General features: G+C 47.9%; 1 protein-coding gene across 1 annotated transcript; it reads left to right on the top strand.

Moving 5' to 3' along the window:
* The first annotated feature begins 18,661 nt into the window (after positions 1 to 18,661).
* Positions 18,662 to 68,045, top strand: LOC125448664 (G-protein coupled receptor 83-like). Its single transcript, XM_048524092.2, has 5 exons — positions 18,662 to 19,045; positions 21,557 to 21,682; positions 25,372 to 25,505; positions 32,571 to 33,168; positions 67,926 to 68,045. The coding sequence occupies exons 1-5, from the start codon at positions 18,719 to 18,721 to the stop codon at positions 68,043 to 68,045; spliced, it is 1,305 nt and encodes a 434-aa protein (XP_048380049.2). The 5' UTR covers positions 18,662 to 18,718.
* The last annotated feature ends 4,044 nt before the right edge of the window (positions 68,046 to 72,089 follow it).

Here is a 72,089-nt window from a genome sequence, read left to right as displayed (position 1 = left end):
CACCCAGACCCAACCCCCTATAACCCACACACCCCTGAACACTATGGGCTATTTAGCATGGCCAATCCACCTAGCCCGCACATCTTTGGACTATGGGAGGAAACCGGAGCACCCGGAGGAAACCCAAGCAGACACAGGGAGAATGTGCAAACTCCGTACAGACAGTCGCCCGAGGCTGGAATCGAACCCGGGTCCCTGGCACTGTGAGGCTGCAGTGCTAACCACTGAGCCACCGTGCCGACACATTCCCACATTATAGCAGTGTCTACTCCTTAAAAATGTTTTAGTTGGCCGAGGTTGCTTAAGGATTTACCTTCAGTGCAAGCTTTACAATGGACGTGTATCAGTTAATGACTTGCTTTTGATTTACATTGGAGAACCGTGTTCTGTGGGCACTGACATGGAATCATAGGATCTCTACAGTGTGGAAGCAGGTAGGGAAGGATGTGATATTATCGTCATAACAGTTGATAGATTGGGAACCCAGAGGGTGTAAATGTGGCAGGACCTTCATTGAATCCCCACTATCAACATGCAGGGGGATTGTCATCTTGACAAGTGTGAGGTGATGCACAATACTGCAGCAACCACATAAATGAGTAAATGCACAATACTGCAGATGCTGGAAACCTGAAACAAACACCAAAATTGCTGGAGAAACTCAGCAGGGTCTGTGAAGAGAGAAATAGAATTAATGTTTTGAGTTCTCAGAAGATGAGACATACCAGACGCGAAATGTTAACTCTGTTTCTCTGTCCATCGATGCTACCGGACCTGCTGAGTTTCTCCAGCACTGTGTATTTGTAGCATAATTTGCTCACAGGGTACTTTACCCTGGTAGGTGTCAGACCCAACTGGTTTTTGAGATGTCACTTGAGGGGCAACTATTGGCCGAACAAGTGATGTAAATGAAGACAGCACCACTCTGTCCTTTCTCTGCACCAAGGCAGTCAAAGCCTATGCCTCATTAGAAGGACAGCACCTCCTGCAGTGCAGTACCACCTCAATGCTGAATTGGACTCACCATATAAACACAGTAGCTACAACTGCAGGTCAGAGGCTGGGAATCGTGCACTGAGTAACTCACCTCCTGACTCCCCAAAGCCTGCCCATCATCTACAAGGCATAAGTGAGGAATGTGATGGAATACTCCCCACTTGCCCTGATGGGTGCAGCTCCAACAACACTCAAGAAGCTCAACACCATCCAAGGACAAAGCAGCCCCTGCTCGAATGGTATCACATCCACAAGCATTCACCCCCTCCACCACCAACGCTCAGTAGCAGCAGTAAATACCAGCTACAAGATGCATTGTAGCAACTCACCAAAGATCCACCGACAGCACCTTCCAAACACATGACCTCTTCCATCTAGAGGGACAAGGTCAACAGATACTAGGAAGCACAACCCTCTTTCAAGTTGCCCTGGAATCATACGGACTTGAAAACAGTGTCAAAGTCCTGGGATTCCCTCCCTGATCGCATTGTGGGTGTCCTTACGTCGCATGGACTGCAGCAGTTTAAGAAGGCTTCTCACCACCACCTTCACGAGGGGCAATTAGGGATGGGAATTGATGTTTGACCCTGCAGCAACACCCACAAGTGAATTAAAAGTATATTTGGTCCACCTTACATACAGAGGGTCATAGAATCATAAGTAATGCGGCATGGAAACAGGCCCTTTGGCCCAAATTGGTCTATGCTGACCGTGGTGCCCACTCAGCTAGTTCCAGTATTTGGTCTGTATCACTCTAAACCCTTTCCATCCATGTACCTATCCAAATGTTTTTTAAATGTTTCTATTGTACCTGCATTGTACCAGTTTAACAATATCTTTTCTGCAACAGGGTGACCAAAACTGTACACAATACTCCAGGTGCAGCCTCACCAATGACTTATACAACTGAAACATAACCTTCCAACTGTCATACTCAATGCCTTGACCATTAAATGCCATCTTCACCACCTGTGACACTGCTTTCAACAAACTATGTACTTTACTCTTAGGTCCCTCTGTTCCTCAACCCTACTCAGGACCTTATGATTTACTGTATTGGTCCTACCTTGGTTTGACTTTCCAAAGTACAACGCCTTACGCATATCTGCATTGAAAAACTGCATTTGCCAATCCTCAGCCCACTTCTCCATCTGATCATGATCCCTCTGTAATCTTTGATGAATTAGGGAGCAGGAGTAGGCCATTCAGCCCCTCGAACCTGCTCGTCCATCCAATAAGATCATGGCTAATTCGATTAGAGCCTCACCTCACCATTGCTGCCCGCCCTGATAACCTCACAGCTCATCAAGAAGCTATCCACCGCTATCTTAAAAAACATATTCAAGAGAGAGTACCAAAGACTCTCAACTCCCAGAAAACTGTTCGCTTCATCTGTTTTGAATGGGCGACAGCTGATTTTTAGACAGTGGCTCCTAGTTCAAGATTCTTGCTTAGAGACATAGAGATATTCAGACAGAAATGGACTCTTTGGTCCAGTTTGTCCATGCTGACCAGGTATCCTAAATTAATCTAGTCCCATTTGCCAGCATTTGGCCCATATCCCTCTAAAGCCTTCCTATTCATGTACCCATCCAAATACCTTCTAAGTGTTATAATTGTACCAGCCTCCACCATCTCCTTTGGCAGCTCATTCCATACACGCACCACCATGTGTGTGAAAAAGTTACCCCTCAGGTCCCTTTTTCATTTTTCCCCCTCACACCTTAAACCTACACCCTCTAGTTTTGGACTCCCCTACCCCAGGAGAAAGACCTTGTCTATTCACCCTATCCATGCCCCTCATGATTTTCTAAACTTTTATAAGGCCGCCCCTCAGCCTCTGTCGCTCCAGGGAAAATAGCCCCAGTCTATTCAGCCTCTCCCTGTAGCTCAAACACTTCAACCCTGGCAACATCCTTGTAAATCTTTTCTGAAACCCTTTCAAGTTTCACAACATCTTGCCTATAGCAGGGAGAACGGAATTGTATGCTGTATTCCAAAAGATGCCTAACCAATGTCCTGTACAGCTGTAACGTGACCTCCCAACTCCTACACTCAATGCACTGACCAATAAAGGAAATGCACCAAGAAGTTCTTCACTGCCCTGTCACCCTCTGACTCCACCTTCAAGGAGCTATGAACTGCACCCAAAGGTCTCGTTTGTTTGTTGGAAGACCTCTCTGGCTTATACCTCATCTGTTTGTTGTGTGCCGTGATCCTAGTGTGTTTGAGATTTCTGCTGGATTCTAAGACCCACCTACCCATTTTTCCCTGTCCCTATGCAGCCACACCCATCTCTCTGAACATTCAAAAATGTCCTCTCCTTCTTCTTAAACAAAAACTTGTCAAAGCCAAGTTTGGGTCATTGGTCCCCAGTATCTCTTTGAGTGACTTGTTGCGGGTTTCTACTCAATCGCTCTCCTGAGCAGTTCGTTTCGGCCACAGCATCAAAGCTGTTAAGTCAATGCGGACTGTTGTTGCTGGCAATGAACATCTGGTCAGTCTAGGGTGACTCAATCCTCTCTCCCCCAATGAACAACCACCAGTTTCCCGGAATTAAATACATTTTCGGCTCATCGCTAATTACTGTTTTGGAGGAGCTGTTTCTAAATAAAGAGAATGACTATGAGCAACTTTATGGCTCTCAGTCCTTTGGTTGCCTCCGTAAGAAATTCATCACACCCCCTTGACCTAGTAGTGCTCCATTTTACTAAGAATGTGCACTGATGATAAAGAAACCGTGGTTGAAACACTGACCCTCTCTGTGAACAGCTTTTAGCACAGCGTTAGATACAGAGTTAATTTCCCTCTGGTCTTTCAAACTGAAAGTAAAGCTCCTACTCTTTTCTTATTCTGAATGCAAGGCTGACTGTATTCTTTTGAATTGAAAGTAAAGCTCACTCTGCACTGCCCCCCCATCAAACACTCCCGGGACAGGGACAGCACAGGGTTAGATACAGAGTAAAGCTCCCTCTACACTGTCCCCCATCAAACAGTCCCAGGATAGGGACAGCACAGGGCTGGATACTGAGTAAAGTTGTCTCTACACTGTCCCCCATCAAACAGTCCCAGGACAGGGACAGCACAGGGTTAGATACAGAGTAAAGCTCATTCTATACTGTCCCCCCCATCAAACACTCCCAGGGCAGGGACAGCACAGGGTTAGATACAGAGTAAAGCTCTCTCTACACTGTCCCCCATCAAACACTCCTGGAACAGGGACAGCACAGGTTTAGATACAGAGTAAAGCTCTCTCTACACTGTCCCCCATCAAACACTCCTGGAACAGGGACAGCACAGGTTTAGATACAGAGTAAAGCTCTCTCTACACTGTCCCCCATCAAACACTCCATGGACAGGGACAGGTCAGGGTTAGATACAGAGTAAAGCTCACTCTACACTGTTCCCCATCAAACACTCCTAGGACAGGGAGAGCATGGGGTTAGATATGAACTAAAGTTTCCTCTACACTGTCCCCAGCAAACACTCCCAGGATAGTGACAGCACAGGGTTAGATATAGAGTAAAGCTTCCTCTACACTGTCCCCCATCAAACACTCCCAGGATAGTGACAGCACAGGGTTAGATATAGAGTAAAACTCCCTTGACAGTGCCTAGATGCAGAGTAAAGTTCCACTACACTGTCCTCCATCAAATACTCCCAGGACAGGACAGCATAGGGTTAGAAAGAGTTGAGCTCCCTCTATCTGGTTAAAGTGAAAGTTAAGCTCCCTCTACTTTTCTAACCTGAGACTAAAGCTCTCTGTACATTTATAAACTAAAAGTGAAGGTCCCTTGACATGGGGATGCAGGGTCTGCTGACAAGGCCAGCATTCCCTACCCATTCCTAACTACCTTTGGAATGGCTGGCTTGCTCATCGATTTCCGAGGGCTACATCACCTGCAGGCCTGGACTCATGTGGAGGCCAGACCGAGAAAGGACGGCAGATTTCCTTCCCTAAAGGGGATTAGTGAACCTGGGTGGGCTTCTTTTTCTATCACAATAACCAATGATACTGGTCACGGTCACTATTGCTGAGACTAGATTTCAATCTCAGATTTATTCACTGAATTTGAGTTCCATTCAAACACACATGTCCCTGGGTGCCTGGAAGACTAGTCTGTTGACATCGCCACCATCTCCCCCACTAATTTCTCTCTTGTAGGCTCTATATAAATGCAGGATCTGTTGTTGTGCCTCTCTCCTGATGGTGGTATGTGGAAGAGCTTGAGATCCTAACTAATTGCTGCATGACTGAATGAAAGGTCAGCTATTCTCCCCAAAATGATTTTGTGCCCTGCTGTGACGTTTACAGTAGATGAGATAATTTGAGGCTATGTCTTTATCATCATCAGATGTAAGCCAATGGGTTCATTCTTCAATGTAGTTTGATTAACCAAACTGATTACAATCACCAGGCATAAAAATCTCATTCTCCATTCATCTCACCTGTCACTCCTTCAGTGTTTGTGGTTCAGAACTTCATTCTTATTCTCCCCCAGAGAAAGCTTGTGGGAAGATGTTTCTGACTCCCATTCATTGAAAAAAAAGGAGATAAATAGAGAGCTGGAAACTGAGAGAGTCAGAGAGAAAGAGATAGAAAGTCCCAGAAAGAGAGGCAGTTGGAGAGAGAGGGACAGATAGAGAGAGATAGAGACATGCAGCGTCACTGAGAGAGGGGGAGACAGAGAGATTGGCAGTGAAAAGAGAGAGGCATACAAAGTAACAGTGAGAGAGAGAGCGAGAGAGAGAAGGTAAAGAGAGAGGGAAAGACAGTGATAGATATAAACTGATGGAGAGCTGTGCCAAAAGACATCATGTAATTGACAGAGAAAGAAAAGCAGTGAACAGTAAAGATAAAGTAAGGAGAGATAGAGACAAAGGGAGGCAGAGAAATTAAGAGAATGGAGAAGGAAAGATAGTGTGTTTGTGAGAAGCTCAGAGAGAGAGAGAGAGAGAGAGAGAGAGTCAGAGTGAGACAGAGAGAGGGAGAAGAATAGACTGAGAAGATCCGAGGGGCTGGGAGTACAGAATATTCCCTTTACAGAGCTGAGCAAACAGACTGCATACAGAACACATTTTACGTGAGAAGTGAATAGTTACCATTTGTTACCAATGGCACAGACAGAGGTACACTGGCAGGTACACAGACATATATAGGCAGTGTGTACAGCTACGCAGACCCATACACACAAGCATTCTCATTCAGAGGCCCCTAAAGAAACACACAGGTACACACTCTCTTGTTGACACTAATATGATCATAAATTCAAATATATGTACTCACTTACTCTCACACACAGTCACTCACACACACACTCTCACAAACACACACACATACACTCATTCACACACACACTCACACTTGTGTGCACACACACGTACACACACACTGACTCTCACAAACATTCGCACATTAAGACACACACACTCAAACACACCCATACATTCACAGACTCACTCACGCACACGCACACTCACTCACATACGCAAATATTCACACATTCACGCACACTCACATACGCATATGTTCACGCCCTTACACACTCTCACGCACACATAAACACACATGCACTCACTCTCACACACTCATTCAAACACACCCCTCACTCATACACACACTCAGTCACACAATCACACACACAAAACATACCAGCATAAACACACCCACACACAAATACTCACACACAATCACACTCACACACAGTTGTACGCATTGGCAAATGCACAGCCTCACACACACATACACATATATTGCTCACTCACATTCACATGCATACACACACACAGACATACATACACACACATACTCACACACAAATATACATGCTCACACACAGACACACACACACAGACATTCACACAGTCTCACACACGTGCACACACACATGCACACATACACACACTCACATTCACACAAGCACACACACTGCCAGACACTCATAGACGCACAGATGTACACACACACACAGACATACAAACAGACAGACATACACACACACATTCACTCACTCTCACTCAGGGGCCCACATACTCAATACTCACAGGTGCTCACTTTTCTTCAGCTCTTTTGTGATCTTCGTACTGGCTTCTAAGTTAGACCACCAGCTCCTGTGGCTACTATCAACATCCCACTGTGGCAGCCTCCCCACGCACGGTCAGCTTAGTGATCAGAGCTGGAACACAGCAACACAGACAGGACAACCCAGATCAATGGTCTGTCTCTCAGGTGACATATCGATTGAATCACAGGAAGTCTTACTGCATTAACACTCAAGGATACAAAGCCTCAGAATCCTCATGCAACTAACACATCACACAGATCGTTGTGAATGGCAAAGAAGGTGTGAAATTAATAAAATCATTTTAATTCTCCACCAACTCAGAAGGTGACAATTCTACTCTTGGTGATGTTTGGTCTCTTCCATTCACTTTTCCACTCCTTCCCATCTCTTCCTTTGATGGTTGGGACCTTAGCTTCTCTGCTTGTGTTTTCGGAAAGGAGTAAAGCAAATGCATGGACATTTATATCCCTGCTGTCATGCACAAGTCTCTCACACGTGCACTCTCACCAGCACATATACCCCTCTCTCTCTCACTCACACACTCACAGTCACACATACATGCACAGTCACACATACACACACAGTCACACATACACACAACACACACATATGCGCAGAGTCACACATACACACACAGTCACACATGCACACAGCCACCCATACACACACACACAGTCACACATACACACACACACAGTCACACATACACACAGTCACCCATACGTACACAGTCACGCATACACACACAGTCACGCATACACGCACACAGACACACACACACACATACATGCAAACGGTCACACACGCATACACGTAGACCCACACTCTCACGTATATTCGCCTACGTGTTTACACACTCACATTAGCACGTGCATGCACACACACACACTCACTCACACTCGTGTCACACCTTCCAATAGTAAGAAAATGACTGACTGACACCTAAGCCCTCCAACAGGCAGAGATATTTATTATTCTTAGAATCCCTACAGTCTCGAAGCAGCCCATTGAGTCCACACTGACCCTCTGAAGAACACCCCACCCAGACCCGCCCTTTAACCCTGTAGTCGAGTGGTTAAGGTGATGTATTAGAAATCCGTTGGAGTTTCCACGTGCAGGTTCAAATCCTGCTGACTGTGTGCTCTCAGGGGAGGTAGTGGAAGCTGATACTATAGTGAGGTGTGGATCTAGATGAACCCAGCAGGCCAAGCAGCATCAGAGGAGCAGGAAGGCTGACGCTTCAGACCTAGACCCTTCACCAGAAATCATTTCTGAGGAAGCCTTTAGGCCTGAAACGTCAGCCTTTCTGCTCCTCTGATGCTGCTTGGCCTGCCGTGTTCATCCAGCTCTACTCTTTGTTATCTCGGATTCTCCAGCATCTGCAGTTCCTACTATCTCTGAAACCATAGTGACTTTTAAAGGGTGTCTTGATAAATACATGAACAGGATGGGAATAGTGGGATACGGACCCCGGAAGGGTAGGTAGTTTTAATTGTGACAGGCAGCATGTTGGCGCAGGCTTGGAGGGCCGAAGGGCTTGTTCCTGTACTGTAATTTTCTTTGTTGTCTGTTCTAACCCTGCATTTTCCATGACTAATCCACGCAACCTACACTTCACTGGACAAAAACAGCTGGGAAAGTTCAGCAGGTCTGGCAGCATCTGTGAAGGAAAATCAGAGTTACGTTTCGGATCCAGTGAAGAGTTGAGGAAGGGTCGCTGGATGCAAAATGTTAACTCTGATTTCTCTTCACAGATGCTGCCAGACCTGCTGAGCTTTTCCTGCAATTTCTGTTTTAATTTATTACATCTGCAGTTCTTCCAGTTTTCATTAAGTATCTACACATCCCTGGACACTGCGGGCAATTTAGCACAGCCGATCCAGCTAAGCTACACACCTTTGGACTGGGGGACCAAACCAGAGCACCTGGAGGAAGGCCACGCAGAGAATGTGCAAACTCCACGGAGTCAGTTACCTGAGGTTGGAACCAAACCCAGGGTGCCTGGAGCTGTGAGGCAGCAGTGCTAAACACTGAGCTATCCCCATCCAACTGCCTACATTGTTACCTCTACTGCCCTACATCCTGCTTTCTGCACCCAACCCTTTCAGTCCAGTTACCTCACTCCAATGCTAGCCAGCCCCCTTCGGGGGATGGGGAAAGCTGCATTTGCATGGCATACCTTACCCTCAGGAGCCCATTGCCCCATTCCCCAGGTTTTTGGGAATTCCGCACAGACAGTTGTCCGAGCTCTGGGATTGAATCCAGGTTCCTGACGCTATGAAGCAGCAGTGCTGCCCACTGAGGCACAGCACCAACCCTTATTAGTGGATTTCTTGCTCAAGATTACCTCCCGTTAACCAAATAGGATGAACTGGGCGTCAAACCATTGCAGACTGTGGGAGGCAACTGGGAGAGGATTAGCCCTTCACTCCCCAGGCCTCAAAGCATCGAGGGAATGAGTTCAAATTAGGACAGAAAGGAGGTTGAATCTGGGTTGGATCTATTTTCATGGTTCACTGTGTAATTGTCACTGAAGCGTAACTCCTGTTTGGATCGCACTAAGGCTGATTGTAGAACCAGTGGGCGGGCCTGACATTTAGCCCTGAAGGCATCACCTGCTGGCTCGCCTGTGGTATGTAGTTTTATTCTGGGTGATGGAAGGATGTGAAGGCGTTGGAGAGGGTGTCGACAAGATTCTGTGAGAATGGCTCTGGGACAACGGGTTTCAGTCACTTGGAGAGGTTCAGACTCGTCTCCTTGCTGAAGGTCGAGGGGAGGTTTGATTGAGTTGTTCAGAATCATTGGGGTCTGGACAGAGCAGACAGGGAGAAACTAGCACTGGGAAAATTGAGAAGGAAAGGGCAGAAATTTAAGGTGTTTGGTAAAAGAAGCATCGGCGACACAGAAAGCTGGCAGGGGATCAGGAAATTTCATGGAATGCTGGTCCTTATTTCAAGGCAGTTGGAGTATAAGAGTGGGGAAGTCTTATTGCAACTGTACAAGGTGCTGGTGAGACCACATCTGGAGTACTGTGAGCTGTTTTAGTCCCCATTATTTGACGAAAAATATCATTTCATTGGAGGTTCACTAGAATGATCCCGAGGGATTGTCTTCTGAGCAAAGGCTAAACAGATTGGAACTCCGTTCACAGGAGTTTAGAAGAATGAGAGGGGATCTCATTTAAATATATGGAATTCTTAAGGGGTTTGACAGGGTCAATGCTGAGAGGATGTTTCCCCTCATGGGAGAGTCTGGGACCAGAGGTCACAGTCTCAGAATAAAGGGGTGCCTGAGATGAGAAGGAATATCTTCTCTCAGAGGGTTATGGAACTCTGCCCCAGAGAGCTGTGGGGGCAGAGTCCTTGTGTAAATTGAAGGCTGAGGCAGATTCTTGATAAGTCAGGGAATCAAGGGTTGCAGGAAAAGGGCAGGAAAGTGGACGTGAAGAATGTTGGGACCCTTGATCTTATTGAATGGCAGAGCAGGCTTGAGAGGCCAAATGGTCTACTCCTGTTACTATTCCTTATGGTCTTAAGGAAACAGGGAGAAACTATATCCCATACTGAGTGGTTGGGGTCTGGAATATAATATCTGAGAGTGAGGGGGAGGCAGTTCATTTTATTTCAATTTATTCATCTTTTGTGGGATGTGGGCATCGCAGGCTGGCCAGCATTTCTTGCCCATCACTAGTCACCCTTGAGAAGGTGGTGATGAGCTGCCTTCTTGAACTGCAGCAGCCCTCCTGCTGTGGGTTGACCCACAATGCTATTAGGGAGGGAATTCCAGGATTTAGACCCAGCAACAGTAAAGGAACAGCAATATATTTCCAAGTCAGGATGGTGAGTAGCTTGGAGGGGAACCTGGAGATGGTGGTGATCCCAAATATCTGCTGCCCTTGTCATCCTAGTTGGAAGTGGTTGTGTGTTTGGAAGGTGCTGTCTGAGGATCTTTGATGAATTTTGGCAGTGCATCTTGTAGATAGTACACACTGCTGGCACTGAACGTCGGTGGTGGAGGGAATGGATGCTTGTTGGTGCAGTGTCAATTAAGCGGCTGCTTTGTTCTGGATGGTGTTAAGTTTCTTGAGTGTTGTCGGAGCTGCCTCCATCCAGGCAAGTGGGGAGTATTCCCTCACACTCCTGACTTGTGCCTTGTAGATGGTGGACAGGCTTTGGGGATTCAGGAGGTGAGTGGTTCACCACAGTATTCCCAGCCTCTTACTTGCTTTTGTAGCCATTGTGTTTATGTGGTGAGTCCAGTTAAATTTCTGATCAATGATGACTCCCAGGATGTTGACAGCAAGGGGTTCAGTGATAGTACCACTGTTGAATGCCAAGGGATGGTGATTAGGTTGTCTCTTGTTGGTGATGGTCATAGCCTGGCATTTGTGTGGCATGAATGTTACTTGCCTTTTGTCAGCCCAAGCCTGGATATTGCCCAGATAATGTGGCACGTGAACACGGACTGCTTCAGGATCTGAGGAGCCGCGAATGGTGCTGAACATTGTGCAATCATCAGCAAACATCTCCACTTCTGACCTTATGATGAAGCAGCTGAAGATGTTTGGGCCTAGGACACTATCCTGAGGGATTCCTGCAGAGATGTCCTGGAGCTGAGATGAGTGACCTTCAACAAGCACAACCATCTTCAACTACCGGACAGTTTGCCCCCTGATACCCATTGATTCAGAGATAGGGGGAACTGCAGATGCTGGAGAATCTGAGATGACAAGGTGTGGAGCTGGATGAACATGGCAGGCCAAGCAGCGTCAGGGGAGCAGGAAAGCTGACGTTTTGGGCCTAGACCCTTCTTCAGAAAAAGGGTCTGAAGAAAGGTCTAGGGCCCAAAACATCAGCTATCCTGCTCCCCGATGCTGCTTGGCCTGCTGTGTTCATCCAGCTCTGCCCATTGATTCCAGTTTTGCTGGGGCTCCTTGATGCCACACTCAGTTGAATGCAGCCTTGATATCAAGGGCCGTCACTCTCACCTCGCCTCTGGAAATAAGCTCTTTTATCCATGTTTGAACCAGGGCTATAATGTGGTCAGGAGCTGAGTGGCCCTGGTCGAACCCAAACTGGGCATCACTGAGCAGGTTATTGCTGAGCAGGTGCTGATTGATAGCGCTGTTACCGACACCTTCCATCGCTTTACTGCTGATCGAGAGTAGGCTAATGGGGAAGTAGTTGGGCGGGTTGGATTTTATATACAGGATATACATTGTACTCCAGAACAATCTATAACTTCATGGCCCGACATATCCCCCACTCAACCATTACCTTTTTATATACAGGATATACATTGCTGGGTAGATTCCAGTGTTGTAACTGTACTGAAACAGTGTTAGCAGGGGAGCAGCAAGCTCTGGAGCACAAGTCTTCAGTGCTATTGCCGGAATGTTGTCAGGGCCCATAGCCTTTGCAGTATCCAGTGTCTCCAACCGTTTCTTGATATCACATGGAGTGAACTGAATTGGCTGAAGACTGGTATCTATAATGCTGGGGGTCACTGGAGCAGGTTGAGATGGATCATCTACTCGGCACTTCTGGCTGAAGATCGCTGCAAATGCTTCAGGCTTATCTTTTGCACTGATGTGCTGGGCTCTTCCACCAATGAAGATGGGGATATTTGTGAAGTCTCCTCCTCCAGTGAGTTGTTTAATTGTCCACCGCCATTCACAGTTGGATGTGACAGGACTGCAGAGCTTACATCTGATACTTTGGTTGTTGGATCGCTTAGCTCTGTCTATCACTTGCTGCTTCTGCTGTTTGGTATGTATGTAGTCCTGTTTGATAACTTCACCTCATCTTCAGGAATGCCTGGTGCTGCTCCTGGCATGACCCCCTGCACTCTTCGTTGAACCAGTGTTGATCCCCTGGCTTGATGGTAATGGTTGAGTGGGGGATATGCCGGGCCATGAAGTTATAGATTGTTCTGGAGTACAATTCTGCTGCTGTTGATGACCCACAGCATCTCATGGACGCCCAGGCTTGAGTGGCTCGATCTGTTCGAGTTCTGTCCATTTAGCACGGCGATGGTGCCACAGAACACGATGGAGATTATTCTCAATGTGAAGGCACTCACACAGGTGGTTAGGATCTGGAATGCACTGTCTGATAACAAGTTCATTCGAGTTTTAGAAAACAGAGAGGGGGAACAGTGGTAGCTTTGACAATAAGATAAACCCAAGGTAACAGATAGAACAAAGAATCTTACAAATTAAAAGAAAGGAAGTTTTGTACAAATTCACAGAAGCAGGGATCTGTAAGAGGCCGTCTGATAAATTTGGGACAACCCAAAGTTTGCAGTTTAGTAAGAATTAGAAGTATGATTCGCACAATGCAATCTACACGTAACATTCAGAGATTTGGTTGAATTCCTATAGATCAGGAAGAGAAGACTGCTTCCTGTTGACAAAGGCAACTAAATGACAAAAGGATAAGCAGATCACCTCTAAAGGTCACCAGCTTGAATGCAAGCAAATGAACAATGGCAGCTTGGCAAATAAGTGAACCTAGATAATGATGAATGGAGGTCAAATGAATTCTTATGTCCCAGGATGAAGAGGAGAAGTTCAGAGACATTATGTTAAACCTTGGGAATTCAAACAAGGTTCTTGAGTTGGGAAAATTATTTCAGTCTTATTAGTAGATTTTGAATGGACGTCTTATTAAGTAAAGGAGTGTAGAAATAGAGCAGGGACAGTAAATTTCATCTCAAAAGAAATCCATGTTCAAGGGCAACAGAATCAATATCCACGCTTGGGCTGACAAGTCACAAGTAACATTCACGTCTCACAAATGCCAGGCTGTGGCCATCATCAATAAGAGACAATCTAACCTCCACCCCCTGACATTCAACTGTCTTACCATTACTGAATCTGCATCCTCACCCCACCCCAAACTCCACAATCAACATCCTGGGGGTTATCATTGACCAGAAACTCTACTAGACTCACCACATAAACACAACAGCTACTAGAGCAGGTCAGAAACTGGGAACACTGCAGCAAGTAACTAAGCTCCTGGCTCCTCCCAAAGCCTGTCCACCATCTACAAGGCACAACTCAGGAGCGTGAGGGAACACTCCCCGCTTACCTGGATGGGTGCAGCCCCAACACTCAAGAAGCTTGAAACCATCCAGGACAAAGCAGCCCCTGCTTGGCTGACACCACATTCATAAACATCCCACTCCACCACCACAGCGCTCAGTAGTAGCAGTGAGTACCATCTACAAGATGCACTGCAGCAACTCACCAAAGATCCTTAGGCAGCACTTTCCAAACCCAGGATCACTTCCATCTCGAAGGGCAAGGGCAGCAGTTGTGTGGGAACACCAGCCCCTGCAAGTTCGCCTTCAAGCCACTCACATCATTTATACTTAACTTTTTGTCAGAACTGATGTTACGAATTTTATTGCAATTAATAGGAATTAGCATCTTTTTGGATCTCCTGTAATAACAGCAAGGATTGGAATGTAAATAAATGAGATGCATTGCAAAATCCCAAAGACTATTGATAAAGATGTGCGGTAATGAGAGAGCATAGGGCTGTCCCTCATTGATCATGTACCACAGGATTGGCTGTGTCGGCCAGAGGGGATGTGGTAAGTACTGATGTCAGTGTTACATAGAGCCATTATTATATGGAATTCATAAATATCCTGGGCACTACTGGGATAATTACAGTGTCCTCTCCTCTGATCTGAACCTGTAGTTCAGAAGGCAGCTGGGCCCAATGTGAAAGCCAGATTTGGAGTGATCTCGGGCCTCTCCCACGAGTTGTGCTACAAAACACAGTTCTCAGACTCCTTTTTAAAATCCCTCTCCAACAATGTCACCCCAGAGGCTCAGGCCAGAGTTTTGGGGATAGGGGTCCAAACCCCACCCTGGCTACTTTTTAAAACAGGTGTTCTAGGCATTTAGGTAGAAGCTTAGATAAAAGAGCAGTGTGGTCATGTTAGTGCTGTACAGAACTTTGGTTTCCGCCCCAGCTGGAGTGCCTTGTGCAGTTCTGGTCCTCGCGCTATAAGAAGGACATGATTGCACTGGAGGGGATGCAGAGGAGATTCACCAGGACGTTGCCTGGACTGGCACATTTCAGCGATGAACAGCCCAGGTTGTTTTCTTTAGAGCAGAGAAGGTTGAGAGGGGACCTGATAAACATTATGAGGGGCATGGACAGGATGGTGGAAATGGACAATAACACGGGGGCATAATTTAAAAATGAGAGATTTAGAAGGGAATTGAGAAAAATGTCTTTTCAGCTGGGTGTGTGGAGGTCTGGAATGCACTGCCTGGGAGGGTAGTTGAAGCGGGAAACCCTACAACCTTTAAAAATTACTTGGGTGAGTATTTGACACATCATAACAGTCAAGGCAATGGGCCAAGTGCTGGAAAGTGAGACTAGTGTGGATTTAGAGCAATTTTGGTTTGTCGGTGCAGACCCAATGGGCTGAAGTCCCACTTCTGTAGTGTATGACGCTGGGATGTGGGTGTCACAGATGGGACAAAACATTGTTCCCCAATCCTAGTTCCCCAAGTGATTTACTTGGCTTTTTGAGGGGTTGGGTAGGGACAAACCACATCACTATGAATGGCAGATTTTCCCACCCTGAATGGCGTTAATGAATCAGATGGGGCATTTGTGACAACTGACAATAGTCCCATGGTCATCACTTTGCTAATTTTTTGTTTCAGATATCTATTGAATTCAAGTTTCACCATTCGCCAACGCCAGGATTCAAACCCACCTTCCCAGAATATTGGTCCTGAGTGAATTTTCAGGAAATCTGCCGTCTTTACCTGGCCCGGCCTCCACGTGACTCCAGCCCCATTGCAGGGCAGTTGACATATTGGCAGAGGGGGGACAGTGGTTGGCGCTGCTGCCTCACAGCACCAGGGGCCCGGGTTCAATTCCACCCTCGGGTGTCTGTGTGGAGCTTGCCTGTTTCTCCCCGCCCCGCCGTGTCTGCATGGGTTTGCTCTGGGTACTCCAGTGTCCTTCCACACTCCAAAGGTGCGCAGGTTGGGTGGAGTGACTGTGCTTAACTTGTCCTACAGTGTCGGGGGGATGAGCAAGCTGTGTGGATTAATAATGGGACATTCAGGTATAGGCTAGGGGTTGGTGTAGACTCAATGGGGCTAAATGACCTGCTTCCACACTGTGACGATTCTGACTTCTAACTGCTCTCTAGAGTGGCTGAACAAACCATCTAATTGAAAGGGAAGTTAGGAAGGACAACAACTGTTGATCCAGCTGATGGGATAGTGTAGGGGGAGGGCCTTAGATTAGTTCACAGGTCGGTGCAACATCGAGGGCTGAAGGGCCTGTTCTGCGCTGTAGTGTTCTACGTTCTAACTGTGTCACCCACATTCTTTGAAAACAAGGAGCATAACAGTGTGAGAGTAGGATAGTATCCACAAACAGAATTGTGCATTTATGTTATAAAGTGTATTCCATATACACCTATCTGGAAATATCACTACTTTCACACACAATGGAAGGAGGATACGAATTGGAAAAAGAGGAGAGGTGGGCTGAGGGCATGGTACACAGATAAATGGAAAAAGCAACAAAATCAGAGGGAACGAGTTCAAGATGTTCAGAAAGAGGTAGGAAACGTGTGTGTGAGAGTGAGAGAAATTGGTGAAAAAATGACAGAGTGAAAAGACAGAGAAGGAGAGAGAGGGAAAGGGGTTAAGAGATGACAAGGTGTGGAGCTGGATGAACACAGCAAGTCAAGCAGCATCCCAGGAACAGGAAAGCTGACATTTTGGGCCTAGAACCCACTTCAGAAAGGGTTGGAGAGCCAGACAGCCAAATGAGGAGTGGGGGGGGGGGGGGCGCGGAGAGAGAGAGAATGTAAAGAGGGACAGAGAAAGGAAGTGGGATAGTCAGAGAGAGAAATGAGGGAGAGAGAAATGAAGTGGAGGAGTCAGAGGGGGAGAAAGGAAGGAGAGATAGAGAAAGTCGGAGGGAGAGAGAGAAGATTGGAGATTTGGAGGCAGAAGGAAGAGTCAGAAAGAGGAGGGGGTGGGAAAGGAAGAGAAAGAATCAGTGAAAGAGAGGAGGGAGAAAGAAAAAGGAAAGAGATCAAGAGAATCAGGAGAGACAGACTAGTGGGAGGAACAGAGAGATAGAGGAGTAGAGAGAGCATAGACAAATGAAGTGGGTGAGTTAGGGAGAGCGCTGAAATAAACAGACAGTAGAGTCCAGCGGAAAACAGAGGTGGACAACCAGGTGGCGAAACAGAGAGGGCAGGCTCAGGACTCAGGCGGAGACACGGCAGGGAGTCCCTTCACTCACTGAAACTGCGGGGGTGGGGTGGGGGGGGGGGGGGGGGATGGTGTGGAGCGGGACCCGGGACCCCGCGAACGGCTGAGCCTCACCACCTCGCTCAAATCATCCCCTGTCCCACCCCCACAAACGCCCTGTCTCCACTCGCCCACCCGTCCTCTCTATCTCTCGCTCTCTTCCCCACCCATCCTCTCTCTTTTTCTCTCCCCCTCACCCCTCCCTTCTTTCTCTGCCCCCCTCCCCACCCGTTCGCTCCTCTCTCTTCCCCACCATCCTCTTTTTCTCTCTCTCACCCCCTTCTCACTCGTTCCCGGCTCCTCCTTCTCTCTCTTCCCCCACCCCACCGCCTAACAATTCCATCTGAGCCGGAGCTGCGAGTGGTATCGTCTCCCGGAATCTTTCAGCGAGAGAGAGAGAGTGAAAGCGAGAAAGAGAGGGAGACTGAGAGAGAGCGAGGCACTGAGAGAGTCAGAGGGACAGTGACAGAGAGAGAGAGAGAGACTGAGGGACAGTGACAGAGAGAGAGAGTCAGAGGGACAGTGACAGAGAGAGAGAGAGACTGAGGGACAGTGACAGACAGAGAGAGTCAGAGGGACAGTGACAGAGAGAGAGAGAGAGACTGAGGGACAGTGACAGAGAGAAAGAGTCAGAGGGACAGTGACAGAGAGAGAGAGAGAGACTGAGGGACAGAGAGAGAGAGTCAGAGGGACAGTGACAGAGAGAGAGAGAGAGACTGAGGGACAGAGAGAGAGAGAGAGTCAGAGGGACAGTGACAGAGAGATTGAGAGAGACTCAGGGACAGAGAGAGAGAGTCAGAGGGACAGTGACAGAGAGAGAGAGAGACTGAGGGACAGTGACAGAGAGAGAGAGTCAGAGGGACAGTGACAGAGAGAGAGAGAGAGACTGAGGGACAGAGAGAGAGAGTCAGAGGGACAGTGACAGAGAGAGAGAGAGAGACTGAGGGACAGTGACAGAGAGAGAGAGAGAGTCAGAGGGACAGTGACAGAGAGAGAGAGAGAGAGAGAGAGAGAGAGAGAGACATACAAGGCCGGACTAGCCAACGCTAAGTCTTAATTCTCAAACTGACCGGCCCCGACAGTTTTATCTTAAACTGACCAGTCGGGTCAGACCATCCTGCGACTGACCCACGGCTGTTGATTTCACCCAGAAACTGACCGGACCTTCCTATTTCAGCCCAACTGATCACCTACACCTTCCATTTCATCCCTGAAACTGACCAGAGCCCAGTTCCTAAATCCACCACTGGAGCACCATCCCCCCCGGCAGGGACACGGAGAGGAGGTGGGGAGGGTTCTGTCTGATGAGGCCGGTGACCCAGAGGGGGTGTCAGTGGCCGTCATCATGTTTAACGAGTCTAGCTTCTCCGGGGACTATCTCCTCCAGACCTACCGCACCTTCAACGAGTCCGCCTTCAGCAACACGTCCCTGGAGATCCTGAGGAATATGATCTCCTCAGTCCGGCACGGCACTGGCTCTCAGAGCCTGACAGCCAGGGGATTCCTCATCGGGGTTTACACACTCACCATCACCATCTCTCTCTTCGGAAATCTCCTCGTGTGCCAAGTAGTGCTAAAGAACAAGAGGATCAACACAGCGACTAGCATCTTCATCGCCAACCTGGCTGTAGCGGATTTGATGATAACCCTGCTCAACACTCCCTTCACTGTGGTAGGTTGGATTCCATTCACTATCACACTGGTTCGCGGCTGAATGGGGTGGGGGGGGGGCGGTGTTAAGGGTCTCCCTGTGCCCTAACTCTAAACCCCACACCCAGCACCCTACATTCATTGCCCTACACCCAACACCTTGCCCCAGCTCCCTACCTCCAACCCCCTTTTCCAACCCCCTTCCTTCTAAAACCCTACCCCCAACTCCCAACACCCTGCCCCCAGCTCCCTTCCTCCAACCCTCTTCCTTCTAAAACCCTACCCCCAACTCCCAACTTCCTACCTCCAACAATCTAGACCTATCTCCGCAGCCCCAACTCCCTACCTCCAACCCCTTTCCTTCCAAAACCCTCCCCAAATCCCTACCTCCAACTGCTTTCCTTCCAAAATCCTCCCCCAAATCCCTACACCCAACACCCTACATCCATTTCCCTAGCTCCTCTGATGAAGGGTCTAGGCCCGAAATGTCAGCTTTTGTGCTCCTGAGATGCTGCCTGGCCTGCTGTGTTCATCCAGCTCCACACTCTGTTATCTTGGATTCTCCAGCATCTGCAGTTCCCATTATCACACCCCTAGCTTCAACCTGCTTCCCCCAACACCCACACCAATGTCTTGCACATTCTCCACCCTACACTCACCTCCCTCAAAACCCCTCCCCAACACCCACTTCTCTCACACAATCTTCCCATCCCCTACATCAAATATCCAGCTCCCTACACCCAATCCTCTATTCCCTACAATTCATGATATCCCTCGGTACTTCCTGCCCCCTCCCTTTCGGCCCAGTCACCTCGCTCGGATGCTAGTCACTCCCCTCTCTCTTTCCCCCTACCCCCACCCCAACTTTCAGAGAGATGGCAGGAGGAAAGGCTTACCTTCAGGAGCCCATACCACCCCCCCCCCACCAAGTTTTTGCAAATGGAGGAAACTTTGCTTGAGAGATACTGACCTGTCGCACAGTGAGATCTCATGAGCAGCATCGAGATAAAAGGTCCCAGAAATTGAGGCCACGGTACTGGGGAAAGCGGATGTGGATTTGGGACGGTGTTTCGGGGAATCCTCAGCTCCCTGCTTGATCCCAGAACACTTTCAATTGTGGGAGATTCACACAACATGATGTATGAAAATAATGAACTTGACTCTGCATCTAACCCCGTGCAGTCCCTGTCCTAGGAGTGTTTGATGGGGGACAGTGTAGAGAGACCTTTACTCTGTATCTAACCCCGTGCTGTATCTATCCTGGGAATGTTTGATGGGTGATCAGAGTAGAGGGAGCTGTACACTGTATCTAAAAGATACATTACCTCTGACCCTCTTCAGGTACCATGCTCTGAGGATGGTATTATTGACCACTCATTTTGGTCCATGGCTATGTGGTGAAGTTTTGCTGTGGTTAACTGGTTGGTAATGTGACTGTGCCCAGCGGACAGACTGTTTGGGCATGTTTTCAAGGCACCTCCCATGGCCAACAAGCTAGGGAGCTGCCAGTTCGGAATTCATCTTCCTCCAGAGAGTCATGGTGTTGATAGAGTTTTCAATTCTTTAACCAGCCGGGAGAATATTAGTTTCAGAGCAGTTTGAATACCCCACTCTCCTTTGCCCCCGCCCCACGCTCATTTTTCAAGTGAACCCTTTAACCTCTGCCTTCCGTTCAAGGCCCAAACCAGAGCATGCAGTTCATAAACTGGGCTGACACTCCCACAGATGTACTGCAGGAGGCGCTGAGCTGTCCCCCAGCTGAGATGTTCACCCTGCTCTCCACTCTTAAGTGCAAAGTATCTGCCTTACTCCGACAGGGAGCATAGATCTCCCCCAGCCGCAACACGCATCCCGGCACTTTGTATCCTGCTTTGCTGCTCGGGGGATCTTGCTGTGCACAGCCTGGCCACCGCGGCGCTCGCATTTGCGCTCCAATTCCGTCCAGCTGCGAAGAACTCTGCCAGGTTCTGGAAGGAGCTACCCAAATGCAAAGCCTTTCCTTCACTTCTAGACTTGCCAAGGCGATCACAGATTGACCTCTGCCGCTGGATGTTCCTGCGATGCGGTGGGAGCGTCTCAACCTCTGATCCCAAGAGGCTCCGGTTTAAATCCCACCTGCTCCAGGAAGGGTGTCTTACCACCTTTGAACAGGCTCTGTACTGAGAGTAGGTACGGTGACTCAATGGTTAGCATTCCTGCCTGGCAGCGCTGAGGACCTGGGTTCGATTCCGGCCTTGGCTAACGACCAGCGTGCAGGTTGTGGGCTCTCCCTGTGTCTGCTTAGGTTTCCACAGGGTGGTCTGTCTTCCGCCCTTGGCCTACAGATGTGTAAATTAGGTGGATTGGCTATCCTGAATTGCTTGTAGTGTTTAGGGAAGTTATGGGTGTGGACTTGTTGGGCTGAATGGCCTCTCCCCCATGCTGTGAAGGTTCTACAATGGGAGTTTTTTTTATTGGGTAGGGAGGCCTCTCAGGTTACAGAGACAGTGAGATAATGCAACCTCCACCATTGAGCTGTATTGTCGTCCATTAGGTCCGTTTTGTGAACAGCACCTGGGTCTTTGGCAAGGCCATGTGCCACATCAGTCGTTTCGCTCAGTACTGCTCACTCCACGTCTCCGCGCTCACGCTGATGGCCATCGCCCTCGACAGGTACCAGGTAGGTCTGCCGTGCTTTCCTGTGCTTGGCTCCCCTCCCTTCAGAGCTCGAGCCTTCGTGTCCAGCTACTCTCTCCCGTACTCGGGCACTGTGCCTGTTCTGCGAATTTGAATGGAGGCTCCCCAGCGATTTTCAACATTCATCCATGTAACTCCAGCCAAGCATGGCCTGGGAGCCAGAAACCACAAACAGGCACCACAGCTACCATCAGTAACCTAAATATCCTCGGCGTCCCGGGAACATGCTTGTCTGGGATGCATGGGTACCTGATCCTGCCTCCCCAGTCCAACTCACATGTAACTCCATCCTCTCCTCACTCTGATCTTTCCCGCGCTTTTGTCGCTGAGGATTAAGCAGCACAGGAATAGACCTTCCCTCGACTAAATCAATCATCGTGTTCCATATTCCCCGAGTCCCTCATCCTGCAGCTTCCACCAGCTCTAATCTGTAGTGCTCCCTTCAACGTTTCCCTGTGCAAGTGAGCTCCACAATCTCCCCATTCTTTGGGTGAAGATGATTCTCCTGACTGCCTGATTAGATTCATTGTGGCGGTGTCCTAACTTTCCTCTTCAACAAGAGAGGCAGCACAGAAAAATAGAAAACAGCTGCAGCGCTAGGCCAGTCAGCCCTTTGGAGCTGCATTACCATTCAATATGATCTTGGCTGACTGTGCAGTTTCAGTCTCCCATTCCCATTTTCTCTCCATACCCTCGATCCCTTTAGCTGCAAGGGCCATGTCCAACTCCCTCTTCAATATATGTAATTATCTGGCCCCCAACAGCTTCCTGTGGTAGAGAATTTTACAGGTTCACAACTCTCTGAGTGAAGAAATTCTTCTGGCTTGCCCTTTATTCTTCGGCTGCAACCTCTAATTTTGGACTTCTCCAACATCAGGAACATTCTTCCTGCATCTAACTTGTCCAGTCCAATCAGGATTTTATACGTTTCTGTGAGACCCTCCCCAATTCTTCTAAACTCCAGCGAGTACAAGCCCAGTCAATCCAGTGTTTCTACATATGCCAGTCCTGCCATCCCAGGAATCAGCCTGGTGAACCCACGCTGGACTCCTTCCTCAGACGAGGAGACCGAAACTGCACACAATACTCATGGTGTGGCCTCACCAAGGCCCTGCATCGCTGCTGTGCGAGACGTTTTCTCTGTCTCTGATAAAGAACAAAGAACAAAGAAACCTACAGCACAGGAACAGGCCCTTCGGCCCTCCAAGCCTGCGCCAATCGAGATTCTCTGTGTAACCTGTCATTTATTTTCTAACGGTCTGTGTCCATTTGCTTCCTGCCCATCCATGTACCTGTCCAAATATATCTTAAAAGACGCTAACGTGTCTACGTCTACCACTTCCGCTGGCAACGCGTTCCAGGCACCCACCACCCTCTGTGTAAAGAACTTTCCATGCATATCTCCCTTAAACGTTCCTCGTAATCTAGTCCCCCACTCTGGGAAAAAGCTTCTTGCTATCCACCCTGTCTATACCCTCATGATTTTGTAGACCTCAATCAGGTCCCCCCTCAATCTCCATCTTTCTAATGAAAATAATCCTAATCTATTCAATGTCTCTTCATAGCTAGCGCCCTCCATACCAGGCAACATCCTGGTGAACCTTCTCTGCACCCTCTCCAAAGCGGCCACATCCTTTCGGTAATGTGGTGACCAGAACTGTAAACAGTACTCTAAATGTGGCCGAACCAAAGTCCTATACAACTGCAACATGACCTGCCAACTCTTGTACTCAAAAATCTTCCATTATTTTCCTGACATTGATTAAGTCATCCCTCAGCCTTCCCTTTTTAAGAGAATTAGAGTCCTCGATTCTTTATCTTTTGCTGATATCCTTTCCAGATATATTTCCTGTTGCTATCGAGTCATGCAGGAACGAAATAGACCCTTTGATTCAACCAGTCCATGCCAACCCATAATCCCAGACTAAATTAGTCCAACTTTAACCCCTTAACACCTTGTGAGAGCACTGTTGCCCCAAGGATGACAGGGCTTGAAGAGGTTGGGTAACTTTCTGGGACCATTAAGGGAACCATGGTGGTTCAGTGGTGATGTTATAACGGTGATCGACACTCTTGAAGGCGTGTATTCAAATCCCACCCTGTGCTGTTTGCATCGACTTTGTGTGAAATATAAAGCCAGTGTCAGTCTGGAAATTATTGCTAGTCATCATAAAAGCCCATTGGTTCACCAGCGAAACATGCTGTCCTTACCCTGCTGGCCTACGTGTGACCCACTGTTGGGGGGTTCGCTCTGAAATTGTCATCAGGGCAATTATAAGTGAGAAAATTAATGTTACCCCTTTCCCAGTCAAGAATTTAAAACAAAACAAATTGAAGCCTGATTTCCAAAATAAGACCACAGGCCGGACAAGGAGAATGCCCTATCCTTTTCCTCCACTCCTGAACCAGGGCCTTTGAAGTTCTATAGTCATGTACAGGAGGCTGTTCAGTCCATCGAATCCATGCTGTCTCGTCTCTAGGATAGATTGCCAAATCATTTTTTATGATTTAAGTACCCAGTCTAATTAATGCTCTGGGTAGGGCTGTGTTCAAAATCCATCATGATATCTGGAAGAATTAAGCTCAATTAATAGTCATGGAATGTGGATATAGCTGCCTGGGCCTACATTTATTCCCCATCCCTCATTGTCCAGAGGGCAGTTTTGTGTCAGTCTCATTGCTGTGGGTCAGGAGTCACATGCATCATAGAACCACCACAGTGTGGAAATAGGCCTTTCATCCCATTGCAAACCTCTGAAGGGTATCCCACTCAGAACCACCCCCTATCCTATCCCTGCATTTCCCACGGCTAATCCACCCAAGCCTGCACATCCCTGGATACTACAGGGCAATGTAGCATGGCCATTTCACCTAATTTGCACATCTTTGGACCATGGGAAGAAACCGGAGCACCCGGAGGAAACCCACGCAGACACGGGGAGGATGTGCAAAGTCCATACAGGTGCCCGAGGGTGGGATTGAACCTGGGTCCCTGGCATCGTGACGCAGCAAGGGTAGCCACTGAGCTGCCCAACATGTAGGCCACACTGGGTAAGGATGGCAGATTTCCTTCCCTAAAATGAGCCGGACGGATTGTTCTGACAATCAAAGATGGTCCTTCATTGCAGATTGTTGTCAAATGGCACCACTGGCCGAGAGGGGGATTTGACCTTATATCTCCCAGACGTTAGCATTGGGCTCTGGTGACCTTACAACTGAGTCAACACCTTCCCATGGCATAAAAGGTTATCTCAAACAACAGTGACCATGAATTTGTCACAAAACTCTTCCTAACACCCTTCAGGGAACAAACTATGCCACCCTTACCAGCCTGGCTTACATGTGTCTGCAGACCCGATGACGTGGTTGACTCTGAAATGGCGAGATGGTCTGCTCAGTTCGAAAGCAACAAGAGACGAGCATCAAATGCTGGTCTCGTCCGCATCCCAGGCTGACTCAGCCCAGGTATGCTGTGACAGGGGAAGAGCTGAGGAGCTTTGTCATGGCTGAGCAAGTCATTTTGAACTGGGACACAACAGCAACATGGACTCATTGAAACACAGTGAGTGCACGGTGTGACACAGCTTGAGCTGAGCATGAGTCACTCCATTAGGTTCAGTGAAAGCCTCAGTGGGCCTCTGTAATTACATAGCCATCGGTGTTTGTTTTCAGGCCATTGTGCATCCCCTGAAGCCTCGCATGTCAATGCCTCGAGGTATCATCTGCGTCATTGGCATCTGGGTCCTGGCCTCCTGCTTCTCGCTGCCCCACGCTATTTACCAGAGGCTCTTCCGCTTTGTGTACAGGTACGATGATGCGCCAAGCCGCGCTGTACAGGAGCACAGAAAATGACAGAAGGTAGAGTCACACAGAACAGACCCTTCAGCCCATCGAGGCTGAGCCTAAACCTTCCACGTTCCAGGAAACGGCCTCGGGATTTGGCTGCAAGAGGTGATGGGCCCACTCCTCCGCAGGTCAGTCGTCGTGGTCCCGTGAGCACTACAAGCAGGAGTAGGCTGTTCAGCCCCTCTAAGCCTGCACCGCCTCTCGACAAGAGTGTGGCCCATCTCATTTTAGCCTCGACGCTCACTCCCGCCAAGCTCTTACAGCATGTGATGCATGAGTAAGTCAAGAATCAAACTGCCTCTGCCCCAAATCCACAGTGGGGTGGGAGATTTCCAAAGATTCTTGACCTTCAGAGAGGAAAGAAATCTCCTCATCTCTGCTGTAACACTCTATTCCCCATTCTCATCTATTACCCCGATGGGCTTATGTAGAATCGTAGATTCCCAACAGTGTGGAAGCAGGCCATTTGGCTCATCAAGGACCGTCTGAAGTGCATCCCACTCCCTCCCTTGCATTTCTCATGGCTAACCCCCGACCTGGACATTTCAGAATGGCCAATCCACCCTAACCTGCACATCTTTGGGTTGTCGAAGGAAACCAGAGCACCCGGAGGGATCCCATGCAGACACGGGGAGAATGTGTAAACTCCACACAGTCACCAGAGGTTGGAATTAAACCCAGGTCCTTTGTGCTGTGATGTGGCCGTGCTGACAACTGTGCCACTATGCTATCTATGTGTGGTGCAAAGTATGATTTGCCTGAATAGCACGCAAAACAATATTTTTCACTGTATCTCAGTGCATGTGACAATAATAAATCAAATCAAATCAAATTAAAAACTTCAAGCTTTGAAGTCTAATTACTCAAACCTCGTGGAACTCATATTAGCATAACATGTTGGTAAGGGATAAATACTGACTCAGGAAGAGAAGTCAAGACTGGGATTTTTTTCCCCTGGAACATTGGATGCTGAGGGGTGGCCTTATAGAGGTTTATAAATTATCCAGGGGGCCTGGATAGCTAAGGTCCTTATCCCCAGGGTAGAGGGCATAGGTTTAAGGTGAGGGGGGAAAGATTTAAAGGGATCCTAAAGGCAACTTTTTCACACGGAGGGTGGTGCGTGTATGGAGTGAGCTGCCAGAGGAAGTGGGGGAGGCTGGTACAGTTACAATATTTAAAAGCCATTTGGACAGGTACATGGATAGGAAGGGTTTACAGGGATATGGGCCAAACACAGGCAAATGGGAATAGTTTAGTTTGGGAAATGTGGTCGGCATACACGAGTTGGACCAAAGGATCTATTTCTGTGCTGTATGGCTCTATGGCTCTGAATCAAATCAAATCCAATCAAATCAAAGGGATAGAGCCATGATCATTAAACCACCATCCTTTAGTTCTAGTCTCTCTCAGAAGTGGAAACAAGCTCTCACCTTCAACCCTGAGGATCCCGTAGGTCTCAATAAGATCACCTCTCATTCTTCGAGAGACAGGGCCAGCCTGTATCCTCTCGGGATGACTCCTCCCATCCTAGGTGCCAGTCAAACATACGTTCTCTGAACCCCTTCTAATGTACCCAAGAGCAATTACTGTGTTTTTGTAACCTCTATAAAAATAGGCTTGTGCGTGGCACTCAGAGAAAAGTAGAATTGAACTGGAATCTTTCTGTGTAATGTAGTTACAGCAACCTTTGGGGATGTGATGATTGGGCTGATGGGAGCAGAGGGTGATTAAAAATGGTAGTTTTCAGTTTACAGTTCTGAAGAAGGGTCACTGGATCTGAAATGTCAACTCTGCATTCTCACCACAGACCCGCTGAGTTTTTCCAGTAGTTTCTGATTTCCAGCATCTGCAGTTCTTCATTTTTGTTTTGTTTAGCTTTCAACTTACCTGTCAGCTCCAATCTGCAGTGTGCAGGTGATGACAGAGAGTTTATCTCCCAGCCTTTGCTAACTTGCCTTGGGTACTGCAAGAGTTAAATACACAGGGAGGTGACAAGAATCCTTCTTCATCTCATAGAATTCCTGCAGTGTGGAAACAGGCCCTTCAGCCCAACAAGTCCACACTGAACCTCAGAGCATCCCATCCAGACCCATCCTCCTATAGCCCACCTAATCTACACCTCCCTGAGCACTACAGGCAATTTAGCATGGCTAATCCACCTAGCCTGCACATCTTTGGACTGTGGGAGGAAACCGGAGCACCCACAGGAAACCCACGCAGACACGGGGAGAATGTGCAAACTCCACACAGACAGTTGCCCAAGGCTGGATTCAAACCCAGGTCCCTGGTGCTGTGAGGCAGCAGTGCAAACCACTGTGCCACGGTGCCACCCCATGACATTGATCCTCTCTCCTTTTTTAGCTGAAACCTCAGACTTGGGTTCCTGATGCTGTCTTAATTCATAGGTCCATACAGCGCAGAAAAGGACCTTCAACCCATCGAGACTGCATTGACCTAACCAACAATAAAAGCGTGCTAATCCCAATTTCCTGCACTTGTCCCAAATCCTTGAATGTAATGATATTTGAAGTACTCATCAAATGTTTTTTTAAAGGGTTTTAGGTTTCCAGCCTCCACTTGATGGTTCAAACTTCTTATGAACCTCCTCTGGACCCCCTCCAACACCAGCCTGTCCTTTCTTAGATACGGGGCCCAAGCAGGTCACGATTTACCAAATGCTGCCTGACCCGAGCAGTACATCGCAGCTCTTGCATTCCAGCTCTGTCAAAATGAGTGCCAACATTGCGTTTGCCTTCATAACTACCTCGTCCTGCACTGTAAACAATGCTGTTATCCTGGTACAGAGATGGTGGGATTCAGGGAGGCAGTTCCAGAACTCGGAAGCTGAAGGTACAGCGACCAATGGTGGAAGGATTAACATTGAGAATCCATGAGAGGTTGGTGTTGGAAGAGCATAAAGATCTCTCATTGGCTTGTTGGGCTGGAGGAGGTTGTGGAGGTATAGATGAGGAGACTTTGTGGGGATCTGCTTGGGAGGAAAGAAAATGATAAAGTCAAGCTGGTGCTGGAAGCAGGGTAGGTTATCGAAAACAATGGAGGTGTGAGGAGTTGATGAGTGAATGAGACGTGCCCTGAGTTGAGATTTGGACAACCTGAGTTTTACAGCACGTGGGAAAGTGGGCGCTTGCTAAAGACGGCCCTCAACTGAAGCAGCACAAATGTATGAGGAAGCCAGTCGGCCCTTCCATCCTGACCCATCGTTTGATAAGGTCAGGACAGATGGTGGCCTTAGCCAATTCCCATCATAGAGTCAGAGAGTTGTACAGTCCAACCAGTCCATGCCGACCATAATCCAAACTAAACTAGTCCCACCTGCCTGCCCTTGGCCCAAATCCCTCCAAACCTTTGCTATTCATGTACTTACCCAAATGGCCTTTAAATGTTGTGACTCTACCCACATCCACCACTTCCTCAGGATGTTCATTCCACACGTGAACCACCCTCTGTGTAAAAAAAGTTGCTCCTCATGTCTTTATTAAATCTTTCTCCTCCCACCTTAAAAATATGAGCCCCAGTCTTGAACTTCCCCACCCTAAGGAAAGGACACCTGCCATTCACCTTATCTATGCCCCCCGTGATTTTATGAACCTCTCTAACGTCATCCCTCAACCTCCTACGCTCCAGTGAGAAAAGTCCCAGTCTATCCATTCTCCCCTTGTAACTCAAATCCTCCAATCTCGGTAACATCCTCCCACAGTCCAAAGATGAGTAGGTTAGGTGGATTGACCATGCTAAATTTCCCTTAGTGTTCAGGGATGTGTAGATTAGGTGGGTTATAGGGGGCTGGGTCTGGTGGGACTCCCTGAGGGTTGCTGTGGACTTGTTGGGCCAAAGGACCTGTTTCCACACTTTGAGATTCTCTGATTCTATTCTATGATTCTAAATATTTTTTGTATCCTTTCCAGTTTAACAACATCATTCCTATAGCGGGGCGACCAAAATTGTATCCAATGTTCCAAATGCGGCCTTGACACATGGAAATTCCACCATCCTTGCAATGGAGGTCAACATTTGCTTTCTTAATTTGTTGCCCTTTGAGTGTGATTCATGTACGAGGACCCTCTGCGCTGCAGCATTCTGAAACCTCGCTCCTTTCAAATAACAATTGCAATGTGTAAAACCAATATGATTGCTCTCGAGAATGCCTAAAGCATGTTTTGCTGACCCATCTCTGAGAGAACTGTGCCCATTTGATTTCTATATTGCAATGCGCCCTGGTGAAAGATTTCCAACATAGCCAAAGGAATAATCTTAAAAGCTTTTCTCATTTGTTTCAGAAATGTAGTCCGTACAAAAGCTGTATCACTTACCAGCAGGAATGTGTTGCATCTCACCGACTTGTAAATTGTAAATTGTAAATTGAGTGCAGCTCAGCCAGAGGGTGAGTGTGGCATTAGATTGAATACAGGAATGAAGCGTCTGCTGCCTATATTCTGTGCCTGTGACTGGATTTGATCATGTTGTAGAACAGAGAGACCGAGAGGTTCAGGTACATAATTCTTTAAAGTTTGCAGCATATGTAGACAGTGTGGCACATTTTCCTTCATTGCTTGGACCTTTGAGTACAGGAGTTGGGATGTCATGTCGAGGTTGTACAGGATGTTGGTGAGGCCTCTTCTGGTGTACTGTTTCCAGTTCTGGTCGCCCTGTTATAGGAAGGACATTAGAAGTTGCAGAGCGTGCAGAGGAGATTTTCCAGACGTTGCTGGGAATGGAGCATTTGAGTTACAAGAAGAGGCTGGGATTTTTCGCCCTGGAGTTTAGGAGGTTGAAGGGGACCTCATAGAGGTTTATAAAATCGTGAGCGGTATAGATAAGGAGAGTGGCAGATGTCTTTTCCCTCGGGTGGGGAGTACAAGACAAGGGGCATATTTTTGAGGTGACAGGAGAAAGACAGGAGGGGAACTCTTTTACACAGAGAGTGGTTTGTGCGTGGAATGAACTTCTAGAGGAAGTGGTGGATATGGGTACAGTTACAACATTTAAAAGGCGTTTGGATAAGAACATGAATAGGAAAGGTTTGGAGGGATATGGGCCAAGCGCAGGCAGGTGGGGATTAGTTTAGTTTGGGGTTATGGTCGGAATGGACACAGGCATTGGCGCGAAGGGTCTGTATGTCTCTATGATTCTATAACTGGTGAGTGTTTTATGACTCTGTAGTCATGCTTATTTTGCCTGGTACCCTCGTTTTGTGTGCGCAGGCGTGAGACATAGTAAAAAAAATCAGCTGTGCAAATAACTTTACCAACATCCCACCAACAGGAAAAACACCCATGTGACCAAAGCATCAGTATCAAGCAGAGTCTGTAGGGGCAATGCCTATGTGAAAGAAAAAGTAAGAAGGAATGCAGGGATGAAATCAAAATAGAGTTTGTGGGGGAAACAAAGCAACCCACACTCCACGCCTCTCCCAGAAGGCATCTATGCCCCTGTTTATATCTGTCAGCCAGGGCTCCCAGGTTGGACCAGGTTTACAGCCCCAATTAGGAAACTCATATTCTATGAGGTCCATCTGGCCGACCTCGTTACAATCACTACAGAGGAGTGTTGGGAAGGCAGTAAACCTGTCTGCCTTCACAAGTGTGAAGCTGGATGAACACAGCAGGCCCAGCAGCACCTCAGGAGCACAAAAGCTGACGTTTCGGGCCTCGACCCTTCATCAGAAAGGGGGTTGGGGTGAGGGTTCTGGAATAAATAGGGAGAGAGGGGGAGGCAGACCGAGCATGGAGAGAGGAGAAGATAGGTGGAGAGGAGAGAGATTCCCTGAGGTTGGACGGAGGGTAACTTCTTCAGGATAGGCATCCTGGAAGAGGCTTCACAGTGAGGTTAAAATTGTGATCAGAGATTACGAGATAATGAAGGGTCTAGGCCCGAACTGTCAGCTTTTGTGCTCCTGAGATGCTGCTTGGCCTGCTGTGTTCATCCAGCTCCACACTTTGTTATCTTGGATTCTTCAGCATTGGCAGTTTCCATGATCTCTGCTTTCACAAGTGGCTTGTTCCCGAACTAGTCAGCCTGTCCCCTCACAGAGATTTATAAAATCACGAGAGGCACAGATAAGGTGAATAGCCAAGATCTTTTCCCCAGGGTAGGGGAGTCCAAAACGAGAGGGCATAGGTTTAAGGTGAGAGGGGACCTAAGGGGCAACTTTTTCATGCAGAGGGCAGTGCGTGTATGGATTGAGCTGCCAGAGAAAATGGTGGAGGCTGGTACCATGACATCATTTAAAAGACATTTGGACAGGTACATGAAAAGGAAGGGTTTAGATATATGGGCCAAACACAAATGAGACCAGCTCAGTTTCAGCAACCTGGTCAACAGCGTTGAGTTGGACTGAAGGGTCTGGTGTACGGCTCTACGACTCTAAGTGGTTTAGGGTCTGGAATGTGCTGCCTGAGAGAGTAGTGGAGGCAGAAAGAGGGAAGTGGGTGATTATCTGAAAGGACGGCTGTGCAGGGTTACAGGGAGAAGATGAGATTACACTTGTCCGATGATAGGTCCTTGTGCAGAGATTGACTGCTTTAAGCGGTAGGTGCAGCTATCAAATACAGCTAACTCCCTCATGGCTCTCAGGGAGAAATTCGTGCAAGAGACTGCATGAACGATGAAACTTTCCTGAAGTTCTAAGATGTGTAGAAAAATAAGATGGGCAGCAAATCCCAACCCAAACACAATGGGATTTACCAAACAAAAAAACGGCAACAGAAGCTGTGCAGGTCTGGCGGTGCCTGTAGAGAGAGAAACAAGCCTAACATTTTTGAGCCTAGTTCCGAAGAAGACATTGACTGTGTTTCTCTCTTCACCAGTGCTGCCAGGCCTGTTGAGTTTCTCCAACAATTACAACTCTCGTTTCAGATTTGCAGCATCGGCCGTTCTATTTTAAGCATCAGGGTGCCCCTTATTGTAGGACAGCCAGCGCAGGAGGTGATCGCACCTGCGATTCTCTGAATGAAGACACTTCTCTTCCTCTCAGTCCCTGACTATTGTCCGTTTGCCAATCCTAGGGAGACGACAGTCCGGAGCCTTTGCGTTCCCGCTTTCCCACAGCCGTCCGATGTGTTCTGGAAGTACTTGGACCTGGCCACCTTTGGTCTACTGTATGCTCTGCCGCTGTTGGCCATCACCATGGCCTACACTGCGGTCGCCAAGAAACTGTGGCTGAGGAACGCCATCGGGAACATCACCGTGGAGCAGTACATTGCCCAGCGCCACAAGAAGAAGAAGACCATCAAGATGATGCTGCTGGTGGTGGTGGTCTTCGCCGTCTGTTGGTCACCCCTCAACTGCTACGTGGTACTCATCTCCAGCCAACTTGTCCAGAGCAGCAACGTTCTCTATTTCACCTTCCACTGGCTTGCCACCAGCAGCACCTGCTACAACCCCTTCATTTACTGTTGGCTCAATGAGCGCTTTCGCTCTGAGTTGAAGGCCTTGGCCGGCAGGTGCTGCGGGCCGAGCAGCTCGGAAGGCAAGGGGGCACCCCCTGCTCCTAACAGGGCCGTTCGGAGGGCCTGGCCAGATGCCCACAGCTGCTGCGATCCTCGGCCTCCCAACGCAGTGATGAGATTGAACCTGCCTGGCCTGGTGGTCACTAATGGAGGCGTAAGTGCACGTTTTAACCAATGGGTGCATTCCCAGTGTCCCTCAGTCACTTGATGTGTAGAAGAATCAGGAGACGGGTTTCAGGAAGTCACTTCACGGCACCACCTGCTGGTCAGATGCCCAGGGCTGCACCATTACTGTTTACATACAAAGGTTCCCGTTTTGAACCATTTACGCGGGCAGGGTGGGATTTTCCTCTCCCCAGATGTGGAGAGAAGAGGAAATAATTGGGCAGGTTGCCCCCGGGAAGTTGCTTTCGTCCCATCACCGTGAAATTGCCAAAGGAAAGGCCCGAACGAACGACCCCTCACCAATTGTAAGGACCCAAAGTGGTCAATCAATGGCCACTCAAAAGACCTCAACCAGCACCTCCTCTCCCAATTGCTCCCGTTCCCAGCAGGAAAACTGGCAAACCATGGCAAGCTGCCTGAGGGATTGGACAGGCCTCTGAATGCCCCACTCGGAGATGGGCAAGGCTGTAGTCTTTGGAAAGACTCTTACCCCTAATGCCCCAGACTCTTTGTCTTTCACTGAGAGAAAAGTAAACACTCATTGTCTTGCTACTGAATCCCAGCTCCCCAAGAGATGCGCATCAGTGCGATTCTGTTTAATATAACAGGGCTTCTCAACCATTTTCCTACCAAGCTGTGTTAAAAAAATCACAGGTTACTGTAGATAACAAAGGGTAGAGCTGGATGAACACAGCAGGCTAAGCAGCAATACAATTTAAGTATGAATTTTCTGTGTAAAAGTTAGTTAATGAGCACACAGACCGAATTGTTCTATGTTTCAGTTAATGTGAAATTTGTTGCTGTTGGTGAGTGATAATTCCGCTTAAACATTAAGGTTGTTTTGACAAAAGTAGGCACAAAAGTGTAAAGGCATAAAGGTCAAACAATATAAGCAGGGAACATGTTTGGGAGGAAAATGGACAGGGGGGTTAAGAAGGCGTTTAGCCCGCTTGCTTTCATAGCTCAGGCCTTTGCGTATAGGAGTTGGGACGTCATGTGGAGGTTGTACAGGATGTTGGTGAGGCCTCTTCTGGAGCACTGTGTCCAGTTCTGGTCATTATGTTATAGAAAGGATGTTATTAAGCTGGACAGAGTTCAGAAAACATTAACCAGGATGTTTCCAGGACTGGAGGGTTTGAGTTATAAGGAGGAGGGCTGGATAGGCTGGTACATTTTTCAGTGGAGTGTAGGAGGTTGAGACGTGACCTTATAGAGCTGCGAGAGTGATGCAGTGCTGATGGAGAGATGCCAGTGCTGAGGCAGTGGTACACTGCCAAGAGAGTGATGCAGTGTTGAGGGAGTGGGGGGAGGGTTGGAGAGTGGTACAGTCCTGAGGGAGTGTTGCAGTGCCGAGGGAGTGTTACAGTGCTGAGGGAGTGTTTAAGTGCTGAGGGAGTGTTTAAGTGCTGAGGGAGTGTTGCAGTGCTGAGGGAATGTTGTAGTGCTGAGGGAGTGTTGCAGTGTTGAGGGAGAGATGCAGTGCTGAGGGAGTGTTGCAGTGCTGAGAGAGTGTTGCAGTGCTGAGGGAGTGTTGCAGTGCTGAGGGGGTGTTACAGTGCTGAGGGAAAGATGCATGCTGAGGGAGTGTTGCAGTGCTGAGGGAGTGTTGCAGTGCTGAGGGAGAGATGCAGTGCAGAGGCAGTGTTGCAGTGCTGAGGGAGTGTTGCAGTGCTGAGGGAGAGGTGCAGTGCTGAGGGAGTGTTGCAGTGCTGAGTGAGTGTTGCAGTGCTGGGGGAGAGATGCAGTGCTGAGGGAGTGTTGCAGTGCTGAGCGAGTGTTGCAGTGTTGAGGGAGTGTTGTAGTGCTGAGGGAAAGATGCAGTGCTGAGGGAGCGATGCAGTGCTGAGGGAGTGATGCAGTGCTGAGGGAGTATTGCAGTGCTATGGGAGTATTGCAGTCCTGAGGGAGTGTTGCAGTGCTGACGGAGTGTTGCAGTGCTGAGGGAGTGTTGCAGTGCTGAGGGAGTGTTGCTGTGCTGAGGGAATGTTGCAGTGCTGAGGGAGTGTTGCAGTGCTGAGGGTGTGTTGCAGTGCTGAGGGAGTGTTGCAGTGTTGAGGGAATGTTGCAGTGCTGAGGGAGTGTTGTAGTGCTGAGGGAAAGATGCAGTGCTGAGGGAGAGATGCAGTGTTGAGGGTGTGTTGCAGTGCTGAGGGAGTGTTGCAGTGCTGAGGGAGTGTTGCAGTGCTGAGGGAGTGTTGCAGTGCTGAGGGAGTGTTGCTGTGCTGAGGGAATGTTGCAGTGCTGAGGGAGTGTTGCAGTGCTGAGGGTGTGTTGCAGTGCTGAGGGAGTGTTGCAGTGTTGAGGGAATGTTGCAGTGCTGAGGGAGTGTTGTAGTGCTGAGGGAAAGATGCAGTGCTGAGGGAGAGATGCAGTGTTGAGGGTGTGTTGCAGTGCTGAGGGAGTGTTGCAGTGCTGAGGGAATGTTGTAGTGCTGAGGGAAAGATGCAGTGCTGGGGGAGTGTTGCAGTGCTGAGGGAGAGATGCAGTGCTGAGGGCAATATCCAGTGCCAAGGGAGTGTTGCCATGCTGAGGGAGTGTTGCAGTGCTGAGGGAGAGATGCAATGCTGAGGGAGTGATGCAGTGCTGAGGGCAATATCCAGTGCCAAGGGAGTGTTGCCATGCTGAGGGAGTGTTGCAGTGCTGAGGGAGAGATGCAATGCTGAGGGAGTGATGCAGTGCTGAGGGAAAGATGCAGTGCTGAGGGAGAGATGCAGTGTTGAGGGTGTGTTGCAGTGCTGAGGGAGTGTTGCAGTGCTGAGGGAGTGCTGCAGTGCTGAGGGAGAGATGCAGTGCTGGGTGAGTGTTGCAGTGCTGAGGCCGTGTTGCAGTGCTGAGGGAGTGTTGCAGTGCTGAGGGAGTGTTGCAGTGCTGATGGAGTGTTGCAGTACTGAGGGAGAGATGCAGTGCTGAGGGCAATATCCAGTGCCAAGGGAGTGTTGCCATGCTGAGGGAGTGTTGCAGTGCTGAGGGAGAGATGCAATGCTGAGGGAGTGATGCAGTGCTGAGGGATTGTTGCAGTGCTGTGGGAGTATTGCAGTGCTATGGGATGATTGCAGTGCTGAGGGAGAGATGCAGTGCTGAGGGCAATATCCAGTGCCGAGGGAATGTTGCAGTGCTGAGGGATTATTGCACTGCTGAGGGAGTGTTGCAGTGCTGAGGGAGAGATGCAGTGCTGAGGCAGTGTTGCAGTGCTGAGGGAGTGTAGCAGGGCTGAGGGAGTCTTGCCGTCCTGTGGCTGTGTTGCTGTGCTGAGGGAGAGATGCAGTGCAGAGGGAATGTTGCGATGCTGAGGGAGAGATGCAGTGCTGAGGGCAATATACAGTTCTGAGGGAGTGTTGCAGTGCTGAGGGAGTATTGCAGTGCTGACGGAGTGTTGCAGTGCTGAGGGAGTGTTGCAGTGCTGAGGGAGAGATGCAGTGCTGAGGGAGTGTTGCAGTGCTGAGGGAGTGTTGCTGTGCTGATGGAGTGTTGCAGTGCTGAGGGAGAGATGCAGTGCAGAGGGAGTGTTGCAGTGCTGAGGGAGTGTTGCTGTGTTGATGGAGTGTTGCAGTGCTGAGGGAGTGATGCAGTGCTGAGGGAAATATCCAGTGCTGAGGGAGTGTTGCAGTGCTGAGGGAGTGTTGCAGTGCTGAGGGAGAGATGCAGTGCTGAGGGAGTGATGCAGTGCTGAGGGATTGTTGCAGTGCTGAGGGAGTATTGCAGTGGTACGGGAGTATTGCAGTGCTGAGGGAGAGATTCAGTGCTGAGGGCAATATCTAGTGCCGAGGGAGTGTTGCAGTGCTGAGGGAGAGATGCAGTGCTGAGGGAGTGATGCAGTGCTGAGGGAGTATTGCAGTGCTATGGGAGTATTGCAGTGCTGAGGGAGTGTTGCAGTGTTGAGGGAGTGTTGCAGGGCTGAGGGAGTATTGCAGTGCTGTGGGAGTATTGCAGTGCTGAGGGAGTGTTGCAGTGCTGAGGGAGTGTTGCAGTGCTGAGGGAGAGATGCAGTGCTGAGGGAGTAATGCAGTGCTGAGGGATTGTTGCAGTGCTGAGGGAGTATTGCAGTGCTATGGGAGTATTGCAGTGCTGAGGGAGAGATGCAGTGCTGAGGGCAATATCCAGTGCCGAGGGAGTGTTGCAGTGCTGAGGGATTATTGCACTGCTGAGGGAGTGTTGCAGTGCTGATGGAGAGATGCAGTGCTAATGGAGTGATGCAGTGCTGAGGGAGAGTATTGCAGTGCTATGGGAGTATTGCAGTGCTGAGGGAGTGTTGCAGTGTTAAGGGAGTGTTGCAGGGCTGATGGAGTATTGCAGTGCTGTGGGAGTATTGCAGTGCTGAGGGAGTGTTGCAGTGCTATGGGAGTATTGCAGTGCTGAGGGAGAGATGCAGTGCTGTGGGCAATATCCGGTGCCGAGGGAGTGTTGCAGTGCTGAGGGATTATTGCACTGCTGAGGGAGTGTTGCAGTGCTGAGGGAGAGATGCAGTGCTAAGGGAGTGATGCAGTGCTGAGGGAGTATTGCAGTGCTATGGGAGTATTGCAGTGCTGAGGGAGTGTTGAGGTGTTGAGGGAGTATTGCAGTGTTGAGGGAGTGTTGCAGTGCTGAGGGAGTATTGCAGTGCTATGGGAGTATTGCAGTGTTGAGGGAGTGTTGCAGGGCTGAGGGAGTATTGCAGTGCTGTGGGAGTATTGCAGTGCTGAGGGAGTGTTGCCGTGCTATGGGAGTATTGCAGTGCTGAGGGAGAGATGCAGTGCTGCGGGCAATATCCGGTGCCGAGGGAGTGTTGCAGTGCTGAGGGATTATTGCACTGCTGAGGGAGTGTTGCAGTGCTGAGGGAATGTTGTAGTGCTGAGGGAAAGATGCAGTGCTGGGGGAGTGTTACAGTGCTGAGGGAGAGATGCAGTGCTGAGGCAGTGTTGCAGTGCTGAAGGTATGTTGCAGTGCTGAGGGAGAGATGCAGTGCTGAGGCAGTGTTGCACTGCTGAGGGAGTGTTGCTGTGCTGATGGAGTGTTGCAGTGCTGAGGGAGTCTTGCTGTGCTGATGGAGTGTTGCAGTGCTGAGGGAGTGTTGCAGTGCTGAGGGAGTGTTGCAGTGCTGAGGGAGTGTTGCTGTGTTGATGGAGTGTTGCAGTGCTGAGGGAGTGATGCAGCGCTGAGGGAAATATCCAGTGCTGAGGGAGTGTTGCAGTGCTGAGGGAGTGTTGCAGTGCTGAGGGAGAGATGCAGTGCTGAGGGAGTGATGCAGTGCTGAGGGATTGTTGCAGTGCTGAGGGAGTATTGCAGTGGTACGGGAGTATTGCAGTGCTGAGGGAGAGATTCAGTGCTGAGGGCAATATCTAGTGCCGAGGGAGTGTTGCAGTGCTGAGGGAGAGATGCAGTGCTGAGGGAGTGATGCAGTGCTGAGGGAGTATTGCAGTGCTATGGGAGTATTGCAGTGCTGAGGGAGTGTTGCAGTGTTGAGGGAGTGTTGCAGGGCTGAGGGAGTATTGCAGTGCTGTGGGAGTATTGCAGTGCTGAGGGAGTGTTGCAGTGCTGAGGGAGTGTTGCAGTGCTGAGGGAGAGATGCAGTGCTGAGGGAGTAATGCAGTGCTGAGGGATTGTTGCAGTGCTGAGGGAGTATTGCAGTGCTATGGGAGTATTGCAGTGCTGAGGGAGAGATGCAGTGCTGAGGGCAATATCCAGTGCCGAGGGAGTGTTGCAGTGCTGAGGGATTATTGCACTGCTGAGGGAGTGTTGCAGTGCTGATGGAGAGATGCAGTGCTAATGGAGTGATGCAGTGCTGAGGGAGAGTATTGCAGTGCTATGGGAGTATTGCAGTGCTGAGGGAGTGTTGCAGTGTTAAGGGAGTGTTGCAGGGCTGATGGAGTATTGCAGTGCTGTGGGAGTATTGCAGTGCTGAGGGAGTGTTGCAGTGCTATGGGAGTATTGCAGTGCTGAGGGAGAGATGCAGTGCTGTGGGCAATATCCGGTGCCGAGGGAGTGTTGCAGTGCTGAGGGATTATTGCACTGCTGAGGGAGTGTTGCAGTGCTGAGGGAGAGATGCAGTGCTAAGGGAGTGATGCAGTGCTGAGGGAGTATTGCAGTGCTATGGGAGTATTGCAGTGCTGAGGGAGTGTTGAGGTGTTGAGGGAGTATTGCAGTGTTGAGGGAGTGTTGCAGTGCTGAGGGAGTATTGCAGTGCTATGGGAGTATTGCAGTGTTGAGGGAGTGTTGCAGTGTTGAGGGAGTGTTGCAGGGCTGAGGGAGTATTGCAGTGCTGTGGGAGTATTGCAGTGCTGAGGGAGTGTTGCCGTGCTATGGGAGTATTGCAGTGCTGAGGGAGAAATGCAGTGCTGCGGGCAATATCCGGTGCCGAGGGAGTGTTGCAGTGCTGAGGGATTATTGCACTGCTGAGGGAGTGTTGCAGTGCTGAGGGAATGTTGTAGTGCTGAGGGAAAGATGCAGTGCTGGGGGAGTGTTACAGTGCTGAGGGAGAGATGCAGTGCTGAGGCAGTGTTGCAGTGCTTGAAGGTATGTTGCAGTGCTGAGGGAGAGATGCAGTGCTGAGGCAGTGTTGCACTGCTGAGGGAGTGTTGCTGTGCTGATGGAGTGTTGCAGTGCTGAGGGAGTGTTGCAGTGCTGATGGAGTGTTGCAGTGCTGAGGGCGAGATGCAGTGCTGAGGGCAATATCCAGTGCCAAGGGAGTGTTGCCATGCTGAGGGAGTGTTGCAGTGCTGAGGGAGAGATGCAATGCTGAGGGAGTGATGCAGTGCTGAGGGCAATATCCAGTGCCAAGGGAGTGTTGCCATGCTGAGGGAGTGTTGCAGTGCTGAGGGAGAGATGCAATGCTGAGGGAGTGATGCAGTGCTGAGGGAAAGATGCAGTGCTGAGGGAGAGATGCAGTGTTGAGGGTGTGTTGCAGTGCTGAGGGAGTGTTGCAGTGCTGAGGGAGTGCTGCAGTGCTGAGGGAGAGATGCAGTGCTGGGTGAGTGTTGCAGTGCTGAGGCCGTGTTGCAGTGCTGAGGGAGTGTTGCAGTGCTGAGGGAGTGTTGCAGTGCTGATGGAGTGTTGCAGTACTGAGGGAGAGATGCAGTGCTGAGGGCAATATCCAGTGCCAAGGGAGTGTTGCCATGCTGAGGGAGTGTTGCAGTGCTGAGGGAGAGATGCAATGCTGAGGGAGTGATGCAGTGCTGAGGGATTGTTGCAGTGCTGTGGGAGTATTGCAGTGCTATGGGATGATTGCAGTGCTGAGGGAGAGATGCAGTGCTGAGGGCAATATCCAGTGCCGAGGGAATGTTGCAGTGCTGAGGGATTATTGCACTGCTGAGGGAGTGTTGCAGTGCTGAGGGAGAGATGCAGTGCTGAGGCAGTGTTGCAGTGCTGAGGGAGTGTAGCAGGGCTGAGGGAGTCTTGCCGTCCTGTGGCTGTGTTGCTGTGCTGAGGGAGAGATGCAGTGCAGAGGGAATGTTGCGATGCTGAGGGAGAGATGCAGTGCTGAGGGCAATATACAGTTCTGAGGGAGTGTTGCAGTGCTGAGGGAGTATTGCAGTGCTGACGGAGTGTTGCAGTGCTGAGGGAGTGTTGCAGTGCTGAGGGAGAGATGCAGTGCTGAGGGAGTGTTGCAGTGCTGAGGGAGTGTTGCTGTGCTGATGGAGTGTTGCAGTGCTGAGGGAGAGATGCAGTGCAGAGGGAGTGTTGCAGTGCTGAGGGAGTGTTGCTGTGTTGATGGAGTGTTGCAGTGCTGAGGGAGTGATGCAGCGCTGAGGGAAATATCCAGTGCTGAGGGAGTGTTGCAGTGCTGAGGGAGTGTTGCAGTGCTGAGGGAGAGATGCAGTGCTGAGGGAGTGATGCAGTGCTGAGGGATTGTTGCAGTGCTGAGGGAGTATTGCAGTGGTACGGGAGTATTGCAGTGCTGAGGGAGAGATTCAGTGCTGAGGGCAATATCTAGTGCCGAGGGAGTGTTGCAGTGCTGAGGGAGAGATGCAGTGCTGAGGGAGTGATGCAGTGCTGAGGGAGTATTGCAGTGCTATGGGAGTATTGCAGTGCTGAGGGAGTGTTGCAGTGTTGAGGGAGTGTTGCAGGGCTGAGGGAGTATTGCAGTGCTGTGGGAGTATTGCAGTGCTGAGGGAGTGTTGCAGTGCTGAGGGAGTGTTGCAGTGCTGAGGGAGAGATGCAGTGCTGAGGGAGTAATGCAGTGCTGAGGGATTGTTGCAGTGCTGAGGGAGTATTGCAGTGCTATGGGAGTATTGCAGTGCTGAGGGAGAGATGCAGTGCTGAGGGCAATATCCAGTGCCGAGGGAGTGTTGCAGTGCTGAGGGATTATTGCACTGCTGAGGGAGTGTTGCAGTGCTGATGGAGAGATGCAGTGCTAATGGAGTGATGCAGTGCTGAGGGAGAGTATTGCAGTGCTATGGGAGTATTGCAGTGCTGAGGGAGTGTTGCAGTGTTAAGGGAGTGTTGCAGGGCTGAGGGAGTATTGCAGTGCTGTGGGAGTATTGCAGTGCTGAGGGAGTGTTGCAGTGCTATGGGAGTATTGCAGTGCTGAGGGAGAGATGCAGTGCTGTGGGCAATATCCGGTGCCGAGGGAGTGTTGCAGTGCTGAGGGATTATTGCACTGCTGAGGGAGTGTTGCAGTGCTGAGGGAGAGATGCAGTGCTAAGGGAGTGATGCAGTGCTGAGGGAGTATTGCAGTGCTATGGGAGTATTGCAGTGCTGAGGGAGTGTTGAGGTGTTGAGGGAGTGTTGCAGGGCTGAGGGAGTATTGCAGTGCTGTGGGAGTATTGCAGTGCTGAGGGAGTGTTGCAGTGTTGAGGGAGTATTGCAGTGTTGAGGGAGTGTTGCAGTGCTGAGGGAGTATTGCAGTGCTATGGGAGTATTGCAGTGCTGAGGGAGTGTTGCAGTGTTGAGGGAGTGTTGCAGGGCTGAGGGAGTATTGCAGTGCTGTGGGAGTATTGCAGTGCTGAGGGAGTGTTGCCGTGCTATGGGAGTATTGCAGTGCTGAGGGAGAGATGCAGTGCTGCGGGCAATATCCGGTGCCGAGGGAGTGTTGCAGTGCTGAGGGATTATTGCACTGCTGAGGGAGTGTTGCAGTGCTGAGGGAGAGATGCAGTGCTAAGGGAGTGATGCAGTGCTGAGGGAGTATTGCAGTGCTATGGGAGTATTGCAGTGCTGAGGGAGTGTTGCAGTGTTGAGGGAGTGTTGCAGGGCTGAGGGAGTATTGCAGTGCTGTTGGAGTATTGCAGTGCTGAGGGAGTGTTGCAGTGTTGAGGGAGTGTTGCAGTGTTAAGGGAGTGTTGCAGTGCTGAGGGAGTATTGCAATGCAATGGTAAAAAAGATCTGCCCCCCACAAAGTAGACATTTCCCTCCAGTTGAGTATTTGAACTTTATGTGGCACTAGTTATGTTAGCTCCTGTAACTTAAGGACCTGACAGGTGAGTAACAAAGCATTGAAGGATTCATTTGAATTTTAGCACAGCTCCTGGTAGATGTGCTGCACTGCCGTTTCTGGGCGAATAGTGAGCAATCTGGTTGCAAACAGTCACACACGTCCAACAGCATTCCATGCTTTAAGAGATCCCAGTTAAGATGGAGGCTGAGATACTGCTCTCCTCAGGTTGCACACTATCAATCAGCGAGGATATCACAACTATTTCAGGGGTGCCCCACGTACGTGCTTTTGAGATGTAACACAACAGCCACATTATCAGAGTGGCTGGTTAGTCATTAGGCTGTGCTGTCATTAGGAGGACTATTAGTTTGATTACATGTTAACTTAAGTTGCCGGCAGGAGACCACAATGTAACACCATGAAATCAGATGGGCCAAAGGGCCAACTTTTTATTCCACACTCACCTGATTGCCTTTCACCTGCAGGCCAATACATCGAACCCATGCAACCTGTGATGGCTATGTGCACGTTTAACGTATATGGAACTAAAGCCTGCAAATGATAACTCCGCTCTGGATAAGGCAACCTCTGATTTATAAATGAAGAACCTGTCAAGATTCAAACCTCATATTCATCTCTGGGGTTCGTCGCAGATATTCGGTAAATCTCCACAATGCTCCCCCTTTCACCTCTGCTCACCAATTTCAATTCATCACAACCTTTGCTGTGCTTGTTGATATAATGCTCATCATCAGGGACTTCACCTCCGCATTCATTCCAATCACGTTGAATAGAATCTTATGGACAAGACCACGTCAAAATATTTTAGTTAGGTCAATCAGGCCCCTAACTTTTTCTTATTTTAAAGGTGATGTGAAATTCCATGTTCCAGCTGTGATACACTGGGCAAACTACCCAACATTAAGCAAAACATAATGCATTTAAATGCTGTAGTTAAAATACAAACAGAAGAAAAAGGAGTTTAGAAGAACTTAACTATTGGGAAACTTAACTGAATAATAGACACAGTACTTATTACTAATTGACTGTTCCAATACAGTAACATCGCATTAATGCACGCCTTGGCAAAAAGGAAAATTCAGCTACAGATTCTCACATGCAGTTCTCCAATCCAGGAGGCCAAAAAACATCAAGAGAGGCTAGCAGCCCAGGAGACATTCACTGAAGCTTCCAACTCTGACCCCAATAGCATCTGAGGCTACTGAAAAACAAAACGAAAACTAGAAATCTGGATCTGTGAGAGGCCACCCCCATTCAAGCTGCATTTCACAAAAAAATCCAAGTCCACCCAAGCTGTTTCCAACAACACCAGCCTGCTCCACACTTCAGCCTTATAACCTCTCTTCAAAACAAAAAGGACGAAATAACCTCCCAAAGCTGCTACATCATCACAAGAATCTACTCCTTCATTGCCGCTACATTGAAATCAAAACTCCTGGGCGGTGTCCATACAGCACAGGAGGGGAATATGGCCATTTGGCCCATCAAATCCATTCTGCCATTCAATGAGATGATGCAGGTTGGAGTGAGCTGAAGATAAATGTTAACAGAAGGTGACACTGGTGATGCAAGTGTTAGAAGCAGGATAAAGAATTGGAATTAGCTTTATTGTCACAGGTGCTCAAATGGACTACGAAACATGCAGGGAAAAGATGTTTGGGTTAATTTTGCAAAGATGAACAATAAGGAAGCTTACAACAAAGAGCACCCTCACAAGGAACGCCATTCTATCCACTCTCCTGAAGGTCTGCAAAATCTGGATACTAAATAAAGATTTGTGGCAGTAAATAGCGGTCTTCGAGATGTGCATGCCAAGTATTTACTGAATATTCCACGTGCAGACCATTCAACAAAGGAAAAGGTTCTTGCAATCGCAAGAGAGGAAAGAAATCTTAAGGAGTGATAGCCAGAGAAGAAAATGTCACAATTTCAGCTGCTCAATCAGAATTAGAAAGCTACAAGAGGCCCTTCCCGAAGGGATCTTCGGGTGCAGCTTCCCAGTTCCTTGAAAATGAAGTCGCAGTGACAGGAGGGTGAAGGAGGTGTTTGGTACACTTGCCTTCTTCCATCAGTGCATTACGTGTGGGAGTCAGGATGTCATGTTGCAGCTGTACAGGACATTGGTTAGGCCACTTTTGGAATATTGCACATGGTTCTCACCTCCCTGCTACTGGAAGGATGTTAAACTTGAAAGGACTGCAGAAAAGTTTACAAGGATGTTGCCAGGGTTGGAGGGTTTGAGCTACAGGGAGAGGCTGAATAGGCTGGGGCCATTTTCCCTGGTTCATCAGAGGCTGAGGGATGACCTTATAGAAGTTTACAAAATCATCAGAGGCATGGATAGGATGAATAGCAAGGTCTTTTCCCCCAGGGTGAGGGAGTCCAAAACTAGAGGGGCATAGGTTTAAGGCGAGAGGGGAAAGATTTAAAATGGACCTGAGGAGCAACATTTTCACGCAGAGTGTGATGCATGTATGAAGCAAACTGCCAGAGGAGGTGGTGGAAAAGGCATCATGAACAGGAAGGGTTTAAGAGGGATATGGGCCAAATGCTGGCAAATGGGACTGGATTAATTTAGGATATCTGGTCAGCATGGACAACTTGGACTGAAGGGTCTGTTTCTGTGCTGTATAACTCTATGACACAGCCTGGGAATAGTTGGTCAACTCTATGGTACTCCTACAGCCTTCCACTCCAAAAACATGCTATTAATTCCATCTCCTCTGTTTCCTGTCTGCGTAACAATTTCCTATCTTATCTCCAAACCCGTGTATGGTTGATTTGATACAATGACCTCTTATGCAACAATTTCTCAAATGCTTCCTCAAAACTCAAATACACCACATCCATTAGTTCTCCCTCATCTATTCTGCTCATTAGGAATAAACACTGGTTGCTTTGTCAGACACAATTTCCCTTTCAAGTCTCCATGCTGGCTTTGTTTAATCCCGTTGGTATTTTTTCAGTGTCCTGTCATCGCCTCTGCTATAATAGGGCCCAGCATTTTCTCTTCTGCTCACATTCAGCTAACCAGCTTCTAATTCTGGTTTATCGCCTACCACCTTTTTTAAGATAGTACACGATAGATTTGCCACCCTCCAGTTTTCCAAGACAGTTCCAGAGTGTGCAGAATTCTGTAAGATGCCAGCCAACGTATCCACTACTTTCATGGCTAACCTTTCCTTTAGCACCCTGGATTGTAGATTATCAGGCCCAGAGACTGGTCAGCTTTCAGTCCCGTTAAATTCTCCAGCACCTATCTTGTTTTTCCGAATAATATTTGCCTTCAATTCCTTCTTTGCTAAAGACTCGTGGTTCCCTAGTTTGCCTGGAAATTCCTTTCATTTGCAGAGACTGCATCCCTGTGAATGAATGTATGTCACTTCAGGTTCACTGTAAGTGAACCACATTGTGGGCTCATCTGATGATCTTAAATTGTTGGTTGGTGTCACTATCGGCACCTTTGGGATTGTTCATCAAGTGTTGCCTTGGGAGCCTATAGTTCCTGGTTTCACTCTCCATGGGAACACCTTGGCCAATCACAATCAGCTTGCTAACCAATCAGCACCCTTTCTCCAGCAATACAATTTGTCCTGATCATTCGAAATTTGCCATTTTTTGAGTGGTGTCTTGATGATTACCAGGATAAAAGCTTTGCCAGAATGCTTGTCTTTTCACACACAGAGAATTGATCACAAGCCATTTAAGGAGGTCTCAGGACAGGTTTCATCAAGGAGAAATATTTGATTAGCAGGAGTGAGGCAGAAAGGATTATTGTGGGAGATCTGGGGATAAAGACCATGGAAGGCGTGGTCACTGATGGGAGGGTAAAGGAAGACAGGATAAGAAATTGGTTCAAACTGGGGGAACACAGAATAATTGCAGGGCTGTAGGAAGATGTCGAGATAAGAAAGAGTGAGGTCATGGAAGGCTTGGAACACAAGAATGCAAATTTTTAAATCATGGTGTTTTTAGGCTGGTAATCAATATTTGTTAACTTTAAATTGAAGAGTAAAGTTTATGATAGATGCCAAACCCCAATGTACATATTAGCTTGTGATGTGATATGTCCTAGCGTTCCTTTACTTGGCACTCTTAATACTAGCAATTTAAATAAACTTGTGAAAAGTGATGTACCCTTTCTAAAGATTTCCTTTTAAAATACATTTATACACTTGTTATGCAGAGGCAGGTTTGTTTATTCCAGGAAACGGCAATAGAGTGGATAGACCTGTCAAAAATTAAATGCATGGTGCCATCTAATGCCCAGAGGCTGTAGCTGAACTGTTACAGTTGACAGGGAAAAACTGAGTGAGCGATCTTGGCATAGGAATTCAAAAGTGTGATCAAGGATTATGACAATGGCACACGAAGTGCAGAGCCTGTGTAATTCTAACAAGAGAGTAGAATTGAGTGAAGTCAGAGAAGGGAAGACAGTCTGGTGATGGCTCATTGTGGACTTTACCAGTTTCAAAATCTCCCCGCCCCCGGCCTCATCCCATCACCAACCCTCCCTCTCCTCCTTGACTCTGACACAACCTGTCCATCTTCTCTCCAACCTATCCGCCCCACCCACCTCACTGACCAATCCCAACCACCCCCTATCACCATCCTGCCCTTCCCCAGCCCCACCCTCCACTCTCTTTATTTCAGAGCTCCCTTCCCCCTCCCCCATTTCTCAAGAAGGGTCCTGACCTGAAACGTCAGCTTCCCTGCTCCTCTGATGCTGCCTGGCCTGCTGTGTTCCTTAGCTCCACACTGTGTTATTTCTGACTCCAGCATTGGCAGTTCTTACTATCTCAATGTAACTGATGAGTATTTCTTGCATCTCCTCCCTGGATATTGACTTAAGCTACAACATTAAACAGTGTAAAAACCATTCTGTAGATAATTAACATTTCAGAACATCAACACAAAGTTTGCTCATCTGATGGAGTTAAAGGGTCTGATTTTTTTTCTGATGAGGAGATTTTTCTTGTCTCTGCTTATGTAGGAATAATGAGAAAATAAAAGCAAGGGTACATTTTTTATTTAATGAAGGTATATCTAAGGATCTCAGGCCTGTGAGTTGCACTACGTGGGAAATCGAAGCTGCTCCTGGTGGTTTGGATGACCCTGGATGCAGGAGAAACTCAAGCTCATGGATTTGGAGTTTGAGGGCACTGCCAACTTTCAGGAAGTACTGACAGGAAGGGGGAATGGGTGACCACCAGAGAGAAGAAAGGGACCAGGCAGGTAGTAAGGGAATGCACCCGCATTGATCTCACTCACAAGCCATTTCCAGGGCCTAGGAAAATGGTGAGGGTGACAGTTCTTCTGTGGAGGCCAGGCAGAGCTTCCTCAAGAGAGGAGGAAGGGGCGTGGAAAGGCAATAAAGGTGGGGAATTGATTAGCAAGAGGAGTAGACAGGCATTTTTGTAACCATAGATGTGACTCAGGGCGGCATGTTGCTTCGAATCATTGAATCCTTACAGTGCAGCAGAGGCCATTCAGCCCATTTAGTCTACACCAACCTTCTAAAGAGCATCCCATCTTGGATTTTCCATTGCTAATCCACCTAATCTTCGTATCCCTGGACACTATGGGCAACTTAGCATGGCCAATTCACCCTAACCTGTACGTCTTTGGACTGTGGGAGGAAACTAGAGCGCCTGGCAGATTCCCACACAGACATGAGGAGAACGTGCAAACTCCACACAGATAGTTGTTTGAGGGTGGAATTGAACCGTGATCCGTGGTGCTGGGAGGCAGCAGTGTTCACCGCTGAGCTACCATGTGTGTCACAGTCAAAGATGGCTTGAAATGAAGGGAGAACGTGAACAGCCTCGTTGGGACTAGTGATGTAGGGCAGAAGAAAAATGCAAACAACTTTAGGGAGTTATGTAAGGAATTGAAAAGCAGGACTTTAAAGGTATTAATCTCTGAATCACCCCCAGCGGCACATAGTAGCGAGCTTAAGAGTAGAAGGATGGAGCAGATAAAAGGGTGGCTGGAGAGATTTAGGAGGGCTTTAGATACCGAAAGCATTGGGACTTCTTCTGGTCCAGTGACCATTCTTCTGAACTCACTAGACCCAAAATGTTAACTCTGCTTTCTCTCTGCAAATGTTACCAGACCAACCGAGTTGTCCAGTATTAATTTCTGATCTTGTTTCCAGCATTAATTTCCAGCATCCACTGTATTTCTTTTTTGTATTGGGGTGCGCACTGACCAATTCCTCCTCGAGTGCCTCTGCAAAAGTTTTACCTGAAACTGGGTGGCTCAGTGGTTAGCGCTGCTGCCTCACAGTGCCGGGGACCCAGGTTTGATTTCACCCTCAGACAGCCGTCTGTGTGGTGTCTGCATGATCTCCCCGTGTCTGCCTGGGCTTCCTCCGGGTGCTCCAGTCCAAAGATGTACAGGTTAGGTGGATCGGCCATGCTAAATTGCCCCTTAATATCTAGGGATGTGTAGGTTAGATAGATTAGCTGTGGGAAATGCAGGGTTGCAGGGATTGGGTGGGTCTGGGTGGGATGCTGTTCAGAGGGACAGTGTAGACCTGATGGGCTGAATGGCCTGTGTCCAGACCATAGGGATTCTATGATGGGAAAGTGGTAAGTAGGATGGTAACTGTAAACTGCAGGAGGATTTCAACAGGGCAGTCCAGTGGTAGATGGAATTCAACTCAGAAAAGTGGGAAGGGATAACAAGGTAGGGGACTACACTCTAATTAGTAGAACCCTAGAATGTATGGATATCAGAGAGACCTTGCTATGTTAACATCACCTAGTCATCCTTAGGCAAATACTTGGTATTTCTTTGTATGAAAGTGTTCCTGAATATGGTATCACCTAAGACACATTTGCCACTGATTATAGATAATGGGAACTGCAGATGCTGGAGAATTCCAAGATAATAAAATGTGAGGCTGGATGAACACAGCAGGCCAAGCAGCATCTCAGAAAGACAAAAGCTGACATTTCGGGCCTAGACCCTTCATCAGAGAGGGGGATGGGGAGAGGGAACTGGAATAAATAGGGAGAGAGGGGGAGGCGGACCGAAGATGGAGAGTAAAGAAGATAGGTGGAGAGAGTGTAGGTGGGGAGGTAGGGAGGGGATAGGTCAGTCCAGGGAAGACGGACAGGTCAAGGAGGTGGGATGAGGTTAGTAGGTAGCTGGGGGTGCGGTTTGGGGTGGGAGGAAGGGATAGGTGAGAGGAAGAACCGGTTAGGGAGGCAGAGACAGGTTGGACTGGTTTTGGGATGCAGTGGGTGGGGGGGAAGAGCTGGGCTGGTTGTGTGGTGCAGTGGGGGGAGGGGACGAACTGGGCTGGTTTAGGGATGCAGTGGGGGAAGGGGAGATTTTGAAACTGGTGAAGTCCACATTGATACCATTAGGCTGCAGGGTTCCCAAGCGGAATATGAGTTGCTGTTCCTGCAACCTTCGGGTGGCATCATTGTGGCAGTGCAGGAGGCCCATGATGGACATGTCATCTAGAGAATGGGAGGGGGAGTGGAAATGGTTTGCGACTTCGCAACAAACAAGTGCACCTCCCAGTCCATCATGGGCCTCCTGCACTGCCACAATGATGCCACCCGAAGGTTGCAGGAACAGCAACTCATATTCCACCTGGGAACCCTGCAGCCATATGGTATCAATGTGGACTTCACCAGTTTCAAAATCTCCCCTTCCCCTACTGCATCCCTAAACCAGCCTAGTTCGTCCCCTCCCCCGACTGCACCACACAACCAGCCCAGCTCTTCCCCCCCACCCACTGCATCCCAAAACCAGTCCAACCTGTCTCTGCCTCCCTAACCGGTTCTTCCTCTCACCTATCCCTTCCTCCCACCTCAGTCTCCATCTCAGGCAACCAGCTTGTAACTGATGTCCATTTCAAGCCCACCGACTCCCACAGCTACCTAGAATACACCTCCTCCCACCCACCCTCCTGCAAAAATTCCATCCCCTATTCCCAATTCCTCCGCCTCCGCCGCATCTGCTCCCACGATAAGACATTCCACTCCCGCACATCCCAGATGTCCAAGTTCTTTAAGGACCGCAACTTTCCCCCCACGGTGATTGAGAACGCCCTTGACCGCGTCTCCCGCATCTCCCGCGACACATCCCTCACACCCCGCCCCCGCCACAACCGCCCCAAGAGGATCCCCCTCGTTCTCACACACCACCCTACCAACCTCCGGATACAACGCATTATCCTCCGACACTTCCGCCATTTACAATCCGACCCCACCACCCAAGACATTTTTCCATCCCCTCCCCTGTCTGCTTTCCGGAGAGACCACTCTCTCCGTGACTCCCTTGTTCGCTCCACACTGCCCTCCAACCCCACCACACCCGGCACCTTCCCCTGCAACCGCTACACTTGTCCCCACACCTCCTCCCTCACCCCCATCCCAGGCCCCAAGATGACATTCCACATTAAGCAGAGGTTCACCTGCACATCTGCCAATGTGGTATACTGCATCCACTGTACCCGGTGCGGCTTCCTCTACATTGGGGAAACCAAGCGGAGGCTTGGGGACCGCTTTGCAGAACACCTCCGCTCAGTTCGCAACAAACAACTGCACCTCCCAGTCGCAAACCATTTCCACTCCCCCTCCCATTCTCTTGATGACATGTCCATCATGGGCCTCCTGCACTGCCACAATGATGCCACCCAAAGGTTGCAGGAACAGCAACTCATATTCCGCCTGGGAACCCTGCAGCCATATGGTATCAATGTGGACTTCACCAGTTTCAAAATCTCCCCTTCCCCCACTGCATCCCTAAACCAGCCCAGTTCATCCCCTCCCCCCACTGCACCACACAACCAGCCCAGCTCTTCCCCCCCACCCACTGCATCCCAAAACCAGTCCAACCTGTCTCTGCCTCCCTAACCGGTTCTTCCTCTCACCCATCCCTTCCTCCCACCCCAAGCCGCACCCCCAGCTACCTACTAACCTCATCCCACCTCCTTGACCTGTCCGTCTTCCCTGGACTGACCTATCCCCTCCCTACCTCCCCACCTACACCCTCTCCACCTATCTTCTTTACTCTCCATCTTCGGTCCGCCTCCCCCTCTCTCCCTATTTATTCCAGTTCCCTCTCCCCATCCCCCTCTCTGATGAAGGGTCTAGGCCCGAAACGTCAGCTTTTGTGCTCCTGAGATGCTGCTTGGCCTGCTGTGTTCATCCAGCCTCACATTTTATTATCTTGGCACCTCCCAGTGGAAATGGTTTGCGACTGGGAGGTGCAGTTGTTTGTTGCGAAGTCGCAAACCATTTCCACTCCCCCTCCCATTCTCTAGATGACATGTCCATCATGGGCCTCCTGCACTGCCACAATGATGCCACCCGAAGGTTGCAGGAACAGCAACTCATATTCCGCCTGGGAACCCTGCAGCCCAATGGTATCAATGTGGACTTCACCAGTTTCAAAATCTCCCCTTCCCCCACTGCATCCCTAAACCAGCCCAGTTCATCCCCTCCCCCCACTGCACCACACAACCAGCCCAGCTCTTCCCCCCCACCCACTGCATCCCAAAACCAGTCCAACCTGTCTCTGCCTCCCTAACCGGTTCTTCCTCTCACCTATCCCTTCCTCCCACCCCAAACCGCACCCCCAGCTACCTACTAACCTCATCCCACCTCCTTGACCTGTCCGTCTTCCCTGGACTGACCTATCCCCTCCCTACCTCCCCACCTATACTCTCTCCACCTATCTTCTTTACTCTCCATCTTCGGTCCGCCTCCCCCTCTCTCCCTATTTATTCCAGTTCCCTCTCCCCATCCCCCTCTCTGATGAAGGGTCTAGGCCCGAAACGTCAGCTTTTGTGCTCCTGAGATGCTGCTTGGCCTGCTGTGTTCATCCAGCCTCACATTTTATTATCTTGCCACTGATTATGGCCAGGAATTAACATGAAGTCATGACTCCACATTCCTTCTAGGAATGTTGCAATAAGAATGAAATGAAAAGGACCTTGTTGAAATGTGTGAGGTCCTAAAGGGAGATGAACGGGTTGGATGTTAGAAAGATGCCTCCCCTCAGGAGACAAGGCTAGAACGAGGGAGAGCTGTGTCAAAACAGGAACGGTCATTCAAGATGGTAATGGTTTTTCCCTTAGAGGGTCGTGGGTCTTTGAAACTCTTCTCCAGAGGGGAGGCAGAGGCATTTTTATGACTGAGGTAGGTAGATTTTCAACTAACAAGGGGAACCATAACAGGCAGGAAGGCAGAACTGAGACCACAATCAGATCAGAGCCGATGGAGAAACAGGCTCAAAGAGTTGAAAGGCCTTAACCTCTACCTAATTTGTGCAATCAAACAGCAATAAGTCAGCATCTGGCTACTGGCCTTTTGCGAATTCATCAAGGATCCGATCAGCAATCACAACTTACCTGATTGAGGCCACTTGAAAAGAAACCAGTGCTCAGCTTTCCAAATCGTACACTATGAAGCTCGCTGAGAGATGGCTCATTGATCAGGGGTTAAAGTGGGTACCAACTGATGGGGGACGGTCTGCTCCATTTGCCACCTGGGGCTGGATTGGGTCAAACGCAGGTCTCCATCGTGGGATGAATACACTTTTCTGTATAGCGGGGGCAGGGCTCGCCGACACTCCTAGTGTAACTTCCCTGATCACCTCACCTGCTTGGGCAGCACAGGGGCTCAGTGGTTAGCACTGCTGCCTCGTGGCATGTTCGATTCCAGCTTCAGGCTACTCTCAGCGTGGAGTTTGCACATTCTTCCCATTAGCTGTGGGGGTTTTCTCTGGGTGCTCCGGTTTCCTCTTACAGTCCAAAGATGTGCAGGTTAGGTGGATTGGCCATGGGAAATTGTCCGCAGTTTCCAGGGACATGTAGGTTAGGATTAGCCGATGGGAAAAGCAAGGTTATAGAGTTGGGGTGGGGGTGGTGGGTGGTGTGGGATGCTCTTCGGAGGGTGGGTGTGGACTTGATGGGCCAAATGATACCCTCTGTTTGCCCTGTTGGAAATGAAGAATGATGTCGCAATTCAAAGGAGGCTGTTTGGCCCATTTTGTAGGCACTGAGCTCTTCAAATGACCTTCCACTTCAACACCACACCCCTAACGCTTTCACATTGTTTTGTTTCAAACGGAGACTGTAGCAGGGTGGTGAAGTCATGGGGACAAGTAATCCAGCAGCCCTAATGTTCTGGAGATGCAGGTTTGAATTCCACTGTAGAGATGGCGAATATAAATTACTGAAAGATCTGGAATTAAAATGCAGTGAGGCTGATGGTGACTGTGGAACTGTTGCCATAAAAACCAGTCGCTCATGCCCTTCAGGAAATGCAATACTTGATTTGATTTATTATTGTCACATGTACCAACATACAGTGAAAAGTATTTGCAGATCATGTGTCCAATTTTGGGCCCCACACCTCAGGAAGGACATACTGGCGCTGGAGAGTGTCCAGCGGAGATTCACACGGATGATCCCTGGAATGGTAGGTTTAACGTACGATGAACGGCTGAGGATCCTGGGATTGTACTCATTAGAGTTTAGAAGGTTGAGGGGAGATCTAATAGAAACTTTCAAGATAATGTATGGTTTAGAAAGGGTGGACGCTGGGAAGTTGTTTCCGTTAGGCGGGGAGACTAGGACCCGTGGGCACAGCCTTAAAATTAGAGGGGGTAAATTTAAAACTGAAATGAGACGACATTTCTTCAGCCAGAGAGTGGTGGGCTTGTGGAATTCATTGCCACGGAGTGCAGTGGAGGCCGGGATGTTAGATGCCTTCAAGGCGGAGATCGATACATTCTTGATCTCACAGGGAAGCAAGGGCTACGGGGAGATTGCAGGGAAGTGGAGTTGAAATACCCATCAGCCATGATTAAGTGGCGGAGTGGACTTGATGGGTTGAATGGCCTTACTTCCACTCCTATGTCTTATGGTCTTATCATACCTTACATAAGTACTTCAGGGAAATAGAACAGAATGCAGAATTTAGTACAGAGAAGGTGCAGAGAAAGATCAACTCTAATATCTAGAGAAGGAAATCTGCCCTCTTTACCCACTCTAGCTTGCACGTGACTGCAGACCCACAGTAATGGTTTTGATCCTTAACTGCCCTCTGGGCAATTAGGGATGTGCAATAAATGTTGGACCACTGACACCCACAATCCAATAAATTTTAAAATAAAATTTGTCTTTTAAAAGCATTGATTGAACCTGTCTCACTGCATTCCAGACCTTAACCATTCACTGTGTGAGATGGTTTCCCTCCATATTTCCAACACCAATTGCCTTAAATCTATGCTGTCTTGTTCTCAATTGGAATAGGAACACAGTTTTCCGTCTGTCCAGTTCCCTCCTGATTTTAAGCCACCCCATCAATCAAATCTCCTCGTAACATTCTCCATAAGACATCAGAGCAACTGATTGCATCTACGCTGCTAATCAATGAGATCACAGCTAATCTGATTATCTTCAGTTTCACTTTCCTGCTGTTCTCCCCCACCCTCAGTTCCTTTAACTGATTAAAAATCTCTCTCAGCCTTGAATATATCACCTAACCTTGACAGCCCTCTGTGGTAAAGAATTCGACAATCTCCCTACCCACTTTTCCAAGGAAAAAGTAGTTCCAACCTCCTCAGTCCATCCACAGACCTGAAGTTCCTCATCTCTGGACCAATTCCCAGGGATGCTGATGTCGTCTGGCATACTAATGTCTACATCGCAGAGGCTGAGTGCCAGCTCTCAGATACCTCCTCCTATCTTCCCCTGGACCATGACCCCAACATGGCACCTCAGGCCATTGTGTCAACTACAGTAACTGATCTCATTGCATTTGGTGATCTCCCTTTTCCACCAACATCCCCGACAGCACCCACCCCCGTCACCGCCCTCACTGCCTCCAAGCTGATAGTGTCCCAGCCCCACATAGCTTGCTTCTACCTCCTTCCAAAATCCCACAAAGAGGACTGCCCAGGTAGGCCTTCAGCCTGATCCTCCCCCACAGAACTCTTCTCTTCCTACCTTGACTCAGTCTTCTCTCCGCTGGTCCAGTCACTGTCTATGTACATCCATGATTCGTCTGGTGCTTTATGTGAGCTTCAGAAATTCAGGTTTGCAGGCTCTAGCTGCGTTCTCTTTACCATGGATGTATAATCCCTTTGTATGTCCACCCCCCACTAGGATGGTCTCAGGCCTCTCTACTTCTTCCTGGAGCAGAAGCCTGACCAATCCCACCCACCACCTTCCTCCACTTGGCCAAGCTTGCCCTCAAACTCAACAACTTCTCTTTTAACTCCTCTCATTTTCTTCAGGTCAGGGGGTGGCCATGGGTACCCGCATAGGCTCCAGTTACACCTGTCTCTTGGTGCGGTACTTGGAACATTCTTTGTTCCAGGCCTATTCCAGCCTCCATCCCACAAATCTTTCTCTGATACATTGATGATATCATCAGCGCTGTGTCCTTATCTCATCAAGAATTGGAGAAGTTCATTGATTTCACTTCCAATTACCATCCTGCCCTCACTTTCAGCTGACTCCTCCCTTCCCTTCCTCGACAACTCTGTTTCCATTTCTGGGGATAGACTGGCCACTAACATCCACCATAACCCCACTGACTCCCACAGCTACCTGGACTATACATCCTCGCACCCTGTTTCCTGTAAAGACTCCATTCCATTCTCTCAGTTCCTCCGTCTCTTTCACACATGTTCCCTTGAGGCCAACTTCAACAAAGGCGCCTCTGAAATATCCAACTTCTTCCTCAGCCATGGATTCCCCAGAAGGATTGTTGACTGAGCACTCATCTGGGTCTGACACATCCCCTGCCCTCCCACCCTCACACCCCTCTTCCCTCCTGTAACAGTGATAGGGTTGTCCTTACCTACCATCCCACCAGCATCTGCATCCAGAAGATCATTAATCACCATTTCGGCCACCTCTAGAGGGACGCCACCAGCAGACGCATATTCCCTTTCCCTCCCTTGTCCACCTTCCGTAGGGAGCATTCCCTGCAGCACATCCTGGTCCTCTCTTCCATCACTCCCAGTATCTCCCAACGGCCCCATGGCGCCCTTCCCTGCAACTGTTGAAGGTGTAATGCCTGCCCATCTAACTCCTCCCTCCCCAGTATCCAAGGGCCCAAACATACCTTCCAGCAAAGCAGCAGTTCAACTGCACTTCCCAGAATCTAGCCTACTGCATTCGCTGCTCACAATGTGGTCTCTTCTATAGCAGGGAAATGAAGCACACACCAGGTGGCCACTTCATAAAACACCTACATTCTGCCAACTGAAAAAGACCCTGAGCTTCCAGTTGCATGCCTTTTCAAAACACCACCCGGTTCCCTGGCCAATATCTCTGTCTGTGGCTTGTTACAGTGTTCCAGCGAAGCTCAGTGTATGCTGGAAGAACAGCACCTCACTTACCACTTGGGGATCCCGTAGCCCTCCAGACTCAATATTGAGTTCAATCATTTTAGGGCCTGAACTCTCACATGTCCTCACCCCCTACTCCACACACCAGGCCTTGTTATCACATTGTCTACCATTGCACACTACCTATTGTTAGTTACTATCAGTCCCCATTAACAGCTACTCAACCTCCCAGCCAGATCGTCATCAACTCCTTTGTCTGTCGAACCGTTCTTCTCTATCTTTGGGCACTATCCCCACTTATTGGTTACTCTATACTCCCTCGCCCTACCCTATCTTCTGCAGATAAACCGACATTTTCCTAGCGACCATCAGTTCTGAGGAAGGATTACCTGACCCAAAACATTAACTCTGCTTTTTCTCCTCCGAGCTTTTCCAGCAACCTCTATTTTTGTTCCGAGAATTTTTTTTTTGGCACTGTTAAGATTCTACCATGTGAAGAATAAAAGTGTTGTAAGGAACAAACGGACATATTGAAAGCGTAACAAAACAGGGTTATACATCTTGAAATGAGACCGCAAAGGGGGACACGCATTCTAGTTTCGACTCAAAATGTAGAGTGTAGGAGAGGTCTCATTTTTACTCTGTAATTGAATCATATCTGCATTTGGCAATAGATTGTAACTATTTGTGTACTTAAATGTTCATAACATAGAACATAGAACATAGAACAGTACAGCACAGAACAGGCCCTTCAGCCCATGATGTTGTGCCGACCATTGATCCTCATGTATGCACCCTCAAATTTCTGTGACCATATGCATGTCCAGCAGTCTCTTAAATGATCCCAATGACCTTGCTTCCACAACTGCTGCTGGCAACGCATTCCATGCTCTCACAACTCTCTGTGTAAAGAACCCGCCTCTGACATCCCCTCTATACTTTCCTCCAACCAGCTTAAAACTATGGCCCCTCGTGCAGCCATTTCTGCCCTGGGAAATAGTCTCTGGCTATCAACTCTATCTATGCCTCTCATTATCTTGTATACCTCAATTAGGTCCCCTCTCCTCCTCCTTTTCTCCAATGAAAAGAGTCTGAGCTCAGTCAACCTCTCTTCATAAGATAAGCCCTCCAGTCCAGGCAGCATCCTGGTAAACCTCCTCTGAACCCTCTCCAAAGCATCCACATCTTTCCTATAATAGGGCGACCAGAACTATTCCAAGTGTGGTCTAACCAAAGTTTTATAGAGCTGCAACAAGATCTCATGACTCTTAAACTCAATCCCCCTGTTAATGAAAGCCAAAACACCATATACTTTCTTAACAACCCTGTCCACTTGGGTGGCCATTTTAAGGGATCTATGTATCTGCACACCAAGATCCCTCTGTTCCTCCACACTTCCAAGAATCCTATCCTTAATCCTGTACTCAGCTTTCAAATTCGACCTTCTAAAATGCATCACATCGCATTTATCCAGGTTGAACTCCGTCTGCCACCTCTCAGCCCATCTCTGCATCCTGTCAATGTCCTGCTGCAGCCTACAACAGCCCTCTATACTGTCAACGACCCCTCCGACCTTTGTGTCGTCTGCAAACTTGCTGACCCATCCTTCAATTCCCTCATTCAAGTCATTAATAAAAATTACAAACAGTAGAGACCCAAGGACAGAGCCCTGTGGAACCCCACTCACCACTGACTTCCAGGCAGAATACTTTCCTTCTACTACCACTCGCTGCCTTCTGTTGGCCAGCCAATTCTGTATCCAGGCAGCTAAGTTCCCCTGTATCCCATTCCTCCTGACCTTCTGAATGAGCCTACCATGGGGAACCTTATCAAATGCCTTACTGAAGTCCATATACACCACATCCACAGCTCGACCCTCATCAACTTTTCTAGTCACATCCTCAAAAAACTCGATAAGGTTTGTGAGGCATGACCTACCCCTCACAAAGCCGTGTTGACTGTATTTGATCAAGCCATGCTCTTCCAGATGGTCATAAATCCTATCCCTCAGAATCCTTTCTAACACCTTGCAGACGACAGACGTGAGACTTACTGGTCTGTAATTGCCGGGGATTTCCCTATTTCCTTTCTTGAAGAGAGGAATTACAATTGCCTCTCTCCAGTCCTCAGGTACGATTCCAGTGGAGAGCAAGGATGCAAAGATCTTTGCAAGTGGCGAAGCAATTGCATTTCTCGCTTCCCAAAGCAGCCGAGGATAAATCTGGTCTGGGCCTGGCGACTTGTCAATCTTAATGTTTGACAAAATTTTCAGCACATCAGCTTCCTCTATCTCTATCCATTTCAGCATGCACACCTGCTCTTCAAAGATTTCATTCACTACAAACTTCATTTCTTTCGTAAAGACAGAAGCAAAAAACTCATTTAGGGCTTCCCCTACCTCCTCAGACTCCACACACAAGTTCCCTATGCTATCCATGATCGGCCGTACGCTTTCTTTGACCATTCTCTTATTTCTCACATAAGTGTAAAATGCCTTTGTGTTTTCCCTAATCCGTTCTGCCAAGCCTTTCTCGTGCCCCCTCCTGGCTCTCCTCAGACCATTTTTGAGCTCCTTCCTTGCCTGCGTGTAATCCTCTCTAGCTGAACTTGACCCTAGCTTCCTCCACCTTATGTAAGCTACCTTCTTCCTTTTCACAAGAAGCTCCACCGCTCTCGTCATCCAAGGTTCCTTTATCTTACCCCTTCTTGCCTGTCTCAGAGGGACATATTTACTCATTACTCGCAACAACTGTTCCTTAAACAGTCTCCACATGTCTATAGTTCCCTTACCATGGAACAATTGCTCCCAGTCCATCCTTCCTAACTCATGTCTAATCGCGTCATAGTTTCCACTTCCCCAATTAAATATCCTCCCATTTTGCCTAATCCTCTCCTTCTCCATAGCTATGTAGAATGTGAGGCAGTTATGGTCCCTATCACCAAAATGCTCTCCCACTACAAGATCTGATACCTGCCCCGGCTCATTTCCGAGCACCAAGTCTAGAATGGCCTCTCCCCTCGTCGGCCTGTCAACGAACTGCGTTAGGAAACCCTCCTGAACACACCTTTCAAAAACAGCTCCATTCAAATCTTCTGCTCGAAGGAGGTTCCAATCAATATTAGGAAAGTTAAAGTCACCCATTACAACAACCCTACTGCGTGCACACTTTTCCAAAATCTGCCGACCTATGCTTTCTTCAATCTCCCTGCTGCTATTGGGGGGCCTGTAGTAAACCCCTAACGAGGTGACTGCTCCCTTGCTGTTCCTAATTTCCACCCACACTGACTCAGTAGGCAGATCTTCCTCGACAATGGAAGCTTCTGTAGCTGTGATACCCTCTCTGATTAGTAGTGCTACACCCCCTCCTCTTTTTCCACCCTCCCTATTCTTTTTAAATGTTCTAAACCCTGGAACATCCAGCAACCATTCCTGCCCATGAGAAACCCATGTCTCTGTTATGGCCACAACATCATAGCACCAGGTAGTGATCCATGCTCTAAGTTCATCACTTTTATTCCTGATACTCCTTGCATTAAAGCAAACACACTTTAACTGATCCCTTGGTTCCTTCCCAGGAAAATCCTTCCCACTAGCTGGTCTACCTCTTGCTACTGCCTCACCTGCATCAACTCTCACCTCCGGTATACAGCTCAGGTTCCCACCCCCCTGCCATACTAGTTTAAACCCTCTCGAACTACTCGAGCAAACCTTCCACCCAGGACATTGGTCCCCTTCCAGTTCAGATGCAACCCGTCCTTCTTGTACAGGTCCCACCTTCCCCAGAAGGCATCCCAATTATCTATATATCTGAAGCCCTCCCTCCTACACCAGCTGCATAGCCACGTGTTCAGCTGCGCCCGCTCCCTGTTCCTTTTGTTGTTTTATGATTAGGTTTAATGTTAATGATTATTTATAACTAGGCTATAAATAGACAGAGTAATTGTTTGAAATGGATAAACAGAAAAGAATTAGATCAATCAACAGAGAGATAAACTTACAGATAGATCAAAAGATATAGGTAGATAGATATGAAATATAGATATGGAATATAGAGGAGTAAGGTGCGTGAGGAAGTGGTGGAGACTGATACGGTTACAGAGTTTAAAAGACATCTGGATGGCTACATGATTAGGAAGGGTTTTATGGTCTTTTGGTCTTATGGTTTAGAGGGATATGGGCCAAATGCTGACAAATGGGACAGGATTAATTTAAGATATCTGATCGGCATGGACAAGTTGTACCAAAGGGTCTGTTTCCATGTTGCGCGTCTCTGTGACTCTATGACTAAATAGATAGATATCGAGTATGGCGAAGATGGATAGAGAGATCTGGAATATAGAGATGTAGATAAATAAACTGATAGATAGAAAAGTGATAGAATGCTAAACTTATGAATAAATAGATAAATAGGCACAGGCAAATCGAAGTAGATAGATATAGGTATAAAGTGGGTTCATCGAAAATTATGGCAAATCCGAGTAAATAATGACAGGGGTAAAACAAAATTAGCAAACTGAATGAGTGATTGAAATTTATAGCCTAGTTATGGACAATCATTAACATTAAACTTAATGGTAAAACAACAATAGATTATGAGCATTAAAGTACACAACTAATTACAATCTGTTGCAAAATGCTGATCTGGTTCATTTACAGAGTGAAAATGTGACCTCTCCTGCACTCTGCATTTTATATTGAAGTGTCAAAGCTACTCTGACACAGACAAAAACAGAATGTGAGTGTCTATTTGCTGTACAAGAGAGAGAAAGCTCTGACTAGACTATGTTAGAAAACAAACAAATCCCATGTCCCAATGCCACAATCATATGGAATTAAATGTGCAATGGGGTTAAGGTAAGAAAGCATTAATGTGCAGGTGAGATATTGAATGAATAGGGTGCAAGGTAGTCCAATCCCTTGTTATGAAGACATGGTATCCAAAATATTAATTTGTCATATAATTGTTTAGGCATATATTTATATATCTTGAAAGTTTGGAAAGGATGCTTAGCAAAGCAAAGGAGCTTGACCACAGTAGCAATACTTATGCATTTTGAAGGAATAATCTGCTTTAATGAAGACGATGAGTTTGCAATATTTTCAGAATGAGATGGCCAGACCCAGTTTATGGCTGCGAAAAGAAACTGGATTTGAACTCAGCCAGAGAGATAACTTGCACGGAGCAAAGTTTATGAGTTGGAATCCCACTGGAAAGCCTCATCACTGCAAGTGGAGAGTTTCTGAAGGTGAATTCAGAACCTGCACCATTGAAACCAACTTCAATCAGCCAGAACTGCTCCAGGAAGACACACCAGTGCCACCAGCTCATGTGAAAAGTGATTTTGGCAACAGGCTAACATTTGAGCCAATCTATAAATATTTATTTTCCTGCATTTAACTGTCATTTAATAGAAGAAATTGCATGCGCAGAATCTGGTGTTGTCTTCATGTTATTTTTCAAAAAGGTTAAATATATATTTACATGATTTAAAATTTTGTTGAAGATCTTCACATCTTTTGCTTCGATAATATATTGATATAATGTATGCAATTAGTAATATCACCACCCTTTGTAAATTCATATTTGGTTGTGACAGTGGAAGAATGAGATGAGGTAATGAATCTGTTCATCTCTTTGAACATGGTCAGGCCACCATTGAAATGTAAACAATTCTCAGAGAAGTTAATGCATAGTGTGAGGGATGATGCAGGGGTGAGCTTTCATGTTAACTGTGTTCTCGGATCACACCAATGTGTTGACCATGCAACAATATTCCCGAAGGAGGCGTACTTTTTCCCCTTCTCTTTGGTGGATTACTGAGGTATCTCCTCTGACGAGGGGGTTGACCCTGACGCCAATACTCACTTCTGCAGCCAATACCACTGTAGTCTGTGTGATTTGCTTGGCAGCCTCTCCCTTTCAGAAGGTGCGGTGGGCACTGGTCACTTTGACTACAAGATTGCATCCTTTTGACTGAGGCAGGGTTACTTTGGGTGATGCTAGTGATGTAACAGGAAAGATGAGGGCCAAAGTGGCTGCACGAGGACAGTAAGTATGATGTCACTCGAGGGCCAGCTAGCTGTTCCTATGCTGACATGTCTAGCAGGATCTGGGGTTATGACCTGAAATAGCACAGCTTGAGGTGGAACAGCAACCAAGAAAGAAAAAGAAATGTTTTTACATAGCATAATTCAGTAAAAAAATGATTATATAGGAAATATGACTCCGAAACAGGCAGTGTTTCCCTATTGAGCAAAACAGGTTCTTAAAAAAAATTCCCAGTGAATGTGGGCATTGCTTGTTAATCATCAGCTATAGCCCAACCCAAATTGCCTTCAATAAACTGGTAATGAAGCATTTTCTTGCCATCCATGTGGTGCAGGTCCAAAGTGCTATTAAGGAGGTTCCAGGATTTTACTCCATTTCTGCTTCCTTCCCTTTTTTCCCCATCTAACTGTATCATTATGACCCCATGTTCCTTCTCCCTCACATGCTTGTCTGCTTTTCTGTGTAATGAATTAACATTATTTGCTTCAACCATTTCCTGTGGGAGCTGAGTTCCACATTCTTGCCACTTTTGGGGGCAAAGCTGTTCCTTCTGCCCTGCCTGTTGGATTTCTCAGCGAATATTGACTAGGTCATTAAGTATATTGAGACTGAGGCAGGTTTTTAATCAGGAAGGGAATCAAGTGTTATGGAGAAAAGGCAGCGCTTATCAGATCAGTCATGATCTCATTGGATGGCAGAGCAGTCTCAATGGGTTGAATGGCCTATTTCCCATGGCCCAGTTGAAGCTTTTGATTATGCTTGAGGAACTAACCTTGTCAAATCTGTTTGAACCTTTAAAGGCCTCTATTCGATCACTCCTCAGCTTTCTTTTTGTGGGAGAAAAGTAATCAGTAACTCGTTTCCAAATGTACTTAGCCCATGTATTTTGAGGATCAGCTTTCTGTCATTGATATATTGGCTCACAGTGGGTCCCATGATAGTTGGTTATCCCACTGGCCTGTGATGGAGATGATGTGGATATGAGAAGAATGAAAAGGAAGAAGATGAAGAGGTGCTCTCCAAACCAAAAACATAAAGGGCTGCTTGAGAATTTCAAAGGAGAGCCCATTACCCCTGTGCCAGCTCTTTGAAAGAGCTTTATATTGATCTTAAGAGTAAAGCCCTTCCTTGCAGGTTACGAGACAAAACTTTATTTCCAATGTCCCAGAAAGCCCAGAACAGCAGTTCGTTGCCATGTGTTTGATCTACATGAGGAAATCTGTATCAAGCTGAAAGCACTGCTTGCTTGTCCTGCAGTCCCATTCTAAGTGTAATATTGCAGTGCACCTCCCAGTATCCTTGGGGAACAGAGCAAACTGACTCATTTCCTTGCCAATTCCTTTGAGTTTGGAAACATTTTCCTGGCACTGTTCTTTGCCTGTGCCTTTCCTTATTTTTGTTTCCGTCTTTCCCTTTATTTTTCCTCCTGTCTTAATTGTACATCTGGCGCTCTGGGCTTTTCCCCCTCTTCGTCGAAATTTCCCTCACACATCTGTATTCAAACTGGGGTTCCTGCTCAACTAACCAGAATGTGTCCAGGATAAATTAAAGCGAGCATTTTATTACCAAGTGAGGAGACTTTTGACATTAGGGAAGGTCACTGCAGTATAACATAATTAGCCGAACAAGTATCACATTCACGAATCATGTCCCCATTGAGATATGAATTGAGATCCTTTTCTTGAGCGTGGCATGAATTTTTCTCTTGATGTTTCGACAGTTTGTGAATACATTAATATCGGTGCCTGGGAGAACTTTTGTGGCTTCTACATTCATTTTAATGCGATGTTATCAGTTGGCAAGCAGAACCTGCTTTTGATTTGCCCAGATCCAGGACCATACTTGCTGAAAGATTCCTGAGTATTGTTGAAAAGTGAGCCAGGATGTTGCCAGGGTTGGAGAGCTTGAGCTATACGGAGAGGCTGAATACGCTGGCACTATTTTCCCTGGGGCGTCAGAGGCTGAGGGGTGACCTTATAGAAGTTTATAAAATCATGAGAGTCATGGATAGGGTGAATAGGCGAGGTTTTTGTTTTCCCAAGGGTAGGGGAGTCCAAAACCACAGGGCATAGGTTTAAGGTGAGAGGGGAAAGATATAAATGGGGCCTAAACAGCAACTTTTTCATGCAGTGAATGTGCATGTATGCAATGAGCTGCCAGAGGAAATGGTGGAGGCTGGTACGATTACAACATTAAAAGGCATCTGCATAGATATCTGAATAGAAAGGGGTTTGGAGGGATATGGGCCAAATGCTGGAAAACGGGGCTAGATTTATTGAGGATATCTGGTCAGCATGGACGAGTTGGACCGAAGGGTCTGTTTCCCTGCTGTATGTTTCTGTGACTCTATGACTCATACAATCCATTGGACAACAAAAAGGGGATGATCATGCAGGATGAAAGGAAATGGCAATGATGCAGATAAAAGAAGCAAGAGATGGATCTGGGGGACACCTAAACAACATATCCATGATCTACAGCTGGTGTCTGAGGAACTGGGAGCTGTGGCTGCAATCTGAAATGAGAAGAGTTCAGAAGGCGTAAAGTGCCCACTTTTGGATATTGTGTACAGTTCTGGTCATCCTTCTGTAGGAAGGATATTATTAAATTGGAAAGGGTGCAGCAAAGATTTACAAAGAAATTGCCGGAGCTGGAGGGTTTGAGTCACAGGGAGAGACTGGGACTTTTCTCACTGGAGCGTAGGAGGTTCAGAGCTGACCTTATAGAAGTATTTAAAATCATACACAAATAAGGTGAGTAGCAAAGGTTTTTCTTTTCGTTCCTGAGGGTAGCGGATTTCAAAACTTAAGGACAGAATTTGAAACAAAAAAGGAATTGCTGGAAAAAGCTCAGCAGCTCTGGAAGCATCTGTGCAGGGAAAGCAGAGTTAACATTTAGGATGAAGTGATCCTTCCTCAGATTTGCAGGATCTACAATTCTTTCGGTTTTTATTTAGGCCATAATTTTAAGGTGACAGGAGAGGGAATTAAAGGGGACTTGATGGGCAACAAATTTCACACAGAGGATGCTTCCTGTATAAAATGAACGGCCAAAGTGGGAGAGGCAGGTACAGTTACAACATTTAAAAGACATTTGGACAGTACATGGGTAGGAAAGGTTTAGAGGGATATGGACGCAGGCAAATGGGACTAGCCTAGTTTGGGAAACATGGCATGGACGATTTGGGCTGAAGGGTCTGTTTCCATGCTGCATGACCCGTCGGCCCTTTCCTGATGTAGAGGAGAAGATAAGCTTGAATACTAAGTTGCAATTTTGGATCAGGCCAGGGATTTGGATGCTGCCCAATTTGTACAGTGCAGTCACATAACGGTGAGGTCTCACTATGAGTCTCAAAACTGGTAGGTACATAGAGCCAGCTAGCGACTGTAACTTACCAGTGCATTGGGAAAGCAAACTCCAGCTAAAATAACTGGCTCGGAGAGAGCAAGAACTGCGAATGCTTGGAGTCAGAGTCAATGCAGTGTGGAGCTGCCACACTGTGATGGCTTAAAAATGCTTGGCTCTTAGTTTCCAAGGCGAGAGAAATGCACTTCAGTTGTTACAAACCCAAGTCCACAGTGTGCTCAAGAATAGTCAGTTCCATTAGCAGAAAATAACAAGTCATTTCACTCATCACATGAAGCATCAAAAAAAAACACAGAGGGTTGATTAATGAAGACTGCAAAATGCTGAAATTCAGCGGAGATTGGGGTCCAAATTGTTGGGCCACTTGTCTTCGGTAAAGTACTACTTCACTTTGATGTAATCCATTAAGTGGCATTGGTTAGCTCAGGAGAAAGACTTGCAGGAAAGGAGGCTTGCAGAAGCAAAGAAATTGCACGATCTATGCTATGTTGGTTCCAGGGTGGTATGTATGAACGCAAAAAATAGGAGCAAGGAGTGGGCTATTTGGCCTCCACTTTTCCCTCGCTGGGAAACCCCTCCAGCCAACAAAAACAGCCCAGAGAACTTTCCTTGGACAGCCTTCAATGCAGATACATACATCTCTAAGTAAGGTGATAAAAACTGTACTAAACTAGGTGTGGTCTCACCAACCGTTTTCAGGTGTAGCAAGACTTCCCCACTATTTCCCCTGGGATAATAAAGACAGACATTTCACCTGCCTTTCCAATTACTTGCTTATGGGGCTGCCTTTTGTCACTAATATGCAGAGACACTCAGATCCTTCTGCAGAATTCTGCAGTCACAGCGTTGTACAGCGTGGAAACAGACCCTTCCATCCAACTCGTCCAAGCTGATCAGATATCCCAAATTAATCAAGTCCCATTTGCCAACATGTGACCCAGATCCCTCTAATCCCTTTCTTATTCATGTACCCATCCAGGTGCCTTTTAAATGCTGTAACTGTACCAGCCTCCACCACTTCCTCTGGCAGCTCATTCCATACACGCACCAGCCTCTGTGTGATTTTACACACTTCGAGAAGGTCACCCTTCAGCTTCTGATGCTTCAGGGAAAATAGATTCAGCCTATCCAGCCTCTCCCGGTTGCTGTAATCCTCCAATCCTGGCAACATCCTTGTAAATCTTTTCTGAACCCTTTCAAGTTTCATAACATCCTTCCCAAAGCAGGGAGATCAGAATTGAGAGATAATGGGAACTGCAGATGCTGGAGAATTCCAAGATAATAAAATGTGAGGCTGGATGAACACAGCAGGCTTGAACGCAGTATTCCGAAAGTGGCCGGACTGTTGCTGTACAGCTGCTACATAACCCCTATACTCAATGTACCGACCAATAAAGGCAAGCATACCAAATGCCTTCATCGCTATCCTATCTACCTGTGACTCCACTTTCAAGGAACAATGAACCCGCACTCTTTGTTCAGCAATACTCCTGGGACCTCACGCTTACGTTTTTCATTCATTGCCCTGATTTGCCTTTCCTAAATGCAACATCTCACATTATATAAATTACACCCCATCTGCCACTCTCCAATTTGAACAACAGTCTGATTTTTGGCTTCCTGCCTCAACAGTTTTGTCAAGGCATGTTTCAACCATGGCGCGCAGGAATAGGAAGGGCTCTGGCTGAGTCAGCAGGGCTACCGCTGGTCATTGTGAAGACCCACGAGGTTGAAGCACCAAGTCTAGGTTGACACCCCACAGTGCACTGCTGCACTGTCAGAACTGCCCTTGCACAGAACAATGTTGAACGTCATCCCTCCCGGATCTCCCTGGAACTGTTTCAGATAGGGTTAATAATTTACTTGGTGAACAATAAAATTAATAACAACAAGATGAATGAGTTGGACCTTGTACTGAGCCAATGGTTAGTGTTCAACAGCAGCACTCAAATATAACCACTTCAGTCTCTGTTGCCCTTTGCTGGCTCTTCCAGGGGGCGAGAAGGGGTAACTGCTAAATAAAAGCAGATGCCAGAGATCTGAAGTAAGAGTAGGTAGTGCTGGAAAGCCCAACAGGGTCTGCCAGCATCAGTCGGGAGAGAGAGAGTGAGAGAGGTATAACAAATTCTGGATAGTATCGAGTCTTGGGCTAACAAGTGCTAAGGAACATTCATGCCACACAAATGGCAGGCAATGACCATCTCCAATAAGAGACAATCTAACCACTGCCCACTTGACATTCAATGGTGTTATCATCACTGAATCACCCTCGTTAGTAGACTTCAGTAAGGCATTTGATAAGGTTCCTCATGGTAGGCTCATTCAGAAGGTCAGGAGGAATGGGATACAGGGGAACTTAGCTGCTTGGATACAGAATTGGCTGATCAACAGAAGGCAGCGAGTGGTAGTAGAAGGAAAATATTCTGCCTGGAAGTCAGTGGTGAGTGGGGTTCCACAGGGCTCTGTCCTTGGGCCTCTACTGTTTGTAATTTTTATTAATGACTTGGATGAGGGGATTGAAGGATGGGTCAGCAAGTTTGCAGACGACACAAAGTTTGGAGGTGTCGTTGACAGTATAGAGGGCTGTTGTAGGCTGCAGCGGGACATTGACAGGATGCAGAGATGGGCTGAGAGGTGGCAGATGGAGTTCAACCTGGATAAATGCGAGGTGATGCATTTTGGAAGGTCGAATTTGAAAGCTGAGTACAGGATTAAGGATAGGATTCTTGGCAGTGTGGAGGAACAGAGGGATCTTGGTGTGCAGATACATAGATCTCTTAAAATGGCCACCCAAGTGGACAGGATTGTTAAGAAAGCATATGGTGTTTTGGCTTTCATTAACAGGGGGATTGAGTTTAAGAGTCGTGAGATCTTGTTGCAGCTCTATAAAACTTTGGTTAGACCACACTTGGAATACCGCATCCAGTTCTGGTCGCCCTATTATAGGAAAGATGTGGATGCTTTGGAGAGGGTTCAGAGGAGGTTTACCAGGATGCTGCCTGGACTGGAGGGCTTATCTTATGAAGAGAGGTTGACTGAGCTCGGACTCTTTTCATTGGAGAAAAGGAGGAGGAGAGGGGACATAATTGAGGTATACAAGATAATGAGAGGCATAGATAGAGTTGATAGCCAGAGACTATTTCCCAGGGCAGAAATGGCTAACACGAGGGGTCATAGTTTTAAGCTGGTTGGAGGAAAGTATAGAGGGGATGTCAGAGGCGGATTCTTTACACAGAGAGTTGTGAGAGCATGGAATGCGTTGCCAGCAGCAGTTGTGGAAGCAAGGTCATTGGGGTCATTTAAGAGACTGCTGGACATGCATATGGTCACAGAAATTTGAGGGTGCATACATGAGGATCAATGGTCGGCACAACATCATGGGCTGAAGGGCCTGTTCTGTGCTGTACTGTTCTATTTTCTATGTTCTATGTTAGCAACATCCTTGGATTTACCATTAACTAGAAACTCAACTGCACTTGTCATATAAACACAGTGGCTACAAGAGCAGGTCAGAGTCTAGGACTAATGCAGCAAGTAACTCACCTCCTGACACTCCACAGCCTGTCCACCACCCATAAGGTACAAGTCAGGAGTGAGATGGAATACTCCCCACTTGCCTGGATGGGTGCAGCTTCAACAACATTCAAGAAGATTGACACCATCCAGGACAAAGCAACCCGCTCAACTGGCACCACATCCACAAGCACCCACTTCTGATGCTCAGGAGCAGCAGTGTGTACCATCTACAAGATGCACTGCAGAGATTCACCAGTAATCCTCAGACAGCACCTTCCAAACCTATGCGCACTTCCATCTAGAAGAACAAGGGCAGCAGATACATGGGAACGCCAGCCCCTGCAATTTTCCCTCCAAGACACTTACCATCCTGACTTGGAAATATATTGATTGTTCCTTCAATGTCATTGGGTCAAAATCCTGGAATTCCCTCCTTAACAGCACTATGTGGGTCAACCTACAGCATGTGGACTGCGGCGGTTCAAGAAGGCAGCTCACCCCCACCTTCTCAAGGGGCAACTAGGGACACGCAATAAAATGCTGGCCAGCCAATGACGTCCATGTCCCATGAGTGAATAGAGGAATCAAGAGAGAAACACGTAGAGTCAACATTTCGAGTCTTTTTTGGAATTGAGCAAGTCTCATTGCATCTAATTGTTAACTGCAGCCAGGACCTATCACAGGCATTGATAGGCTCAATTGAACTCTGTCTTTGTTGGACCATTGTGTGGATTTTGAGACTGCAGTGGAGCTTCCTAACAGACCATGTGCGAGAAGCTCCTGTAATTAAATGATTATGGATTCACAAGCTACTAATTCACAACTGAGTTGTTCAATTAAATTGCTATAGTAAGGAGACAAATTGGTTTCTAAATGACTAGAATGACAGCCGAGAGCAAAATTATTTGGTCCTCATTACGTTAATTGTTTTTTTTTATCACTATTAGTTACTGGTAAGAGCGATGAATCTCTTTTTGAAAGCAGCTGGTGAGATTTTGACTCCAGAATAACATTTGCTCTCAGGTGCCAGTGCTAGTGTTATTCCAAGTTAGCTGGGTTTAAATACAGAGTAATGCATCCTCTACTCTTTTAAACTGAAACTAAATCTCTCTCTACACTGTCCCCATCAAGCACTCTGAGGACAAGGATAGCACAAGGTTTGGTCAGGACAGTACAGAGGGAGCATTACTCTGTCTCCAACCCCATGCTTTTCTTGTCCTGGGAGTGTTTGATGGAGACAGTGTAGGGAAGATCTAACTTTCCATTTACAAGAGCAGAAGAAGCTACACACTCCATTCAAAACTGAAGACGGAGATAACGCTGTGTCTAACCCTGTGCTGTATCAGTCCTGGGACTGTTTGATTGGGGTGATGTTGAAGAGGCTTCATTCTGCATCCTTTCTGTACTGTCCCTGTTCCATAACAGTTTGACAGGGACAGTGTACAGGGAGCCTTACTCTGCGTCTAACTATGTGTTGTACCTGACCTTGGAGTATTTGATGGGGACAGTGTAGAGAGAGGTCTACTCTGTATATATCCCTGCACTGTCCCTGTCCTGGGAGTGTTTGATGGGAGACACATTAAATGGTATAACTCCCAGACAGTTCCTGGTAAATAGTATTTAATTTATTTATCAATCTCAGCCAATAGAATTCCCCACGCCAATGTCACTATCAAGGGGAGGGTGTTGCCTCGGTCAATTCTGGAGGTTATGGATTGTTGTGCTGTCAGATCCTGGAAGAGGTATGAAGTCTGGGATGTAGTGTTACCGTCCACCAATGGCTTCTCAGGTTCAGAAGGAATATCCCTTCCTGGGTTGTAGGGTTTTCCAGCCTTGTTTGCCTCCACCTCCAACCAGTCCAGGTAGTTGGCAAGCAGGGTGTACACCCCAGGGCTGTGGGACTCACCACACCCACTCCCCCAGCTCACAATCCCAACCTGGATCCAAGCTTCAGAGTTCATGCCTTGACACATCAGCGGGCCCCCACTGTCTCCCTGCAAAAACAAGCAGAAGCCACTGAGCACCATCGGAAATCTCGGTGGAGTGGAGATGAGGATGAATTTCTTCAGCCAGTGTGTCATTGAATATCTTTAAGACAGAGATAGATTCTCAACTGGTAAGGCGGAATGAAGGTTTAGCAGGTAGAAGGCAGAAGAATGGGGCTGAGAAACATCTCAGCCACGAACAGATGGCAGAGCAGACTCATACAGTCATAGAAATGTACGGTACAGAAAGAGAAACTTATCCAGAGGGCAGTGTATGGAATGACCTGCCAGAGGA

Source organism: Stegostoma tigrinum, chromosome 45, assembly GCF_030684315.1.
Source record: "Stegostoma tigrinum isolate sSteTig4 chromosome 45, sSteTig4.hap1, whole genome shotgun sequence".
Lineage (NCBI taxonomy): Eukaryota > Metazoa > Chordata > Chondrichthyes > Orectolobiformes > Stegostomatidae > Stegostoma > Stegostoma tigrinum.
The sequence above is the reverse complement of the archived record's forward strand: the minus strand, read 5'-3'. Positions and strand labels throughout refer to the sequence as shown.

What these genes read in the sequence shown, in the direction of transcription:
- LOC125448664 (XM_048524092.2), top strand. Translation starts at nt 18,719, where the DNA reads ATGTTTAACGAGTCTAGCTTCTCCGGGGACTATCTCCTCCAGACCTAC. An exon ending in CTCTTCCGCTTTGTGTACAG is followed by an intron (nt 25,506 to 32,570) that starts GTACGATGATGC and finishes TGCCAATCCTAG; the next exon opens with GGAGACGACAGTCCGGAGCC. An exon ending in TGGTGGTCACTAATGGAGGC is followed by an intron (nt 33,169 to 67,925) that starts GTAAGTGCACGT and finishes CTGCCTCAACAG; the next exon opens with TTTTGTCAAGGCATGTTTCA.